Source organism: Bidens hawaiensis, unplaced genomic scaffold (assembly GCF_021521415.1).
Source record: "Bidens hawaiensis isolate Kalapana, Puna unplaced genomic scaffold, B.hawaiensis_p1.1 tig00019072_1, whole genome shotgun sequence".
In the NCBI taxonomy this organism is placed as follows: domain Eukaryota; kingdom Viridiplantae; phylum Streptophyta; class Magnoliopsida; order Asterales; family Asteraceae; genus Bidens; species Bidens hawaiensis.
The window spans coordinates 404,465-476,553 of NW_027492893.1; the positions used below are offsets into that span (position 1 = coordinate 404,465).

The 72,089-nt window shown below is 35.1% G+C and overlaps 5 protein-coding genes across 6 annotated transcripts; 2 read left to right on the forward strand and 3 right to left on the reverse strand.

Moving 5' to 3' along the window:
- The first annotated feature begins 6,221 nt into the window (after positions 1 to 6,221).
- LOC143557607 (serine/threonine-protein kinase PBL27-like) lies at positions 6,222 to 10,842 on the forward strand. Its single transcript, XM_077046644.1, has 5 exons — positions 6,222 to 6,622; positions 7,595 to 7,797; positions 7,910 to 8,099; positions 9,225 to 9,616; positions 10,216 to 10,842. The coding sequence occupies exons 1-5, from the start codon at positions 6,487 to 6,489 to the stop codon at positions 10,840 to 10,842; spliced, it is 1,548 nt and encodes a 515-aa protein (XP_076902759.1). The 5' UTR covers positions 6,222 to 6,486.
- Positions 10,843 to 12,507: 1,665 nt separating this feature from the next.
- LOC143557617 (protein EARLY FLOWERING 3-like) lies at positions 12,508 to 15,003 on the reverse strand. The gene is made up of 5 exons (XM_077046654.1): positions 14,938 to 15,003; positions 13,853 to 14,006; positions 13,251 to 13,696; positions 13,059 to 13,110; positions 12,508 to 12,960 (listed from the first exon to the last, which is right to left on the reverse strand). The coding sequence occupies exons 2-5, from the start codon at positions 13,991 to 13,993 to the stop codon at positions 12,508 to 12,510; spliced, it is 1,092 nt and encodes a 363-aa protein (XP_076902769.1). The 5' UTR covers positions 13,994 to 14,006; positions 14,938 to 15,003.
- A 10,793-nt stretch (positions 15,004 to 25,796) lies between these two features.
- Positions 25,797 to 29,942, forward strand: LOC143557601 (sodium/hydrogen exchanger 1-like). The gene is made up of 13 exons (XM_077046639.1): positions 25,797 to 25,982; positions 26,617 to 26,735; positions 27,324 to 27,421; positions 27,511 to 27,570; positions 27,655 to 27,896; positions 27,985 to 28,031; positions 28,133 to 28,199; positions 28,278 to 28,378; positions 28,461 to 28,562; positions 28,647 to 28,785; positions 28,871 to 28,933; positions 29,021 to 29,104; positions 29,183 to 29,942. The coding sequence occupies exons 1-13, from the start codon at positions 25,809 to 25,811 to the stop codon at positions 29,531 to 29,533; spliced, it is 1,647 nt and encodes a 548-aa protein (XP_076902754.1). The 5' UTR covers positions 25,797 to 25,808; the 3' UTR covers positions 29,534 to 29,942.
- A 169-nt stretch (positions 29,943 to 30,111) lies between these two features.
- Positions 30,112 to 37,816, reverse strand: LOC143557602 (sugar transporter ERD6-like 16). 2 transcript variants are annotated; one of them, XM_077046641.1, is made up of 15 exons: positions 37,622 to 37,816; positions 37,449 to 37,511; positions 37,244 to 37,333; positions 32,147 to 32,206; positions 31,949 to 32,014; positions 31,799 to 31,864; positions 31,610 to 31,688; positions 31,464 to 31,528; positions 31,288 to 31,380; positions 31,120 to 31,200; positions 30,911 to 31,042; positions 30,717 to 30,839; positions 30,517 to 30,630; positions 30,305 to 30,423; positions 30,112 to 30,217 (listed from the first exon to the last, which is right to left on the reverse strand). In XM_077046641.1, exons 1-15 carry the CDS (start codon positions 37,808 to 37,810, stop codon positions 30,112 to 30,114), a joined length of 1,446 nt encoding a protein of 481 aa, XP_076902756.1. In that variant the 5' UTR covers positions 37,811 to 37,816. The 2 variants fall into 2 exon arrangements, with proteins under 2 accessions (XP_076902756.1, XP_076902755.1); XM_077046640.1 differs by having other exon boundaries at positions 31,120 to 31,195; positions 31,283 to 31,380; positions 37,622 to 37,810.
- Positions 37,817 to 53,309: 15,493 nt separating this feature from the next.
- On the reverse strand, positions 53,310 to 69,756 carry LOC143557618 (sugar transporter ERD6-like 16). Its single transcript, XM_077046655.1, has 14 exons — positions 69,562 to 69,756; positions 55,545 to 55,604; positions 55,384 to 55,449; positions 55,234 to 55,299; positions 55,040 to 55,115; positions 54,893 to 54,957; positions 54,718 to 54,810; positions 54,553 to 54,633; positions 54,373 to 54,457; positions 54,222 to 54,268; positions 54,090 to 54,152; positions 53,829 to 54,002; positions 53,617 to 53,731; positions 53,310 to 53,517 (listed from the first exon to the last, which is right to left on the reverse strand). The coding sequence occupies exons 1-14, from the start codon at positions 69,754 to 69,756 to the stop codon at positions 53,402 to 53,404; spliced, it is 1,302 nt and encodes a 433-aa protein (XP_076902770.1). The 3' UTR covers positions 53,310 to 53,401.
- Between the last annotated feature and the right edge of the window lie 2,333 nt (positions 69,757 to 72,089).

Here is a 72,089-nt window from a genome sequence, read left to right on the forward strand (position 1 = left end):
TTGATCAAAGGGGTGGCTGTCGCGTATCATGACCTAACTAAATTTGGCTGAACCCTAGCATTTTCGCGTACCACGACAGATTAGGATTAGTTCTGTCGCGTAGAGCGAAAAAACAGTTTTCACAAAAAGTTTAGAATTTGACAATTTTAACCCCTGAACTTTGATTAATGCAAATAATGTATTTAACTGCACAAAATAGCGTTTATAATCGATTTGCAACATTCCAATAACAATATATAAATATAAAATAACTAAATACACACAAATGAACTAAAATGCTCGACTTTTTATTAAGGGACTTTTACATATATCCCTTCCCTAAGCCTTTTAATTACATATTTCCCCAACGTTAAATTATTAATTACATATTTCCCATTTTAGCATGCAATTACCTTTTTACCCTTATCAATTTACAACACCTACTAAGTTCTTCACTTCCCTTCCAACGTTGAAAGAGAAACACGGCAGAGAACAGCAATCACTCACGCTTTCAGCATCTTTTATCGTCGCATCGGCATCCCTGACCTCCGGCGCCGCCATTTGTTGATTTTGTGCTTCTAATTGCTTATCCTTGGTACCGATTCTCAACATAGAGATTTGTGTTTTTAATTTCAGTCATTGATTTTGTTTTGACTAACATATTTTGTAGCTGGCTAGTTTTTGATTACGTGTCTTTGATATGGAGATTGATTGATTCTGATCAGATATCTCTGATTTGGGGATTAATTGGTTGATTAGGGTTAAAAGTGATTTTTTCATATGGGAATTAATTCATTATGATTGGTGGATTAATTGGGTTTTACCGGATGTCCTTGCTTTTATATATTATGTTTATAAAACAGTTTAGCTTATATCTAAACAGCAAATTGACATAATGTTATTCTTTTTACATTTTAATTATAGCCAACAAATTTTACCATTTATATGCAACTTCAACCATTTGATATTAAATTATTCATTATCATTGACATCCAAATCTAACTTTTGACGACTTTTCCCCTCCTATTTTGTTTCTGCAGTCTCCTCTTCTGTTGAAATGTGTTAATAGTGGCTGAACAAAGATGACGAAAGTGCCCAAGATTAAAATCTAAGATGTTAAAACAAAAAAGCTACATGTCACTTAAGTTTGTTAACATATCATAGTTATCTTCATGTTGAACTTGTAAACTACGTAAAAATATATATATTTTTTATATTTGCTAACGATTAAACAAATCGACTCCAATTAAATTTATTAGCTTCGACATGCTCTTCTAAAAACCGACTCGATTTGGTTTTAAATTGGGGAAATATGTAATTGTCACTATTAAGAAGGGGATATATGTAAATTAGTTCATTAAGGATAAAATGGTCATTTAATTAGTTAATTTTAATGAAATAGGGAGATATATAATATTATATGTTGTTTAGGGAGGGAAATATGTAATTAAATGTTTAGCATAAGGGAAATATGTAATAAGGGAAGTTAGGAAGATGATATATGTAAATGCCCCTTTTATTAATCATAAGATCCGAATTGCACTGCGGGTCAGGTACAATGAAATGAAAAATAAGGGATGTTACATACCCCCTCAACTAAACTTTCAATTCCTCTAACAAATTGTTTTAACATATTACTTCCCTTTAACGATTTTTTTTTTGTCATTTTAGTATCTTCCTTTAAAATTTTAAATAAAAAACTACAAAGTTAAAATTTTTTTTCTTTATTTTTTTGTTTTTTTCTCTTTTTGTGTTTATAGTTCTTGATCATAGTAATAATGTTAATTATTAGATGCGTTATAAAATGTATTTAAAGAAATAATGATATAATGTCATTTTAAAAACGATAAAAAGATTTGTATATTTTTATCTCATCATATGTCTTCCGCCCAACAAACAAAAATCATTTAAATACTTTTTTTTGTTAGGTTCGGATGCACGGGATTAATATCACATAGAGAATAGAACCAACTTGTTATCAAGTGACATGCTATTTAATCATTTTTATTTGTTAATAAACAATTTGATTTTTTTAAAAGGAAAGCTAGTTCTAAAAATTAATTTAAGAAAACAACACTCTAAAAATTAAAACACTTATAGAAAAAAAAGTTTTTTTTTGGTTAAAAACTAAAAATATGTTTTATAATATACAAAAAAGTAAGAAAAAAAGTTCTTTAAAAACAAATTTTTATGATAATAATGATAATAGAAGATAACAAAAGACAAAGGAAAAACCAAAATGTATAAATCGTATTAATGCAAAATTTGAGAGAATAGGATACGCTTAGTAAAATTAGAGGAGAGTGTGTACGTTTAGTAACACTTCATTAGTATTTATTCATTCTAAAGCTTCTTATAATAAATACAATTTATGTATCATATATTTTAAAAATGTTAATCCTAACGGCAAATTATTCATTATAATTATACAAAAGACAAAGGAAAAACCAAAATGTATAAATCGTATTAATGCAAAATTTGAGAGAATAGGATACGCTTAGTAAAATTAGAGGAGAGTGTGTACGTTTAGCAACACTTCATTAGTATTTATTCATTCTAAAGCTTCTTATAATAAATACAATTTATGTATCATATATTTTAAAAATGTTAATCCTAACGGCAAATTATTCATTATAATTATCATTTTGAAAAAAAGGCTCCTTTATATTATATATTTAATGTGTGGGTGGAGGTGGGGGGGGGGGGGGGGAGGACTAACGATTAAACTCTCGTTGTCGAGTGGTAGAGCCAACATAAGAAGAAGAGAGGGCTTAGGTTTAAGTTCATTCTTTGTCTTTTTAATTTGTTTTTGTTTTCATTAGCTGTACAAATGAGACATTTAAAACACAACAATTTTAAAATAACAAATTGTATCGAAATCGAACATATATTTACTATTTAAAGATATACAATATATATAAAATTGTTATATTCCATCCATTGTATTAATTGTAACGGCTTTCTCTGTATTGATTTTCATAGGAGGATATATCTGTAGCCACTCGTCTTAACTTCTTAGATGATGACATATTGACGTGACAACCTTAGTCGACATTCTTCAAATAACAAAGCATATGTTTACTTCACTTTTTTATTTAATGTTTTAAATCAAAATTATTGTTCTTTTGTATATTCTAGAATGTTGTTTAACATGCGTCAATAAATCATAATCATTCAACTAATTAATTTTTAGGAGTATGCACCGATATATCGCCTCAAAATTTATAAAGATTCATTATGGTTATATCAATCTTTACAGCATTAGAAATGATTTAAACTTCAGAAAATCAAATTGATAGTGAGAGTCTTGTTTAGATACAGACTATACTTGACTCAAATGAAAATGTGAAAAATTTTGCTATTATTGTTGATTATTCGTCTATGAGTTATTTACTTACAAACCAACAACTCGCAAATGTTGCAAAATCTATGTCCTAGCCTTTTGTGTGTACATCTGTACATGCATGTGATATGTGTGTTTGTATGTTTGGATTACTTGAAAATATACATGTATGTATGCGGCGCATGTGGTTATATGTGTTGATTGTGATATTAGTAAATCAAAATGTGTACGACTCTACAAGTTTAAATCGCTAGAAAAAATGGCTTGCATGTGCTAAGCGTGTTTATGTGCATGGGTTGCAACGAGTACGTAAATCCAAATGCGTGCATCTAAGGTATGAAGGTGGCGGTGGTGCTTCGTAAAGACAAATATATAGAAATAATACCTAGTTATAAATCCATATCATTTGTTACATCATAAAATAACCATGTCTATTAATACTCTACTAGTTTAAATGATTAAAGATACAACTACGGACTATCTATCACATGCTATCTTTATCTAAAAATTCGTCTATATAATTATATAAATAAGTATAACCAATTAACTTTTTCATATTACCCTTGGTTAAAAATCTCACCGTAAAACTCATACAAAACATTTAATATGAAAAAGTAGCCATAATTATGCCAAATGAAAATATTCATAGTCACATTTTCCTTACCATGCATTTTTATCAAGACAAAAGATGCTTACAAACAAGAAAAGTGTGTAGTTTTATAACTATATTTAACATATTAATCACTTCTAAAATTATTAAAAAGTAAGTAAACTTATTCTAACCTCATGATCAAGTTGTCCCGTATATTTTCCCACATTTGACTAAACTTCCACATGTTACCTTGAAATAGTGGTACAATAACAAACATCGACTGATTCTACTTTAACACTGGCTTATTTCTTGCTGTAATCTTTTGATGGTCACATGTCTAACCTATTCGTCAGTTTCTGCCAATTAGTTCTCATGATTAAATTTTTATTTACATGAAAATTAAATTTCATGGTTATAGATAGGCCAGGGTGCACAAATTGGTTCCAGTGCAAAATCAGTTCGGGTTGATAAAAAAAACAAAATTAGTTCGGGTTGAAACCGGTAAAAGTTTTGGCTGAGGTCTATCCGGATTTTGGCTAGTTTATGCCAGGTCGGTTCATGTTAACTGGGTTGGAACCAGTGTGAAGATTATAAATCAAGTTCAAAATAGACTTGGGCATAAAACCCGGTTCTGAACCAAACCTGGAACTGAACCCGGCTTCTCTCGACTTGTAGGGATGACAATGGGTCGGGTTTTGGTATTCCCAAACCCATACCCGGTTATTAAAGCTCGTCACAAACCCGTCCAAACCCATGGGGTTTTAATCGGGTATTTACCTATCGAGTGTGGGGGTTTCCCATCGGGTTTTGACAAAATACCCGTCTAGTATAGCTAGGTTTCCTACTGGGTTTTGATAAAATACCCGTCCGTTATAGTCGGCTCAAAATCTGTCGGCTTTCTATTGGATTTTGACAAAACATAGCTAATCAAGTACAAACAATGATTACAATAAAATTGAAATGCCTCGAATAATTGTCATAAACAAGTTTCGACAAATAATATATATGGAATATACTATATATCTTAAATTTATATAAACGAAACCTTTAAAAGCTCTCTGGTTGCTCCCTACTTTTTCTTAAGCAACCAGATTGTTTTATTTGTAAATGGGACTTCTCATGTATTTGACCCGAATTCATGGGTATTGGTCTTACCAAAACCAGATAACTTTTAAACGGGTTATAACATCTCATTAAATTAAAAATTAATCTCACCAAATATTTGATATGAAAATCCTATAAAATAGAGATAAACAAAAAATTAATATATGATTTTTTTTAAAAAAAGGATATTATTTATAATTAAGAAACAATTTTATAGTAAAAAAAATAAATGGGTCATGAGTCTCACCAAACCCAGTTAACTTTTAAACCGGGTTATAACATCTCATTTATTTGTGAAACCCTTTCATCATCAAACCCTAAGGATATTATTAACTTTCTTACAATAAATAAAATTAAAATCCAAAAAATATATAAATATTATAAATGAATAATGTGAAACAACCTCGTAATACGGGGAATAAAACTAGTAAATATCTATAAAATAAAAAAGATTATGTCGGGTACATCGGCTAAATGGGTCAATTTATCGGGTAATCAGGTATATTACAAATTCCAAACCCGTCCCAAACCAACGAAAAAAATTCAAAGCTAATCCTAAACCTAACGGGTCAGCTATTACCCTTCCCATTAATGTTAGGTTTCGGGTTTTTTTATCGGGTTCGGGTTTTATTTCTTCCCTACCGACCTGTGGGTACAATTTAGGTTCCCGTTCCACAAAGAAATCGGAACCACTGTTACCGGTTCCACCTCTATCCGCTAAAAACCCAGTCCCAACCCGCCCTAAAAGTAATAAATACCCAGCCAAACCGAGTGACACGTGGTGAAAAAACCCGACCGTACTCGGAACGGGTTCCCACCCAATGAGCAAACCCGAAACCGGTATTTGAAAAAAAACCCTGATTTATGCATCTCCGGTTCTAAAACCCACGTATTCGATCGGGTCAAAACCGTTTCTAACCTATATGAAAGAAAAATGAAGGTATGGTGTGAAACCAAATCTCTTCATTGGACCCACCACCCAACCCAACACAAAGAAAGAAAAGAACCATCGGAACCCGTAATTTGCTCGGCGGATTCCAACCCAACGAAAAGCACATTATTATTACATTACATTACATTAATAATATTACAATAACATTACACCAAAATAAAATCTTTACACCACCAAATGCAATTTAATCTAATTTAATAATTATCCTTGTATTACATTATTTATTATTAACCGCTCCAAAATTTCCCCCAAAAATCCAATCTTTTTCCTGATTCCACCTTCCAATTTCAACCCCAATCAATAATAATAATAATAATAATATTATCATTGTTCTTTTTCTTGCAATTTCATTTCTTGATCTGCTTATTCTTCGGGTCCGAAACAAACAACTTAACTGTTGATCGCCCACTACTACACATGCCTCCAATTTAGCTGTGTATAATTTTGTATGTACAGACCAAAAGGGGTGTAATTATACAAAACCCACCAAATAATTTGTGGGTTTTGTTCTTGGGCATGGGTGGCTGTCTTCCATGCTTTGGTTCATCGGATAAAGATGCAAATGGTGTGAACAAACAAGTGTCCAACAAAGATAATATTAATAATGGGAAAGAGGGTTCAGCTACTCATCATGTCACTAGGGTTAGTTCAGGTAATTATAATTTATCAATTTGTTATATGATTGTTTATTGGATTAATTATAATTTATCAATTTGTTATGTGGTTTTTTAGGGTTAGTGAGGTCAATTTGTAATCTTGATCTGTTGGGTTTTTTGGATTCTTGATTTGATGAATTGGGTGTTAGATAATTTGCATGATATTGGATTGGTTTGATGTAATGTGGTGGTTCCACTAATCAATTTATGATCTTTTGTGTGGTTTTATAGGGTTAGTGACTTCAATTTGTAATCTTGATCTGTTGGGCTGCTTGGATTCTTGATTTGATGAATTGGGTGTTTGATAATTTGCATGATATTGGATTGGTTTGATGTAATGTGGTGGTTCCACTCATCAATTTATGATCTTTTATGTGGTTTCATGGGGTTACTGACTTCAAGTTCCAAACTTGATTTGTTGGGTTGCTTGGATTCTTGATTTGATGAATTGGGTGTTTCATAATTTCCGTGATATTGGATTGGTTTGATGCAATGTGGTGGTTCAAGTCATCAATTTATTATCTTTTGTGTGATTTCATAGGGTTAGTGACTTCAAGTTCCAATCTTGATCTGTTGGTTGTTTTGATGAATTGGGTGTTTGATAATTTGCATGATATTGAAATTGGGTTGATATATGTGGTGGTTCAATTCATCAATTTATGATCTTTTATGTGATTTTTTTAGGGTTAGTGACTTAAATTTTCATTCTTGATCAGTTGGATTGTTTGGATTCTTGATTTGATGAATTGGGTGTTTGACAGTTTGTATGATTTTGAATTGGTTTGAAATAATGTGGTGGTTCAAGTCATTATGATCTTTTGGATTGTTTGGATTCTTGATTTGATGAATTGGGTGTTTGACAGTTTGCATAATTTTGAATTGGTTTAAAATGATGTGGTGGTTCAAAAATGTAATTTGGAGATCCGGGTAAAGAATTGGATATGTGTTTAATTGCATAATTTGTATAGGGAAATCGAAATCATCTCGGATTAGTTTGGATCATAAGAAAGAGCAGGTGGTTGCAAAAGATGGACCGCCAGCAAACATTGCAGCGCAAACGTTTACTTTTCGTGAGCTTGCTGCAGCAACCAAGAATTTTAGGCCCGAATCTTTGCTAGGAGAAGGCGGATTTGGGCGTGTTTACAAAGGCCGTTTGGAAAGCACGGGACAGGTGAATCTATGTATCCATAGTTTCAATTTAAAAACATGTATCCATACACCCTGGTATGTTATGTTTTATGTCAGTGTTAGTTGGCATTGTGAAGGTAATAAGTTATTTGCAGGTAGTTGCAGTGAAACAGCTTGATAGAAATGGTCTTCAAGGGAATAGAGAGTTTTTGGTGGAGGTTTTAATGCTAAGCCTCTTACATCATCCAAATCTAGTTAATTTAATAGGTTATTGTGCAGATGGAGACCAACGTCTTCTTGTTTATGAGTTTATGCCTTTGGGATCACTCGAGGATCATTTACATGGTCAGATTCATTTATTTCTTCAATTAATTTTATGCATCGTTATTCCTGTAGGAGGATAGTTTTGTTTTTTCATCCATAATTACTAGTTACTTTTACTGTTAGTACTAATATAAGCCTTGTAGGCTGTTATACGGTCACCAGTCAGTCAAAGTAGTTGTTTCTGGTTTGCTTAGTTTATTAAAATGAAATGACATTGTTGTTCAAATAATATTCGCTTAAATCTTATATCACCACATCATTGTATTCTTGTTTGTCCACCTTTCTGACTTATGAGAATCTTTTATATCCTTGCCTCAGTATTTATATCCGTGTGTCTGTTTCTTTTGTATGGACTCAACCGATTCCCTTGCAAAACCTTCAATTTTAGCATTAACATCCAATCTGATTTAGATTTGTGAATAAAAAAACTTATAAAAATGTCTATTATTGAAGCAAAGTTGGTGTCTGATGAAATGAATTTGGAGATCGGTATTTTATAACACATCTTTATGACAATGCATAAAAGAAGCACACCCCTTTGCAGGCATGACATCCAAAAATGGACGCTATGATTGCATCGCCCAAATTTAGCATTGTACCTATAAAAGAATGCTCTTAAAATGTCGCATCACCATCATCTGTCTTTTCCTTGTGTGCAATTTACTTCTGCACTGCTTTAGTATTCATGTCACTACCTTTATGTCTTTTCTCGGGAATGAACTTTAACAACGAGCATCGCCTTTGGCCTATGACTTGTTGATCGTTGATTTAAGTTTGTTGAGCTGTACATTGTTGTTCTTGTTAGTAGTAGTTAATTGGCATGTTTGCACTCTGAGCTATTTTGAGGTTTATGATATTGTAACTTATTTTCCTTTATATGGACAATGCACGACAATCCGATTATCTTGGTTTTCTTTAAGTTTATGGTGATTCTGACTAATTTTATGTAAATCTTAGGGATTGTAACTATCGGATTTTTGTTTAGCTGATTTTGAGTTTTAAGTTCCCTATTTTGATATCCTTTTGTCTGTTAGGCGATTATTGACATCACTTTTTCTTGCAGTCACTTTTTTATATTGATAATCCTTTGTCTGTTGAAATATTTAATTAGAACTTAAAATATGATGCTTCTATTATTCTTTCCAGATCTTCCAGCAGATAAAGAACCGTTGGACTGGAACACGCGTATGAAAATAGCTGCGGGTGCAGCCAAGGGTTTGGAATATTTGCATGACAAAGCAAACCCTCCCGTCATATACCGAGACTTAAAATCATCGAACATTCTTCTCGATGAAGGCTTCCACCCTAAACTCTCGGATTTTGGCCTTGCAAAACTGGGACCCGTAGGCGATAAAACTCATGTTTCCACCCGAGTTATGGGCACATACGGCTACTGTGCTCCCGAATATGCCATGACTGGTCAACTTACTTTGAAGTCCGATGTCTATAGTTTTGGGGTCGTCTTTCTTGAACTTATCACGGGCCGCAAAGCCATTGATAATACCCGTGGTCCTGGTGAACAAAATCTTGTTGCTTGGGTAAGTAAGTTACTAATGCATTTGATTAATATTAATAATGTAGATGTGCAAAATGAAATGGGTGAGGCGGTTTACGGGTTAGAACTCAAAAGGCAGATTTTTGGAGTTGAGCCAAATATTATTTGTTGAAAATATACCTTTTTTAAATTAAAAATAACATGTGCTGATCTGCCGCTAGGGGTGTAAACGAGCCGAGCCGGAGCTCAACTACCTTGAGCTTAGCTTGTTTATTATAAATTAATTAATATACATTTAAAGATATTATATATATGTGTGTGTGTATTGATTATAGTTTTTACATATAAAATAATTTATGTTATTTATTAATTTTTTTATCAAAATTTTACATATAATAATATTTTTATAAATATATATTTAACATATTAGATAAAAAGTATAAAATAGTAGGCTCGTTTAGGTGGGAAAATGGAACGGGTGGGCCCTTTTACGAGCTTAAAGAGTATTTTTCAAGTTGACCTAAAATATTATTTCTTGAAAAACTGGTTTTTTATGATTATTTTGAGAAATATTTTGAATAAAAAGATGGAAAGGATTTATGCATTAAAATATGTATTTTGCTATTTATATCCAATTTTTAGGCCCGACCGCTTTTTAAAGACCGGAGGAAATTCCCAAAAATGGCAGACCCGTTATTGCAAGGTCGGTATCCAGTTCGAGGGCTTTACCAAGCACTTGCGGTTGCAGCCATGTGTTTACAAGAACAAGCCGCCACACGGCCTCTAATCGGTGATGTCGTGACCGCTTTAACCTACTTAGCCTCTCAAACCTACGACCCAGAAGCAGCCCGAACCGAGCGAGCCGGTCGAGGCAGTGGTTCAGGTACTCCCAGGAGCCGCGCGGACCGCAGGAACCCTAGTGACGGTGGTCTGGACAACCTTGAAGAGTCCATGCGTGAGCCACGCGCACATGGGTCTCCCTCTACTTACAAAAACTCACCGGATTACAGAAGAATTACAATAAACGCTCGGTCTGATGCAGGGGACGGTGAAAGTAGTAATAATGGTGGTGGGTCGGGTCGGAAATGGGGGTTGGTGGATGAAACGGATTCGCAAAAGAATAGTCCTGGGAGTACGGGTCGGGCTAGGAATCGGGATCTTGATCGGGAACGGGCTGTAGCGGAGGCGAAAATGTGGGGGGAGAATTGGATAGAGAGAAAGAGGACAAACACAATGGGTGGAGGAAGTTTTGATGCTACAAATGTGTGATGGATGGAATTAAGGTTGGCTGTGTTTTGTTTCATGAGCAAATAAGAGTGAGTTATGGTATGTTGGTTGGTTTTTAACTATATATTTGTTGGAGATAAAGGGAGAGGGGAAGTGGAGTTGACTTTTGTAAAAAGAATGATATTTGCTTTGACTGGTTTATTCAAACTTGGTAATTATATCATGGATTTGAGTTAATTTTTTGTTTTGTTTTGTTTTGTTTTGTGTATTCATGTTTGTACCTGCTGTAGATGTTTGAACAAATGTGTTAAAAAGTTAAAACATATGCATGTCTTCTGCTGAGTAGCTATGAGTGTTTCAAACCTGAAATCTTATCTTTTCTGCAATATTCTTGTGTTATTGATTGGACTACTGAGTTGCATACCAGCAGCAACTGTGTGAGGGTGGCCTGAAAGGCGGTCGATCGACCTGACTACCAGAACGATTAACTTTGATTTGAATGATTCGATCAGTTCCAACCGTTTTTATCTTGATATAAACTCTATATCATTACATAATTTGGTATTCAAATTTCAAGAAGACTACCAGACTGTTACATGTTTGAATAAGTTCAGAAATTGTAAAAGTTATTGTTGCAATACTACACTTGGATAAATATAAAAATAACAAGAATTAAGTTCAGTAAAACCCCTTTTGGGGTACACATAGTTGAACCCTCAAATCAAATTTTATAATGACTGTATGACAATCCCTGAAAAAAGCTAACATGACAGCCACAAATAATTAATCTTTCACATGTATCTATAATTCTATATCCCCCCCAACACATGTACCACATCATACAGACTCATCTAAACTGGATCCTGCTGCTTTCTTTCTTCTTGTAAAGACCTAAAAATCCTGCCTGCAAACTCTGTTGCCAACCTGGCGTTACGAGGCACAACTCTTATAGCCCGAGTCGGTTCTGAGGGCACTTCAAACGGAGGATCATCATCATCATCATCATCATCGTACTCAGTATATCCCACCAATAGCAATGCTATGGTAGGGTCTGAGGAGGGTAAGATGTAGACAGCCTTACCTCTATCCCATAGGGATAGAGAGGCTGCTTCCGGTGAGACCCCCGGCTCGATAGTAGTTTTGCATCAAGCCTTGGACATAAGGCACATAGCACTCAATCATCGGGACACCGGCTGATCGGTGCGTGTGCCCTTGTCTTTCGGCTATCAACGCCACCACATGATGCCTGATTAACCTTCCGCCACTTTTAACGTTATTTTCACGTTATTTTCACATGATGCCTGATTAACCTCCGTTATTTTCACTTCAAACGGAGGATATGTAGGGAAAAGAGCAAGGGCATCACAAGTTTTTGTTCCACTTGAACAACTTGCAGTACTGACTTGCACCTCATTGTTTGACTCATGAAAGTTGACTACGGTTCCATCCTCATGTGAGCTCTGACACTGCATATTAAACAGGTTCGAGTTCATTTTTTCACCACCGGATGGGTTCATTGCTGTGGTTCCATAAGGAGGGAAGTAACCATGCACGGGTGGATGTACCAGCGGTTGGAACCCGTTGGCCCATTGGTAATGTGGAACTCTATGGTTTACAAAGTTATGACCTATTATCAATAATATGATTTGTAATCATTAATAACACATTATTAAACATTTATAAAAACAAACAGAAATTGTTAGCGAGTCAGCCCGACCCGTTTGACCTGTTACTCAAAGAGGCCTTACCAGGAGGAGGTCCAGGACCTGGGGTCATGTATCCAGGTGCAGGGTATGGCTTGTAGATAAGTCCTTCAGATGGTGACATTACAGGGATTAGCCATTGTTGACCGGGCTGTTGACTCCACGGGTCCATTTTTGGGTCTGGTGGTGGTAACGGATACCTTGTTGAAGTGGACCCATTGCTGTTTTGGACCAAAGAAAGAGGCGCCTTCTCGACAGCGTTCTCAGCTGAGAGTGAGAATTCCCTCTTACCAACCTTTGACTTTTCATGGTAATCTGTGACTTTCGGAGCACTTGTGGTTGATTTTAGAACATTATCTAAAGGAACCTTTTTAATTTGAGAAACTTCAGTTGGTTTTCCAATAAAAGCATTGGCTTCAATCATTACTTCCGGTAACCCCGCAATTAGTCTTTGAACCTGATGAACCATAAGGTGAACAGGCCAAGTTTAAAAAATGTTAAACAGCTACTGTAAGACAGTATGCAAATGATCACATTTATGTGAAAACAGTTTACCTTTATTAATCTATGCAGCTCGAATACTTGAACAGCAAATACTCTTTGTTGACTGCAAATAACACAAAACAGGTATTAGTAATAACAACTACTCACGGTGGCAAGGTTGATTACATACGTGCAAATCTGTATATAATATATATACATACATGCGTTTGTATTAATGCGTAGTTAGAAAATATAATCACTTACTTAACAATAGCTTTTCTCGCCTTCCAAAAAAGCTTTTGACCAATCATTCCCACAACATCATCAGGAGAAACACCAGCTCCAGTCCTAATATTATGGTCAACAGAGTCAATTACACGATCCCGTGAACTTTCATTACACAGTAATCTGACAGAGTTAGTATTTGAAACATTTCTATGACCAAAACTTGAAGAACCACGTGTTTCCTTCAATTGAGTTTTATTTCTTTCACTAGTTTTTTTAACATTTGTTAAAGAATTTGAATAAGCTAAATTGTAGGGAGAGAATGTTTTGTTATCTTCGTGTTGATGATTCCCATTATGACCAAAGTTCAGGACCATAACGTCTTCATCTCGTTGTTTCTTTTTCTGATTATTAGTTTCGTCAGCTGTGTACATCGTAGGCGTTCGCTGATGTGGAACAAACGAACCCCTGTCACTCACACCCCCCTATATTCACAAGATCATTACAGAACTTATCAGCTATTATAAAACCGAGTCATCATTGCCATGATAATAACTCATCTCAAACACTTAGATTTAAACATTTAAAAGGCAATTTGATAACATGTGTTGTTAGTTCTATGTTTTTGTTTTAAGTTTTACCTCACTACTGAATCGCTTTGAAGGTAGACTAAGTTGCTCATATAGAGCCATCTTGTTTCTTGGAGGTGCGCGCGGGCCCCCTTTTTCGGTATCGTTTACATGAATTCTTGGAAACATTATGTCATTAATCCCTCTCTTCATCTTTTTCTTACACCTTCAAAAATCAATACCAGTTAATCTGAAAAATAAAAAACATGAAAAATTAAAACACCATACGATTAGCACCATTCTTCGGTAATCAGAATCGCAACACAAACACAGGTCAGATCAGAATTCGATCCTAGTAATTCTCATTAACTCGAAAACTGCAAGTTACCTATACAACCCACATGCTCGGGTTTATATAGGGATTACACGAACTTGAAAAAACATTAATTTGATCATAACTAGAATTCCTAGGTTTATACTAGGTTATTTCTCATTAAACTCAAAACGATCACAATAAAGTGGCAGGCAAACGGGCAACAAGCTGCGCCACAACCCCCTTTTGAATAGCAAAGCCAATCCTGCTAAAAACGAAGCTTTGGGACTTAGGAGCCGAAAAAGTACCACGTTCGACATGCTGAACCCTGCTCGGATTCGTTTTTAGTAGGATTGACTTTGCTATTCAAAAGGGGTTGCGGCGCAGCTTGTTGCCCGTTTGCCTGTCACTTTATTGTAATCACTTTGAGTTTAATGAGAAATAATTTAATAAAAAAAATTGACATTGTGAAAAAAAAAATAAATACTAGGTTTACAAACTCTTGCATCCTTATCACAAGTTACCTATACAACCCACATGATCGGGCTTATACTAGGTTTATAAATCACTAATAAATTAAAAAAACAAACTCTTGCATCCTTATCGGGGTTTAATCATATGCTCGATCAAATACCCAAGCCGAGCCGCCCTTCACACGCTCGTAAGGGACAACCCATCCCAAACGGGCTAACATACTCTTATCTACATTTCTGTGAAACAATATGTCAAACAGTTGGTGTGCAACTTCAAAAAGTCAATAAAGATACCAAACTTTGCCATGAATTTTTATACTCGTAACGATTTTCAATTCAGCATGTACCTAATTGATTGAATAAACAGTTACCTTAATGTACAGAAATCAAGAAACTCCAAGCACAATGACGCAAAAAATATGTCAAAGCAGTTGGTGTGCAGCTTCAAAAGTAGATATAAAGATTTAGGATTTGTTGATGGAAAACAAAATTGAAGCAAAACCCACTTGCAGGACGCAGAATCATCAGTAACCCAGATGAGGAAATAAGTTTTTTTTTTTTTTCAGAAAATCAAGAAAGTTCAATCATACAGGGAAACAATGAAAACAAAGGCGGCAAAGACACTGGAAAGAAAGACAGAAACGAGGAGGAAAAAGAGGGTATGGTTGTTTTTGTTTTTCAGTTTGGTATGACAGAGAACGGGAAACGCGGGGAAACGTGTGTGAATCTGGATATACCAAAACCTACATCATCCAACGCCTCGAATCTTCGATTCTTGGTCTATGCTAAGGAATAATATTTTAATGCTTTTTTTGAAATATCTTGAACGGTAGTAGTCTAATTCATATTACCTGAATTTACGGGTATAAATATCATAAAACATAAAACCCATATAGCTATTAAATGGATTATGACATGTCATTAAATTAAAAATTAATCTTACGAAATATTTAATATAAAAATCCTATAAAATAACAATATTAAATTAATATCCGATTTCTTTAAAAAAAACAATATTTATAATTAAGAAATAATTTTATATTAAAAAAAATAAGCAAGTCATGGGTCTCACAAAACCTATATAGTTTTTAAATGAGTTATAACATTTCATTTATTTGTAGAACCCTTTCGTCATCAAACACTAAGTATATTTAACTTCCTTATAATAAATAAAATTAAAATCCAAAAAAATATATAAATATTATATACGAAAAATGTAAAATAACCCATAAAACAGGGATAAAAACTAGTTTTTATATTATTTTTTCTTATCTAGTAATTGAGTATGTTAATTTTAATTTTAAGGGCTATTGGTTTTTAATACTACCAACTTTTATTTATCGGTCGATAACACTCTTATATAATGATTTGTCTCTCACAACTCCCAATTGTAACTTGTTTTTTTCTATCACTCCTAAACCTAACAGACCTTAACTACGTTTTTTTTTTTGACGTGGCTTGTTTTTACTGATGTGGCATACATATGTTGCATTTTTATACAAATGGCATGATAATATTAATAATATATACTATATATTAATATTATCCAGAAACACTTAAGGTATGTTTGGCAAAACTAGTTGGTAGCTGTAACTTTTTAGATATATTTATATGTTTGGCAGGGTAGCTGGAGCTTTTAATAAAATGTATAAAATGACCAAAATGGGCATAACTAAAAAAAATAATGTTAAATGTACTTATTTTGAAAGGTTATTTAAATAATTAAAATACTAAAAGCTTGAAGCCTTTTCTAAACGCTACTAGCAGGAGCTTCAAGCTTTAAATTTTTTCTCATGATTTAAAAGCTTCAAGTTCTTTAAACCAAACAAGGCTTTTAATTGAGTATGAGTTTTTTCTTAAAAGTTTGAAGCTTGAAGCCTCTAAAAACTCATTGCCAAACATACCCTTATGGTGAGTTTGTTTTGGGTCTGAATGGGCTGAAGTCTGATTCGGTCAGACTTCAAATTTTGTTTCATGAAAAGAACACATCTGAATGGTTCAGTAAGCCTCTTAGTGATTCAGATTTGGAATGTCACTGAATGAAAAGGAGACCAAATTACCCACACAACAACCATCGCTCCTTCCTTCCTTCCTTCCTCTCATCAGGCGACCCAAGCACGATACCACCATCCTTGCTTGATTTCAGCCCGATTCCAAGCACAAACAGGTATGATTTTTTGTTTCTCTAATCGATTTCTGCTATAGGGTACGAACGACTAGGACTAGAAGCTAAGGTTTGGTGTTCAAATGGCTAATTGATGTTCAGTTTGGTTGAATCTTGCTTTGATATTGACAATTTGGTTCATCATGAAACCCTAACAAGTTTTTTTCTTGATTATGTTTTATTGAGATATGATTTGGGGCTGCAATGAAAGGTTGGGTCAAATTGGGAAGAAGAATAATACGATTTTCGCAGCTTTTACACTAATTTTTATCAAATTTTGAAAATTCATGTAAAATCAACCAAACGTCTGTTTGGGGTGTGTTTTATATTGTTGAAAATCTCATTGAATCTAGTTTCTACAGATATTTGTGATAAGAGATAGCATGGACAATAAGTACATGAAAACTGCAATGCAAAATAGCATAGCAGAATGGTTAAAGCTGAATTTTCGGTTAATATACGAATCTGTCCTGTTTTCCGAAAAATCATATAAAATAAACCATCGACCCGATTACGCTGATTCATTTTGGGTTGAAAACTTTATTGAGTCTAGTTTTATCACAATTTTAGAACAAAGAAAAACATGATCGTTAAGCGGGTAAAATCAGCCATTATAACAGCTGCGCAGATAAGTGCTGCATAAAACTAGTATTTTAAAAGTTGTTAAATATGAATAATTGAGTACAGTTAAACAAACATGATACTTTGGTTTTAAAATTTTATATTCATTAGTTAGGGTACTTTTTAAAGTGTCGTAACACTTGCAATTGAAATAACAAGCCAAACCGGCAGATTAGTAAACAATACATTGTTTTGATTTTAGTTGTTGAACAAAAGAGGGTGTTTGTTATCATAAAGGGATACAAATATTGTGATAAACTTATTATACAATATGTATCCTAATTGTGGTATGTTGGCTTGTAAATAAGATTGATGCGATGAAGCTTACAAGTCAACGGACAAGCTCAAAAGGATGCAAAAAGACGGTTTTCAAACGTGCAGCCTAGGTACGATGAAATTTTGAAGACCTTAAAGATCGCTATTTGTTTGTTGGTACTTTAGTTTTTGGTTTGATATTTGAATTTGTTTTAGATTTTGTTAGGATGGGATGCTTAGTCTCGGTTGTACCTGTGTGGATTGAGCTTGTTGCTAAAAGTTATGGTTTGGTTGGTTGTAAGTTTGTTTTTTGCTTGGTTTTGGTGTAATTTGGATCTGGTTGTTATAATGAAAGTTTGTTTTAAGATTTATTTTGGTTGGTTTAAAATTAAAGTTTGGTCACTTAGTACAGTTATTAAAAGCTCTTATTAAACAAATACATTTCATTCAACACGAAATAGTTTACAATGGTAAAATAGTCATTCTGCAAAGTCATTTAGATGTCCAACCAAACAACACTTACTAGTTTAGCACGTACTAACTCAGAGTCTCTTAATCATTCAGACCTCTTACTGGTTCAGCACTTGCCAAACAGCCCCTAAGTCACTCACCACCTAAGCCGGTCATCAGCACCACCTCAATCGCCTACCACCACCAAAGTATACTAATGCCATCACTATGCCACCCCTAATCCACCACGATTCTCAACCCCCAAACAAGTCAGTTGTTCACAACCAAGAGAAACCCTAGAACCAAATTGGAAGAACATGCCAACGAACTTCAGAGATATTGCGGGTCGATTGAGACGACAAATTGGTGAATTTTGGTGGGTTTGTTGGTCGAAATTGGTGGTGGAACACTATGGTAGGTTTTCCATTTAAATAAAACTAGGGCATGTAACCAACGCCTCAAATCTCAGTTGTACACCATTGGACTGGTTATGCTTCTGCGGGCGGAAAGGGAGACGATGGTGCAGAAGAATTGAAACATTTCGGTTTTTTTTTTTCGAATTCATATTTGTATTCGTTTTATCGGTTTACGAACGTTATTCGTATCTTTATCGATAATAATATCGAGCATTTATGAGTATTTGAGATTTGTATTTTCATTTTATACCCTTTATACTTTCTAAGTTGTTTATTCTTGAATTTAACTTTAAAAATATCAAAATTTAACCTTTTAGAAAGTGCAAGGGCCTAAGTTGCCAAAAATCAAAAGATTCCCTCCATGGTGCCGGGGCGCCGTGGGGCCACACACGGCTCCAGCCATCGCGCACCGCCATGGCTACTCTGTGCAAATTATTTGTTTGTTATACATTCCTAGTTCGTTTTTGGCATAAAAATCGCTTATTTTTGGACTAAATCGAGTAAATTAAGCCCCAAGAATAGTAATGTAGCCTAAGTACATGTCTGTGTTCATACCCCTTGCCCAAGAACGGATTCTACTGCTCATTATATTGATTTGATCATTAAAAGCTTATTCGGTTACTTAAACGGGCAAATTAACCAAAATTGGTTCGTTTTTTGCACATATTATATAAACAACACATATATTATCTACCACAAACTTTTCCTAAACCCTAATTTAGCATTCCCAGCCGTCACTTGCTTCTGGCCATCATCATCTTGCTCATTTTTGCTTTATTGTTAGAAGATACAAGCTTTATTGGTTGACTTTGCTATTACAACGAACTTTGACTCCACTTTACGGTTGAATCATTCACTTTCCGGGTAAGTTGTGAACTGTAAAATCATTTATATATATTCCTTAGTCAATAACCTTCAATCAATTTCTGAGATTGAAGGGTGTTGACTGGTTAATTCGTTTAAAACCCGTTAAAGGGCAAAACAGTCAACAAGTTTGACTATTCGTTTTCACATGCTTCTTGTCGGAACCGACGTTCGGTCCAGAAGACTCTTATTCTCGTAACGAAATTTTAAGGCTACTGACCAAAACCCGACTTCCGACTCGCTGTTTGGATTCTGGTCAGTACCGACTTGCTTAAATGTTTAATTTAACATAACCGGAGTTCTAAACATCCGGTTGGAATGATTCCAGCGGAAACGAGTTTGGTTTTACTCATATTTTCTTATCTCAAAGTTTTAGGTTCATTTGGTTTGTTTCATTAGACGCGTTAGTAGACGACTCGCTTAATTCTTAATCATTTATTATTGTTCTTTATTCACTTGCCTACGATTTAAGGTGAGTTTTATCATTCCCCTATTTTACTGAATTTTCACAAGTTTTGGGGACGTATGCGTATTAATCCGTATTTCGTATTATTTATCTATCTCAAACTAGCAAACGTGTAATTGTGTGTGATCTATCAAATATACTTGTTACATGCTTATTTGTTTACTTTACCGCATTCGGAGAGGTCCATCATATTCACATTTATAGTATGATCATACGGCTGTCACAGTGACCAACGCCCGCTCGCATGGTAATGGTCTAATGACTCATTATTTGCTCATGGTTTGATTTATTTACTGCATTTTTTATGTTTTGCTTATTTATTATATTATTATTATATCATTGCAAAATTGGTGATAATCTCACTCAACTTTATGTTGACAAACTCTATTGTATTTTCTACGCATATGCAGGTTATCGATTGACTTGAAGATTGAAGTTTTGGACACCTTGCTAATTCCTAATAGCATCTTCAACCTTGTTACTTCTTTGGTTTTCATTCTTGCAAACTCATTTTTCTTGTTCATCATCTTCACAATAGCATGAATTACCTTTTCACAAATGGGACAGGTGGGATCATCTGCCCACTTTAGCCATCCACAACTCCCCTTCTGTAATGAATTTAACACATCAACAAAGAATCAACCTAAAATTTCACTAATTATCTTCATGTAATTAAGACAATACTATTAGTTTGACATAAAAAGATAATTAATTTCACATAAACAACTACATAATCAGTTTCACATAAACATACAATTGCCCTAATATTTACCTGGCCCTAATTATTTTAACTTCTTAAGACTTTAACCTAAATTTGAAAACAAAATCAAGCTTGATGAACACACAAGAACCCTAGTTTGCGACTAAATAAACACTTACACAACACAAGAATCGTTGCCCTGGGTTTACTTCGGTCCTAGAGATCCGGTAACTAGTCCCCTGCACCACATGGGCATCGCACCTTAGATCGATCGAATGTTTGTGACTTGGATTGTGAGCCGGAAGACAACGAAGATGAGTATTATTGAAGAGCCGGACGAGATATTTTAAAACATGTATTATTGAAGAACCGGGGGTAAAAAAGTAATTTCAACATTTTTTAACATATCAACGGACGATCAACTAATGGCCATATACAGACTGAGCCTGCCTATAAAAAACGGTGGCACACAATTCGCAAATTTGCGATAAGACCTGTAAGTTGCGCCCATCCATAAAGCACATGGTTACAAATCATAATTTTCTCAAATAAGCATGATGAAAGGCATCTGGACTGATGGTGTTTTGGTATAATATAACTTATAAGGTGTGTCCTTCTTTGAAGGTTGAGGGTTTGAGTCTCGTGGTAAACATCGATGTAGTATTATTAATAATATATTAGATTGCCTTCCCAATTTTTTTTTCATATGAAAAAGGATAGAAGGATAGGGAGCTTTAATGTACTATTATTTTGGTCTACACCAATTGTACATATATAACTCACCCTATTACCATGACAAATAGCAAAAATTCGGAAAAGGAAGATAGATAAAATCGCTTTCTAGTAAAGAAATTTCAGATGCTGAGTTTTAAGGAATTATGATTTCTTGATGATACAAATTCATCTATACATAGATATCTATAGTAAAGATAATGTTGATTGTTGATTTGATAGAAAATGAACGTCACATACAAGTGTTGGTCCATTTTGTGACCGTCGCTATGCAATTCTGATCAGCGGAAACGAAGTACGAAGTTAGAACAACTTCGCCATAGGCGAAGTTATAACAACTTCTGCCGTAGGCGAAGTTTGTAACAACTTCTGCCGTAGGCGAAGTTAGAACAACTTCGCCTATTGGCCCAAGCCCAAGCCTGCGAAGTTGTTTCGATATATATACGTGTCTTGTTTAGGTTTGTGAATCCAGAAATTAGAGTGTTTTGTGATCAGTTTATTTGTCTAGAGAGAAACCGAGAAGGTGAGTCGTGTGGGACGACCCGAGGTAGAGCTCACCTCGGGTCGGCCGTCATTTGTTTTCATGTTTGGTTTGTAAGTGTTTCGGTTATTATGAAAAGATCTGCAGATGTGTTTATCTCATTCGTGTGTTTGTTCGTGTGTTTGTTTGTGTGTAATCGTGTTCTTAGTATTCCACACCATAAACGAGTCTAGGAGGATTCCGCACTCCTAGACCTCGTGCGGATCTCGTATCGATCGGTGACGCCCCGGGGGGACCTGCAAGTGGTATCAGAGCCTTAGGCCCTTATGCTATGGTTCGAGATCTGCGTTTTGGTGTTTCTGGCACGTTTCTGATCGTTTCTGGCCGATCAGCGCCGCAGGCGAAGTTATTGGGTTCAGGCGAAGTTGTCGCTTAAATTTTAGGGTTTAGGCGAAGATATAAGGTTAAGCGAAGTTATCCACAACTTCGCCTACCTCACAAGTTCGCTTATCTCAGGCGAAGTTATCTGTCAGGCGAAGTTTTGGACAGGCGAAGTTATGGACAGGCGAAGTTAAGGAGGAGCGAAGTTGACTTTAGGCGAAGTTAAAAAAAAAAAAAGTGTTTGGAGTTTTCGTCTGTATGGCCAGGTGTACACGATTATTGTGAGACCGAAGATGTTGTTCCGTCAACGAGTGAAACTTGTTATCTCTTGGTCTTACGTGTGAACAAATACGTGTCAACTCTGGATATGGAGTTGAGGTTGTGAATGAGATATTGATTGAAACTGGATATTGACACATATTTGGGTGTTTGTGGGCAATGAAATAGTTGTTCACGGGCTTGGGCCTGTAGGCGAAGTTGTTAAGTTGTTCACAGAAGTTGTTACAAAACATGCACCAACAACAAGTGTAAATTAACACAAGTATTTCTTGTTCAGGATTCATTTGAGGTTAAAATGATATATAAAATTATCTTAATCTAAAATATATAAAAAGTATTAGGAAACAAATATATTATTAGTCAAAGTTAATGATGATGATGATGGTGTGTTAAAAGCAATTAATTACAATTGTTAACATGATAATCAAGATTCCACCATCCGCATGGACGACAACCATCTCTCTTCCAACATTCCAACCACTACAAACATTAACACGACAAAATGACTACATAATCCTTTGCGAGTTATGGCATCTAAAACGTTACCTATTAGGGAAAAATTATAAAGAAACTTTTCGTCTATTTGTTAAATATAAATACTAAAGTGAACTTTGAATTTTCATCCAGTTTATAATTTGAAAGTTATAAAGGATTAAGGAAATACTTAGTTTTATTAAAAATATTTATGTAAAGTAATATGACCAGATTGATACATCATTTTGTAAGATTGTCTCCGACACTAATCGATCAATATCGTCTGCTTTGTTTGAGTAGAGATTTCAAGTAGGACACCATCCTAGAACTACTCAAGCTCGAACACACTTAGTATAGAGTTCTCCTCTCATTCACTATCATTGTGTCTATAGTAGGGATGAGCGGGTACTGGCATCGAAAATACCGGCATCGATTTTTCCAAATTCTTGGTACCGGTATTGGTACCGAAATGTTTTATTAGGTACCGGTATTGAAGGCATATTTGGAAAATACCGATACTGAAAAACTTGTTACAGATTCAGTACCGACAGTAACAAATCGGTACCGGTAACCGTTTTGCTCATCCTATTCCATAGTACATTTGTGATATTTGAGGTGTGGTATTTCTTAGGAACTCAACATTTTTCCTTTCCATGCTGATGCTAGATTTTTCTAGAGTGCTGCCAATTTCTTATAAATGCATTGTCCTTTATGAGGTTTGCATTACCATCCTAATCAGTGTGGTGAGATTTGCATAATGTGTCTCTCTCAGCACCCTTGGGATTCATCATTCTCGATGATGTTTGCTTCACCAGCCCAAACAACACATGACTGACTTGATACAATATATACATTCGACATCTGATATCAACCAATATTTATCGTTTGACCAACAAGGAGCTTATAGATTTGTTCTTGATTGTTTGAGTTGAGACTTCCCAGGAGGTTACCATCCAAATACTAACTCAGCATATGTAAGTATGGAGTTGTCTTCTTCCATCCAAGTACCAACTCCCCTTGTGCATATGTAAGTATGGAATTGTCTTCTAATCCACAACTATTGCGCCCAAAATGAGTTTATAGTATTTGATGCTCGGTATTCTTTAAAAACTCAGTATCTCTTATGTTCATAGTTGATGTGAAATTTGATTAGGAAATTATATATTTACCGTGTCTTAGATATTTTATTATATAATTTAATTTTGAATAAGAAACATACTACTATAATTTAAATATCAAATGATGAAAACAGATGCACAAAGATATCAAAAGAACACATCTTACGTCATTGGGGTGGTGGCTCGATGGTAGAGACAAAGTTTCTTAACACCAAGGTCTTGGATTCAAATCCCACTACCAACAAAGAAATTTACCTTTAAAAAAAAATACAAGACTAAAACAAAATACAAGACTAAAACGTAAATACTTTAAAGTTTAATCAATACACTATCAAAATTTTTTGGTAGAGTTGATGTGGACTTGGTGTGGTGAGAGCCAAAGTATTTGAGTAATAAGTGGTGAGCATAAAGGCAAACAAAAAAGGAAATGAGTGCGTGTATCCTGGGATCGACACTATAATTTACTAGTGGGTCCGACTTTTCTTTTCTTCTTTAACAGTCCTTTTATTTTATTAAGTACTCGTATATTCTTCTCGTTCCCACTCCAACCAATTATCACCTTTCCAACCACCGCATTTCTAATATTCCATTCTTTTTCTTTTTCAAGGGGGTCCTTCTAAAAGTAAGATATAACATTTATTTTATTAATATATTCAACAACAAACGCAAGTGATACTGAATAATTTATCTATTTTCAATATTATTAAACATTTGATTTCTGGTTTTTATTTCAACTACAAGAAGAGTAATTTTGTTCATCACTCATATTTTTAAAATTAAGGGTAGTGATAAAAATCCAGAGTCCGTCCAAAATCATGCCCTCATATAATTTAGCTTTAAAAAAGTCATTATTTTAGTCGTTATTATTATTATTATTTTATGAAACGGCATTCTAGTCTACTTCTAGTAATACTATACCAATATTCACCACGGGATTTAAACCCTCGACCTCCACAAGGTTTGGCTAAATACATTATTCTTTTGCATGAGACACCAGCTCCGTGCATTCTAGATCTTGCATGCTTAATTCCATCCAGTCTAGACATTAGTCAGGCCAACATGCCCCACATGAGGGCATTTTTAGTCCTTTGGCCATCAGATGCAAACACACCCTTTCACTCTTGTTACCGTTGTTTTATGCTTGAATACAAACAGATCTTGGAAGGGACTGTTCATATACAATATAAACCATTAAGCTCTGACAACGTAATTTCAGCTATAGACCCTTCACAATCTACATGAAATTTGATTCATATAATTATCATGTTGTTTAGTTTGATATGAGATAGTTAGTTGGAGACACCCAAGCTTTGCGGGTACTGGTTGTACCTCTAATGCAAAATATTTAGGATTTTATGTCGTAATCCTTTGCTTGTTGCAAATTATTTTCAAACAAAAAACAATAGTTGCTACCAAATTGGATCAACCGTTGATAAATAATCCTAATGTGGACGGATTTGACCAGGGAGATGCAGAAATAGTAGTTCACAAACAACTTCATTCAACAACTTCATTCGCTTATACCGTGGTTGTTGTTGGGTATATTGTCTTTAGTTATATTATATCATTAAAACATTAGGAAATACACAGCTAGATACCTGAGGGCCATAATATTCTTGAATAATAAATATTCAAACTTCACCCTCCCTTTTTCTCTCTCACTCTCCATATATATATATATATATATATATATATATATATATATATATTATGAATATGTATGAATACCCGCCTTCATCACCTCACTCCAATACTCTCTCTCTCTCAAACTGCTGTTTTCAGGTGAATGTGATTCGACTGTGTGTTGGTTGAATAAAGTAGTACCGGATCAGTTTGCTAGCATGGGGGTTGATTTAGGGTTATTGATCAATAGTACTAGAGTGCTAGCTACCTCTGAGTATGACTCGGTTGTCAATATGAACCTGTTTGTTGCTCTTCTTTGTGCTTGTATTGTCATCGGTCATCTTTTGGAGGAGAGCCGCTGGATGAATGAATCCATCACTGCTCTTGTCATTGTAAGTTGTTTTTTATATGCAAGTCAATGAATAATTACAATCCAATTTTCCTAATTTAATCATTTTTGTGTGTGTGTATTAATCAAATGAGTAGGGGCGTAAACTAGCCGAGGCGAACCCATGCTCAGCTCGTTTCGAACTCTATTTCTAAAGCTCGAGCTTGGCTCATAAGTAGTTTTTCTAGATCGAGCGAGACTTGTTTATTATTTATTAAATAATTTATATATATATATATATATATGTATGTATTGTTATTTTTAGATATATTTTTTATCTATAATTTTGTATACAACGTAATATATATTATTTAGTTATTGTTATCATAATTTTATAATAATAATAGTAATAATAGTAATTATACTAATAACAATAATAAATATTTATTAAATATAATAGATAAAAGTTATATCAATCATGGGTTGTTTAGGCTTGTGAGTGGGCTCGAGCTCGATAAGTGAAGCCAAGGCTCGGGCTCATTCATTAAACAAGGTTTTTTTTTAGGTTTAAGCTTGACTCGATTCGAGGTTTTTGCAAGCCGATCTTGAGTGCGAGCCGCTTGGCTCGTTTAACCCCTACAAATGAGTGAAGATAATTTGAATTTGAATTTCTACTTTCTCTTGGATGACAATGGCAGGGTCTATGCACAGGAGCTATAATTTTATTCACCAGTGGGGGAACAAATTCACATCTGTTTGTATTTAGTGAAGACCTTTTCTTCATTTATCTTCTTCCACCAATTATCTTTAATGCTGGGTAAGTTTTAGTCTTAGAATATATTTATAAAATGATTATGAGTTTATGATATCTTTGCTTTTAATGTTTCCTTTTAGATTTACATTTAGTATATTCTGTTGTTTGGTTGGATGGTTGTGATGCAGACATAACAAGATTTATTAACTTGTCATGTCTGCTTTTCATTTTTTAAACTAGTTTAATGCTAATTATTCACAGTCTAGTTTATGGAATACTTATGATTTTTATTGCATGCTGAAGAAGTGATTAGACTATAGTGGTACATTTCTTAGATGCACTTTGCCTGGTCTGCTGTGGTGGTGCCAAATACTTTTAAGTAATGGTCAATGGACCCAAGATCACACTTATGATAGGTTTGACCATTTGTTTTAATCGCGCTGCTTGGTGACTTGATGTCAACTCATGCTTCATAGAAGCTGAACCATAAAAGATGTTTCACTATGATTCCTTTATTTTGACACATGAAAATGTTTGAAGTATACGCGCACTCACTGCACATACGTATGCATATATCTTTTGGCTGTTTTGTAAATTCTTTATTTTTCATGGTTATTAAGCCTGTATTATTTTGCAATGATGAATCAACAGATTCCAGGTAAAAAAGAAACAATTTTTTCGCAACTTCATGACCATTGTGCTATTTGGTGCTGTAGGAACCGCAATATCCTTCACCATAATATCATTTGGTACACACTTAACTTCCTCATCCATTTTATTTTTATAATAATAACTGTATATAGGCAAATGTAATATTTTCTGATATACTTCATTACAGGGGCGATACACATTTTCAGAAGAATGAATCTCGGTTCTCTAGACCTAGGAGATTTTCTTGGTAACCTTACTTAACTCTTATATTAGTTACATTTTGTGAATGTCTATTCATTTGCTAATATGTGCAACTGTTTTTGTTTTTCAGCAATAGGAGCAATATTTTCTGCAACAGATTCTGTTTGCACTTTGCAGGTGCTCAATCAGGACGAGACCCCGCTATTATACAGTTTGGTGTTTGGGGAAGGTGTTGTGAATGATGCTACATCAGTTGTTATTTTCAATGCAGTCCAAAACTTTGATCTATCTCGGTTCACGACAAGTGATGCCTTTAATTTAGTTGGAAATTTCTTTTATTTGTTCGCTACAAGCACGTTCTTAGGAGCCGGTGTAAGTCTATATTTTTACACATTTACATTTTTAATTTAAATATTGTCTTGGAAAAAACATGACCGTGTGATGCTTTCTATTGTTGCAGGCTGGACTACTCAGTGCATATGTTATAAAAAGGCTATACTTTGGAAGGTATTTAACCTTTCCGTCAAGTGTTATGACATTGGGAGTGACAGAAGTTGATGCTTTATGCCAAAAATATTCACTTTATTTGGCTTGCGTATAAATTACAGGCATTCAACGGACCGAGAAGTTGCTATCATGATTTTAATGGCTTACCTTTCATATATGTTGGCTGAAGTAAGATTTTACTTAACTTTTGCTAGTGTTCTTCTACATAATTAATAACCGTCAATTTATCGTTATTAATTTTTGCAGTTATTTTATTTGAGTGGCATTCTCACAGTGTTCTTCTGTGGAATTGTGATGTCTCATTACACATGGCATAATGTCACAGAGAAATCAAGGGTCACTACCAAGTGTGTCTACTTCTTTAAGCTACTCAAATCATACTCTTTAAAAAAATATTGATTTACTCATTTGAATCTATCAATTTTGCAGGCATACTTTTGCAACATTATCATTTATTTCAGAGCTGTTTATCTTTCTTTATGTTGGTATGGATGCTTTGGATATTGAAAAATGGAGCTTTGTAAAAGACAGGTGTTACTTTTTTTTTTTAATATTTTAACTTATTTATCTGTTTTTTACAGCCATCATCACTGTCTTTTTCTTTTTGATTTGCAGCCCTGGAAACTCAGTTGGAGTTAGCTCTATCTTATTGGGGTTGGTTATGATTGGAAGAGGATGCTTTGTCTTCCCATTATCATATTTATCCAACTTGACAAAGAAGAACAAAAATGAAAAAATCACCGGGGCACAACAAGTATGATCTTTCTTCACTTGTTCGGCATGATTCTGTTTTTAGAAATTAATTTTCGACATGTTTATAACGTTAACTGTTTTTCAAGGTTTTGATTTGGTGGGCTGGTCTTATGAGAGGTGCTGTTTCTATGGCCCTTGCCTATAACCAGGTCTGTTGTTAATTACAAAATTACATCAAAAAGATATATGATATAATTTCATATTTGCTAAACAAATTTATTTCCTTTGTGTTGCAGTTCACAAGGGCGGGCCACACAAAACTACGTGGGAACGCGATCATGATAACAAGTACCATCACCGTTGTTCTGTTCAGTACAGTGGTAGTTATTTTTATTTCTAACGAAACAATTTATATTTAGTATTGTATTTTTTTTATTAACTTTTGTAAATTTTTGTAGGTTTTTGGATTGATGACAAAGCCTTTAGTGAGATTGTTACTGCCTTCATCCAAAAACATGTACCGAACGGCTTCTTTTGAGCCAACAAGTCCCAAATCCTTCATTGTTCCTCTTTTAGGAAATGAGCGGGACACAGAACCTGAACCGGCTCAAAACGGGTCATTGTTCTGCCCGTCAAGTTTACGTGTGCTTCTTTCAAAACCTTCTTTCACAGTTCACTATTACTGGAGGATGTTTGATGATGCTTTCATGCGTCCGGTTTTTGGTGGTCGTGGCTTTGTACCATATATTCCGGGGACCCCTACAGAACAAAGCATTCATAATTTGACCCCCAAAGAAGTTGACAATTAAAAGAAAGATATTTTCTATACCATGCCCCTGAAAATTAACTTTTTTATAGACAAGACAGGAGGCAGTCAGATACTAAAGTGAGTGTTGCTTTTGGTTCTGATTCATTTTTTGGTTTATGTAAATTATTTGGATTTGCAGATTGTTTTTTTTCCTTTTTTTTTTCCTGTGAGAACCTATTACTGGTAACTCACCGGATCCCACCAATGCCTGTAAACCAATGGGGTCAGGTAAAACACAGCTTGCGCTGCATAGGTGGTCGTCAGTAGCGTTAACAACAGAAATCTAGTGGAAACTAGATTCAAAACAGTTTGTTTATTTTAGATTGTAACAAACATGGGCTTTTGATTTTGTATATTTGAATAACATACATATAATGAAAACTACAAGTTGTGCTTTATTGTCGTCTCAATTTTTGTTCCACACTATCGTGTCGTGTAAATGTGTAACAGATAATTCGTTTGTATTTATCGAGATGAAAATGAAAATAACTAAAATATCTGTAACTGCTATATTGACATTATATTTTTAAACATCTATGACTTTCAAGCCTTTTTTTCAAAACCATATGGCCTTCAAAGTTAAAGAGAAGCTTGAATTTCCTCCAAGCTTTTTCCTTTGGTTTCGGGCACGCACTTTGCTACAAAAATAAGGTTAAAAATACCAAATCCCGAAAACAACCAAAATGTACCTACAATCAAACAAAGCAAATATCTTTCGATTAAACAATGAAAAAGAGACTAATAACTAAACCAGAATGACAATATTGGAAATGTCCCCGCGGGATTCCAGTTAACAAGAAAGTTAAAACTGTAAGAAACAACCCACGCACCCAACCAATTCACTATACACGCCAAGCTCCCCGCAACGCCTTTTATGTGCAATGGGAATATCTGTAAACCAAAATCAAACAGTTAGCAATTAACTAAACTCTTGTAGGATTAATACTTAAATGAGTACGCTTAAGTTAAACAATGGTTAGTTACCTCAGACATGATCAACCATGGAATTGCTCCCATCCCAACTGAAAACCACGCTATGAACATCAGTACACCCGAGACAGCAAGAAACGGGACCCATTCCAGTAAAATGCCTTGATCCTTGTTTCATGACATGATATTATAGTAAGTCTTGATGTTTTAGCATTTTACTTAATATGGATTAATGAATACAAAATAATTAAAACCTTGAAGAAGAACGCAGTTCCGGTGACAAAACAGCCTAGACATGTCCCGCACGTAGATATCAAAAGGAGAATCCTTCTTCCCGCTTTGTCCATCAAGACCATACCAACAATTGTTATTGGAATCTGGATTTAATGTTGATATAATTAACAAAATATATATATAATATAAGAAAAACCAAGGAAAACATTCATACCTGAATTAACGCGTAAGCAATGGTTCCACCTTTGCCTGATTTAAGTCCTGCAAATTGAAAGGTTTCACTTGCATAGAATCCTATTCCGTTGATTCCTCCAGATTGTTGGCATATCATTAATCCAACAGAGATCTAAAACATAAACAGGTTAGAAAGCAATAACTGTATTCAAGGTGGAACAATGCTTACAATAACAGATTGTTGCTTACCATAACTGGTTTTATGTATTCAGGTTCGAACAAATCCAATAATCTAGCATCGGGAAGACGTCGAAGAGTAAGTATACTCTCCTATAAAACAACATGCAAATATTTAGACTATATTATTATGCAAAGAAAGTTAAATCAAATTTTGTAAAATACTAATCAGTACTGTACATGTATCTCATTGGCTTCTGCAGCAATATTTGCTTTTGGGCCACGGAGCTTGCGCAAAGCTTGTTCGAATTCCACTTTACGTCCTGCGTTAGCCTACAAATTGATATATTATGCAACATAATTAAGATCTTACACTATAAAAGCTCCATTGTAAGTTTAATAGGTTTAGAATGTACCAGCCACCTAGGGGACTCTGGAATAAAGAACAGGCCCACGATCAGAAGAATGCAGGGCGCAGTTCCTGCAAATCAATCACCGGGCGCACTTTTTTCTTATACTTTTTTTTTGGTTAATGATGTTAATTATGAATACTTGTACATACCAGTAGTTAAAGCTAAAATTCTCCATGAAACAACAGTTCCCAACAAGAATGATATTGATGAACCAGTAACAATCATGAACTGCAAGAATAAACAGAAAAATGTAACTTTGCAAGTTACCCAACTCAACTTTTGTAAAAGACGATTAAAAAATAAAAACAAAAAAAATAATCGAAAATACGCGTTCTAACCTGATTGAGGGTGGTGAGTCCTCCACGGAGCTCTTTAGGTGATATTTCCGCGATATATACTGGAACCTATTTAACAATGTCTAGACTCAATATTTGTGCAGATTGTGAAGTTAATAATGTTCGCATTCGAATAAAGGTTAGGCAATTTACCACAAAAGTGAAGATCCCTATGCCATATCCAGTGAAGAACCGTCCCGTATCGAGTAAAACTGATCCCTAACTTGTAAATAATAGCAATAAAAAAGAAGGAATAATCACTGTCATCCAAAACTATAGAAATAAGATTGTATCAAATTCTGAAGTTTGTTTGCTTTTATGTCACACAATAAGCATTGGTTTGTGAATTACCATGGCCACATAGATTGCAAGCCATCCTGCTATGCAGATAACAGAGGATAATGCCATGGCCTGTTGGTAAACATAAACAGATAAACATATTTCAGGCAACGGAAAGTTAATGGCAGAAAGATAGGCAGGCTACAAAAATCTGCAAGTTGGAGGCTTGCATTTCATGCAAATATTATCTCACGTGTAAACCTACCCTTTCGGGGCTATGCCCAAGGTCGACTCCTCGACGGCCGTGAGACTGAGTGGGAATCGGATGGAATCCGTAAACCCTCGTCCCCTATAGGATTCGAACCCGGGATTAAAGCCCTGATTCATCCCTTCTCCCAGATATCCTTTTAATTAGCCCAAGTGAGAATCGAACCCGCGTCTCCACTTAAGGAGGGCATAGTCTCTTACCACTAGACCAACTTCTCAGGATCAAATGTATGAGTGTGTATGGTGATGGAAGCCATTTGTACATGATCAAATGTATGAGTATGTGTGTCTAGTGCATATATATGCATATCTATTTTTTTGAATGTGTATACATATAATAGATCATGGATTCATGGGCGCGCATGACCAAATTAGTGAAGGAGCTAGCCCTCAGTTCACATGTGAAGCTGGACAGTTAAAGATAAAGCTTGAAAGTCGAGATAAAGGAGTTTGAAGATAAGGTTAAAGTAAGTTCGAACTTTAAATGTTTTGGTATATTTGGTTTAATTAGAGGGCGGCCTTTGGAGCAACTCATAAGGGTGTTGTTGTGACCTTAAGGTTATGGGTTTAAGCCATAGAAGACAACATGCTACACAATGTGTAGGGTAAGACTACGTAAATCAGATCGTGAAGTGATCAAGACCTGACCCCTGCGAAAATGCGAGAGACAAGTCAAGCATCAGGTGCACCTTTCTTTCTTTTTTATCTTGTTTAATTGTTTCGAAGAGTTTGAGTTGGATTAGGTCTTGGCCTTTTGTTGAACTTGTTCGACCAAGTGAATTAAGAAACGGAACACGATATTGTATACAATGAAAACAATAAACTCTAAGTGCATAAGGGAATACAATGAAAACTCTAAGCTGGCCTTATTTATAGGCAACTAATAACTTACTCAACAAGAAATCTAAGTTAGGAAACAATTAAACTAAACTTCTAATTTAAATAAATGTTAAGAAAAAGATTAGTTAGGCACCAACTTACTCAATTTGGTTAAATCTCCTCCGAAGTCCAAACTTCCTCTTAAGATCTTTCGTGCCATTATTATACTTTTCGTATTAATCATTCAATTCCATGTTTTACTCTCTCTGTCAATACCAACTTCTATTGTTCCTCCAAGATCTTTCACACGTCATAACGCTTGCAATTCTTTGAGCTTGATTTTTGGATTAAACTTTATCACTGCCGGTTTTTAGATAGGAAACAACTTTTGCTTTCTCAACTTCATAGCCAACTATCATGGTACTCAAAGTAATTCTTCCATCTACACTTGATACATGCCCCCTCTCTAAATTAACTCCTTTATTCAGTTGTTGTAACAGCCTAGCTACCGCCGCACCATTATATTTTCCGCTTTGGCCGGGGCGTACCATCGCCTAATAGATGTGCTTTTGGTTGCCCAGATGGAGACTTCCCGGGAGGTCACCCGTCCTGATACTACTTCCACCTAAGCATGTTTAACTATGGAGTTCTCCTCTCATCCACTACCATTAAGTTCCCAAAACGCGTTATGGGGAGAGATATCCATCTCTCTATAAAGAAAACTTCGTTCTCCTCCCCACCGATGTGGGATGTCACAATCCACCCCCTTTAGGGGTCCAACGTCCTCATGGGACCTGCCACCACTAGTCCAGCCCTAGCTCTGATACCATCTGTAACAGCCCATCTACCACCGCACCATAATATTGTACGCTTTGACCGGGACGAACCAGCATCGCCTCACGGATTTGCTTTTGGTTGCCTAGGGGATTTCCTAGGAGGTCACTCATCCTGATACTACTCCCTCATGAGCACACTTAACTGTGGAGTTCTCCTCTCATTCACTACCATTAAGTGCCCAAAACGCGTTATGAAAGGGAATGCATTAACCATTAAGTGCCCACTACCATTTGTTCTCCTCCCCAACCGACGCAGGATGTCACAGTTGTTCATTCTGATCGCCTGATCTTCGCATGAACCTCATGCGAACTACAACATCAACTTTGTTGGTTTGTTGATCTTCGTCATTTTTTTTAACATCATGACAAACCGTAACATGAGACGAAGCTGCCAGCTCGTGCACTTTATAGTTCATCCAACACGATTCTCTCTTGTCTTTTTTTATTGTTGTTACGATCACGTCTTGATAATCCGTAATTTCTTCCTCAACCACAATTTTCTCATCATTTAGATTCAAAATAATGGCAGATGATTCCTAGGTTGTCCTTAATTGATTTAATATCTTGTTCTTTCTACGACCTGAAATTTTGTCATTGTTTTTACGGAATTCTAGAAAAATCCTATTCTTAGATTGGATTTTTTCTTGTGATCACTTTTCTTCCATTAATTGGAATTCTCTTATGATCGATAACTTTACTACGACAAAAAATTGAGCACCTGCGATCGGAACCTCAATTGCTATTAGAAACACCAGAACACGATGAGAAACAATTACGAACACGAGCCTGAATTGTTAGGCTCTGATACCAATTGTTGAATTTATTTGATCAAGTGAATTAAGAAACCGACCACGATATTGCAAAAACCTAATATGACTCTTTCTATTAACAACAGAACAAGAATGAACTATAATGAAAAAGAATAAACTCTAAGCCTTATCTTCATGTAACTAATAACTTAATCGAAAGAAATTTAAATTATGAAACACAATTCAATTAAACAAAACTTCTAATTTAAATAAATTTTAAAAGACAACTTAGGCACTAAGTTATTCACCTTGATCCTTGAACTTTAGATCTCCTATAAACCGCCCTTAAGATCTTCCATACCACCATTAAACTTTTCGTATTAGTCATTCTGGTCCTTCAATTTGGTATTGCACCAAGTTTTTCATCTTTGTGGTCTAAAGGTCTAAGGTTTGTTTATTTGTGTCAAGTTGTGATATTATTATTAATAAAGAAAGAGTTGTGGTTAGAGCTTACCACAAACATGATTGTGTTTACTATTTACAGAACAAGGCTAACAGTTGGTAACAAAGTTTGGGAGAACCGAACGACCAAGGGCGGTAATTGATCAATAGAAGAAAACTGATTACAACTGAGAACAAGAGCCGAAGATCAATAAGATCAATAAACAGGACCGATCAAAATTCATACAAAAAATGAGCAACTAAACAAGAACAAATCCTATGTGGATCAAGAAGCGAGCCAAATCGACGTATCTGTGGTGCAACTTCTAGAAGACTGAAAGAACCTGTGTGGAATGAAATCAAGAACGTTTATGGATTAATTGATCAAGAGACAAGACGTGAGCTTGTGTGAAGCCGGATACGAGCTAATCAAAGCGGTGGCAATTCTAGAAATTTTAGCTAGTGTGTGCCAAAAAAGGTTAACCTATAATGGGTCTGGTCAAACTAAAACGTGTCAACCCAAGATAGGTCGGGCCAAACCAAAATGGGAGGTAAAAAGGTTACATTAAATAAACTATGTATAGAAATTTAAGCAACAAATTTTATTAAACATAATAAACAAAATACATATTACAATTGAGCTTTACGTGATTTTATCTTTTGAAAACGGTAATTGTAGAATTCTTAATCATTAAAAAATGATATTCTGAATAAATTCATATTTTGGTCTAATTATTATAACAACCACATTAGACACTAAATTAGCTAGAATGCTTTAGAAACCTAGAACTAAATCATCGTTTCTCAATGACAACAAAAATCTTATGCCTTTTGAATTTCAAGAAACACGTAAACAACCAAGTCAAAACAAAACCAACAAAAGTTAAAATAAAAATGTAAACAATGGATGAGCGTATCTTGTATTTCAAAATAAAACACAAGAAACCAAAATCACAAAAAAATCTGAACCACATATACCTGAACAACCTGAACAGATGTAAACACCTTTTCATGTCTCACCTCCATATAACTTGCAGATTCTAAATTTTCGATTTATAATGTGGCTAGAAAATAAAGCAATTTGGGCTTAATTGTTATTTTTCAAAATAAAATAAAATTAATGCTTGGAATGTTGAGCTCAAAAAGTTAAAGTTGGGGCACTGAAATTTGTGCATAATATATTAGAAGTTTATAACATAAACCAGAGATTTGAGTGGGTGTTTTTGCTCTCCCTGACCAAACACTAGATCCGCCCCTGAATCAAACTATGTGAATTGATTGAAATTGAGAAAGCAATTTGTTTGATACAAAGAATCATGCGTGCAAGCTGCGTGAAGTCGATCAAACTAGTGTGGGACATTTTATTTGTCTTGAATTAGGTTAGGTTTAGATCTTTGTGGTCTAGTATAAATAGAGGTCTAGTGTTTGTTTATTTGGTGTCTGAGTTGTGAGTTCTTTTTGTTAATAAAGAAAAGACTCGTGTTTGGAATTTACCATAAACCCGATAATGTGTAGTTTTTATCGTTTATGGATTAAGATCATAGCCTGGCAAACAAGTAGTGTATCATTCTTGAAACTAAAGTTAATAAATAAACAAAATTGTGAAATAACATAATATATAGCATTATATAGCTCTTTGTGTTATATTATCACTGAACTTCCGGATGGAAGTTTGTAATAGATCCGAACTAAAATGAAATCTTTATTGTTCCAATAATCTAATGGATTTAAACAATGCAAAATAAAATTTATGTTTCCACGTATCCAAATGTTATGAGTTTTCTTCAATTTTCTGTTATTTGGATGATTATTTACTTTTTAACCTTTGACTTCTTTTAACGGTCATTTAGCCCAATAGTCACCATTTTTTAAAAATAAAATATAAAGAATGTAGTAACAGTATTGTTATTTAAGCTTTCTAAAACGAATGCTTATGTAATGAAAGTTTTCCTACCTAGTACTCCAATTTTTTTATATTTCCATGCAATGAAATCACAGAATTAGATCAAACAACCAAAAAATAGAAAATATTTAATCAGAATTTATAAGTTTCATACCCCTTTTCGACCAACTGAATCTGCAATTCTTCCGCTCGTAACTGCCCCGATCATTGCACCAATTGTTATTATCGAACCAAAAAGAGAATACTGCCCAACGAAAAAAAGATAAAAACATTTCAAAATATATTCAACAATCTTTAAAAACATGCTTGCAACAAAACACAATGTATGATCAATGAAAGAAGCCAGGTAATTAATCAACCTCAGCAACTGATAGATTCAAATCATCGCAAATTGCAGCTTGAGCAGGAGCAGAAAATCCCACCTACAAAACAATTTCAAAATCAACCAAACAAAATTAATTACCGAAACTTGTTCTACGTAATCAATGTACGAAAGAATAATCGACAAAACTTGCATCATTAACTTACACACGCTCCGAAATTCTGTAGAACCACAAACCGCAACCGCGGTGCTAAAAAGAGCCATCTTGATTGACCCATTCGGGTCGGTTGCTTCAGAATTATTGGCATTTTTTGATGTATTATCGATAAATGGTTCCTCTAAATTTTCACGCGATTTATTATCCCTGTTCTCAATGTCTTCGTGCTGCGTAATCGCCATTGCTTGAGGAAAACAATGCAGGAATGAAATGGAAGACGTTTGTATGATTAGCGGATTGGCGATAAAAATAGATAATTTATAGGGTTTGCATGTGAGAAGGAAGAAGATTAAGACTTGATAAATTAAACACCACCAACATTGCCTCCACCATCCAACCACAAAAAGGTAGAAAAAATATAAATAAAAATTGTGAGGCAAATTTAGCAATAAATTCACCAAATTTTGTTGGTGCCAAAATATATTTAATTAACAAACTTCCAAATTTAAATTGTAAATTATCATATACACCGGCTCCCATAGTTCCAACAGAGGAACTACACAAGGGTCCGCACTACAAGATTGGTATGTAGCAACGACTATTTTAAGGTCTATAGCGATGACTCGTCATCATAATGGGCTCTTTTGGCCTACAATGACATGTTGTCGTTACAACCTTTGTCTCTACACGTTGCTACAGGTTCTCAAAGTCGTCGCTAGAACTGTGGTCGCTATATGTTATCATGTTGCAACCACTTGTCATTGCTGCAATTAGTTCGTGCTAAAAATTTGTTAAGGATATATCAGAAACATTTAATGTATTTTATTAATATTTCCTGAATTTTATAAAAAAATTATTTAATAAATTGATTTTATTATAGCGATGACTTGTCATCACTATAGTAGAAGCATGTAAAGATGACTTGTCATCGCTAGAGTTAAAAGCCCGTGGATAAGTCGTCGTTATAGATAAAAACATACTTCTCTATAGTAACAAGATGTCTTTATGAGTCAACCTTTTTTTATTTTTTAAATTTATTTTTTAATATTTAAGCCTTAAAATCCCAACAATCAAACAAAACTAAACATGCTGAAACATGTTAAACCAAACTACAAACCAAAATATTACAAAGTAAATAATGCATTACAAATCGAAATATCCTAAATTAGTAATTGTACTACCCAAGAAAAAGTAAACAAAGTAGGTAATTATCTTCATCACCACTACAATTACCACTACGATCATCAAGACGGTTATCACAATGCTTACTATGGACATGCGATTGCTAGAGTTAGACGAGTACCGATCAAGACAGAACTTCAATGTGCGAATACCGTGGGCATGGGAAAACTGTGGCAAGTGATTACTTGTTGCGAGCGATAACTTGACATGAGAGAATACTTCGTAGTTTTCGCGTAGAATGAAAGTTGATAAGCTTTGTAAATGAACCTTGTACAACCATTCAAGGGCACGAATAACGAAGGAGCTTGTTAAGATTTGAAGTTCATTTGACCAGGTGTTTTCTAGATCCCCTTTTTTACCTAATTTATGGTTGGTGTGCATACTTGTATGAGAAGGATAATGGCTTGTATGCTTTCCAAAATGTATGTATAAGTCAATGCATGGTTTAGATTTACTTTGGCTCACATGGTCGTATGTTGCCCTTCAGGGTGTATGATGGCCCTTCAGAGTGTATGCTAATTGTGATGGGAGGGTCAATGCCTTTGTGTCAGTGTGTGCAATTATACAAGTGTGCAAGGTTAAATGATGACTTCGTATGGAGGGGGATCATGACCTCGTATGAAATATGTGTAGATCCAGACAACTAAACTTTTGACTTATAACGAAAGTCTTAATAGGGTTATATTCGTGTTAACCCGAACAAATCGATTAAATCGATTAAGCCGACCAAACCTGAACTCGGATAAGCTAATTAGGGTCGATTAAATAGAATCAAAAAGTTTTAATAGGGTTATATTCGTGTTAACCGAACAAATCGAATTATAATAAGGGTTGGGTTTCAGGTTTATTTTTGAAAAAAAAAACAGGTTTCATGAATAACCTGATTGTAATATTCGTTAATTTTCAAACTCGAAACTTGACCCATTATAAATTTTCTGTTTTGTTTATAATATATATATACATTATTAATTAATCTCAAGTTTCGTTGCATGTATTTATGTGTCATTCGTCATTTTTATTTGGATTTGTATTCGTATTCGTTAAACCAACCCATTTCGTCGTTTCATTGTATTCGTGTTTAACGTTCATCATAATATTCACGAGGACATTAAGTATTATCCGGGAAAGGCTAATGTAGTCATTGACGCCTTAAGCCGTAAGAATGAAGAAGTAATAGCAACAGTGAAGTCTTATAAGTTGATTATCAACTCGGATTTCTTTGAAGTGATTAGCAAGGTACAGATGGAAGTGCTTGCGGATGAAGGGTTGATGAAGAAAGAAATGATTTTTGGGCAGTAGACTGAGTCGATAGTTAATGCACATGGTGTAAAGATTAGATTCGATCGGATGTGGATTCCGAGACATGGAAATCTTAGAGGTCGAATTCTAGACAAGGCTCATAAGTCTCGATACTTGATTCATCCAGGATCCACCAAAATGTATCAAGACTTAAAGAAAGACTATTGGTGGCCGGGTAGGAAGAACGAAATTGTAGATTATGTCAGTAAATGCTTGACTTGTTTACAGGTTAAAGCAGAGCACCAGAAACCATATGGTAAGATGCAGCCTTTGAAGATACCTGAGTAGAAATGGGAACACATTACCGTGGATTTCATAACTAAGCTACCGTGTACAACTAAGAATCATGATACCATCTGGGTGATTGTGGACCGTTTAACGAAGAGTGCTCACTTTTGCCCATACGTGAGGTCATCTCATCAGAAATGTTAGCAAATGTGTTCATTAAGGAAGTTGTAACGAAGTATGGGGTGCCGTTGTCGATTGTATCTGACAGAGATACCCGCTTTACTTCTAGATTCTAGAAGAGGTTCCACGAAGCGATGAGAGCGAGACTGAACATCAGTACGGCGCATCATCCTCAAACAGATGGAAAGTCTGAGCGGACTATCCAAACCCTTGGAGGATATGCTACGTGCATGCGTGTTAGATTTTGGAGGGAGTTGGGATGATCATCTTCACTTAGTGGAATTCTCTTACAAGAACAACTACCATTCGAGTATTGGTATGCTTTCATTTGAAATGTTGTATGGTAGACGATGTAGAACTCCCATATGTTAGGGAGAGATTGGTCAGAAGGAGATTAGTAGTTTAGAAGTCGTGCAAGAAACCTCCTAGAGGTTTGATCAAATAAAGGCAAGAATGAAAGCTGCTCAAGACCATCATAAGTCTTATGCCAATAAGCGGTGACGACCAATCGAGTTTAACGTTGGCAACAACGTGATGCTTAAGGTCCGGCCGTGAGAGGTATTATTCATTTCAGAAGAGAGAAAATCTAAGTCCAAGGTATATTAGACCGTTCTGAATCATCACCCGTGTAGGAGATGTGGCTTATAAGCTCGAATTACTTGAGGAATTAGAAGGGATTCATTCCACCTTTCATGTTTCTCACTTAAGGAAGTGTCTCGTGGATGACACGTCTCACGTGCTGTTGATGGACTAGAGGTAGATGAACGATTGGACTACATCGAGCAGTCAGTTGGAATCATCGACCGTAAATACAAACAGCTTCGCCACAGGATCATATCACTGGTAAAGATGATTTAGAAACACCGAAAAGGATCAGATGCAATGTAGGAAGTTGAGGAAGAAATGCGTAAGTTCTATCCTCAGTTGTTTGAGTAATAGATAGGTTTCGGGGACGAAACCTTTTTAAGGAGAAGACTTATAACATCCACGTTTTGAGTTAATGAATAAAACGAGGTTTATTTAATTATCGTGCGTTGTTACTTAGAATTATTAAATAATAATAAGATAAATGGATAAGATTAAGATGGATTATGGGCTTAAGAGTAATAATGGGCCTTAAACCTATGGGCTTGGCCTATTTAAGGAAACTAAAAACCCCAATAACCTCATTTCATCCTTTCAACATCATCAAAGACACACACACACACTCACACATAAACCTCCTGTGCACACCCAAACGCCCCTATCATTCTATCCATCCAAGAACTAAGGAGATTCATCTAGCATTTCAAGTAATTCAAGATTTAATCTAACCAAATCCATAAGGTAAGTATTGTGTTAAGATCTATCATTTTGCTCATCTTCATCTCAGTTCTATTTTGTTAAGATCTAAAATAAGTAAACGGATCTATTAAGTTGGAAAGGAAACGAAACGAACCGAGCCAAACCCGACTTAAATGAACTCTAATCAAATCGAATAAGAAAGTTGGATTTTGTTTGAATAAGTTGGCTAAAACTAGGTATGAATATATATATATATATATACGTACATTAAGTTTGGTTCGAGCAAGGACATAAAACCCGATTCAAGTTGAATCCACTAGGAATCAAGTGGGTTCGATTGGGTTTGGTTCGAGTGAGAACAAAGAGGCTCGGCTGAAAGTTTGGATGATAGGAATTCGACTCTAGTTAGAGTGGATTGATTTGACTCCTATGTGACTCGAGTGGAACCTATACGACTCCTATGTGACTCAGGTGGAACTTATACGACTCCTATGTGATTAAAGTGGAACTCATGCGACTCGATGGGAAAAGGAATTCGGCTCGAGTAGGTCGTTGCGGCTAGACTCGAGTCAAATGGAGGATGGGATTCGGCTCGACCTAATCAAGGACTCAAACAAATTGTAACCCAACTCAAATAGATACAAGTATAACCACAAGTTCAACCCAAACTATAAAAAAAATTAAGGGACTTAACCCGCTAACTCATAAGTTCATAAGAATGTTTGAACGTATAAGCTCGTTAAACGATTGGTTAACTTATAAAATATATGAGCCTAATCCGAACTCGATTAAAATGTAAACTTGACATGAACCCAAGGAACGTTAAACTAATAAGGTCGGTTCATTAACATAATAAAGTTAAGCTTTGCGAAAGTTATTAGTTCGGTTTCGTTAACCGATAAAGTTTGGTTACGTTAACTCAAGAATGTAAGATACTTAAGATAGAGGATTAATACGTGTAAATATTAAACAGTTAGTCGGGCTCAACTGAAGAAAGGAATCACGATTAACTCCGAGCAGAACCGACTACAGATGAGCTCTAGCCCCATTCTCTGTGACGTTTTTCGGGGCTGTGTGCATACTACGATGTGTTAGATTGATACACTTACCCTAAATGGTAAGTGTATATTAGATATATGATTGTGTATATATGTGAACATATAGAATGACTAAATAGTATGCACGTAGTTCAGATATTTATTTATAACTGAAGGTAATAAAGGTATGTAACGACCGTATGTATGGTTGTATGGATGCATGGCACGCGGAAGGGCACTAGACCCTAATTGTCACTCCCCAACCTAAGGCGGAAATGCCGGGGCGTGATCCGATTGCTCACAGCCCGAAGATACTATCATAAATAAAATGTGACAATATCTAATTAATTATTTTAATTCAAATGTACACACAATCATCAAATACAACAAAACAATTCAAATAAATAAATACAATCAATTAAATTTAAGTTTGCTTTCAATATAACCTATGGTCTTGACTAAATATCCATACTTCAATCTAAGCAACCTGCATATGCGTAAAAAATGGAGTTTATCAACAACACATGTTGAGTGAGATGATCACCAATTTTGAATCATTAAATAATAGCATATATATATAGTTGATAAATGATAAATGATAAATGCGCAAACCAACCATGTGATAATAATCAATCGAATCATAACAATTATGCATATAACCAAATCGTGTGTGCCAATGAAATCGTTGCCAAGCGAATTGGGCATTGATTACAATGACTAAGGTTGTCGTTTTACCTTTGCCAAGCGAATTGGGCTCCGGTTACTAAGACGGTCGTATGATCATACTAATGAGAACCCTATACAAAAGGGGATATGTTGGACCTCTCCGAAACGTTATCAAGTAAACAATTAAGCATGTAGCAATTAGCAAATAGCATTCAACTGATGTTCACACAATAATTATGTTTACGATTTTGAGTATATATATAGAATAGAAAATATGAGTAAGTACGCATATGTCCCCAAAACGTTAGAAAACAGTGTATAAAAAGGGGAATGATCAAACTCACCTGATCGATTAAGCCAAACGGAAATGAACACGACAAGAACGATAATCATGCTCTTCGAGAATTACCGACAAGAATCCTAATTAAATAATATGATGAGTGAATTATAAAGGATGTAATACGTATAACGAATTTAGGATTTCAATGTGGATTGAGTTACAATGATGATTTGTACGTTTATGGATTGAACGATTGATCTCTACGGATTGTTATTATCGTTTAATTATAAAATCATTGTTTATCGTATAATCAAACTTACAAATAATTAGTTTTTGAATAAATAGAGTTGAGATATATAATGATAAACATTTAAATTTATATTTTAGAATCTTTAACAAAGTTCGATGATAAAAATATAATTAACACTTTTAATACGTTAATATGTTTATTATAGTTTGGTTTAAAAAAAATAATATATATATATATACACACACACACACACATATTTTTAGACTTTTATAATAAATATGAGCAAATTGATAAAAATATTTTAGCAACGATAAGCCTTAATATTAATGCCGGGTTTTTAATAAAATCATGATGATTTATTATTAATAATATATATATATATATACACACACGAAATTTGTAGTGAGATTATTTAACACGAAACATTAACTTTATGATACCGGTTTAAATAAAGTATTGCTTATTGGATATTTAATATTAATTAGAATATAGTATAAACAATTAATATAAGTTAAAATACTGAAAATAAAAATATCACAAAAAAAAAAAAAACGGACTGGCTGGGGCTCGAACCCGCACCAGTGGATGGTCCAGAAGTTTAGCACACGCACACTAGCCATACGTGCTGGTGTGTCAGCTGATACGTGTTTGTAAACACATCTTTATATACAGAAGCTAATAAAATCCCAATTTTGATTATGAAACCCTAGATCATCAATCAATAAATCCATTAAACGTTTGATGATTTGATGTTAGGGCTATGGTAAAGCTTAACAAGACGAACCAAAACAAATAATTGATTACCTAATACGATGAATAAACGCAGGTTAATTGCAACGTAACAGGGCCGGCTATGAGGTCGACGAACAAGTAAATCCAGACTTTGATAACCCAATTAACAATAGGGGTTTGATTGGCGATAAGACTATGGACGTGCAGACGTGAACAACTGAAATGCAATTTGCCTAGGTTATATAGTCAATTTTAGGTCATGGCGGTTTGGGTTTATAATCAAATTCGTATCGTCTTGATCTTGTTTTCCTAATTAATTACGTCGGTTTGACCGATTATGGCAAGATTAATCATAAACACAATCCAATTCCTAACTTAGATCGTTAATTTAGGCTCAAGTAACTAAACGGGTCACGAAAATGGGTTATGGATATGGGTTAACGGGTTGGATACGGATCTTGTAAGTGGGTTATAGTATAATATATGAAAATTGCATTTTAGTCTTTGTAGATTTGAGATGGAAACATTAGTGGATTAAAGTTTATGTTTTGGGTTAAAAATGTACGTTTTTGAAAGTTAAATATATTTTTAAATAAATATAAAAAATAAATATAAATTGTATAAATTTTTCTCGATAAACGTGATATTTTTCATTGTTAAGATTCCCCGAACATAAAACGGGTCGGGTTATGGATATAAGTACGTACGTAAAAAACCCGAGTTATTACACTAATAATATCCTAGGTACGAGGGGTACCGGACCCTTATAATTTCCGAGGTATGTAGGGTGCCAGACCTTTATAATTTCCGAGGTATATAGGGTGCCGAGCCCTTTTAATATCCGAGGTATATAGGGTGAAAAATGCTCTTTAAACGTAGAGGTAATATGAAAGTAATGCAAGTATAGATGTAATAAGTAAGACTATATAAATTATGGAAGAAGGTATGAACGTATGTAAGTATGTATGAAAGAAATATTAGTAAGTAAATAACGAAACACTTATCTTCGGACACATATACAAAAGAATATGAATGCTATGTTATGTTATATGATTAACTAGAACTCACTTAGCGTAGCTGACTTTTAGTATGCACGCAGGTGAATAGAACGAGACAGACTACTTGAGATGGGACACGTGACAAATAAGATGAAGACTGGCATCGTTAAGAGGAAGAATCACATGTTATTTAATTTAAACGTTTAAGACTTATGTTATTTCGTTTAAACAAGTACTTGTGTTTTGTTGAATGTATGACTTTAATATTCTGCGAATTTGTTTTAATTAACTATGATTTCCAAATTATGTGAATGAGTAATTCCAATCGAGCAAAAGTAGGGCATACGGGTCGAGGGCCTTACAACTCAAGCGTTTTTGCTTAAGCGGGGTTGTAAAGATTGGTATAAGAGCCGTGACTATAAGATATGACATTAGACGTAGTGCCCTAGTTGATTATTGCTTGTTTTAATTTATTTGTTTAGGGTTGCATGATTAGAAATTATGTGGCCCCTATTAATTGTTCAATGCACATGCTTATTATTTTATTACTATTATTGATTCATTTACGCCTCATATACACAAGCACACACACAAGTCCAAGGCTTATGCCTAAAACAAAGATTTCAAGTATTTTCAAACAATCGATTTTTGGTTTTCGATATTTATTCTTCTTAAAGATGGTTCTACGTGGCGGATATGTAGTAACTGGAAGGGGGACGTGCTTGTTTTCTGAACTCTTGACACCAAGGTTATTGAAACCTAAGGATAAGCAATGCACATAAATCCCAATCAGACACCGGACCTTGTTGCTTACCTGGAGAGTTCGAAAAGGGCATGAAACCTATTAGGCCAAAACGTATCACACCGAACGCCATACAAATCACAACTTTAAGCTTTCAAATGTGACTATGTTATCTTTGTGAAAAGAATATGGTTACACTCCTAAGGAAGTCATACAAGTCATGGTTGTTCATGCGAAGTTTGACTCTGACCCTCAATGTTTTACAACGTGTTTTAACTAAAAGTCTGACAAGTAATGGTGATACACGAATAGCCAGCTTTCGGTTTGATTTGACTACGCATTTTGATTTTTGTGTTGGATATAAAAGTCATGCTACAATATGAATAGTCGAGTTTCAATTCATTTTCTTTATTTATATATCCATTTATTATTGTGATAGTGATCGAAAAATTCGAAAAGTCATGGTGATACATGAATAGTCAACTTTCAATTCGTTTGCTTTGTTTATTCATCTAGTGTTATGGTTTAGATTGAAAAATTCGAAAAGTCATGGTGACGCATGAATAGTCGATTTTCAATTCATTTTCTTTATTTATATAATTCATTTATTATTATGGTTTTAATTGAAAATTCGAAAAGTCATGGTGGTACATGAACACTTGATTTTCAGTTCGATTTCACTACTTATATTAAGTTTGTATTAAATCCATTGTGGTTCATGGATATTCTTATTTAAAAATTTGATATATTTTCTATATGGTTATTCAAAAATTTATGAGATTATTATTGAAACGTGAAAACTCATGATGACTCATGGACATTTCAAATTTTGTTTCATACAATTTTATTTCTTTATTAATTTTACGATTTATATAAATTGATTTCAATTTTAGGAATGTTTTATTTAATGTTCTTCTTGGTTGTTAATACGAGTTTCATATTTACGTCCCATATCACGCGAATCCTTCATGCTTCGCAGCATGTCTTCTTGTTTTCCTAGACGTCGCACTCGAAACTCAACCCGCAAAATGACAACCCAGATTTTCAGGCAATTGGCCGCCGTGATCCCGACTTTGATAACCCAAAATTCATCAAAATCCACACTAAATTCAAAACCCAAGTCTATGCCTAGACCAATCCAAACCCAACACAACTGTTGGACACTCAAACCTAACCCAACAAAAAGCCTTACATGGGAACACAACCTTTGTGTAACACTTGTAATTCCGCCACTCCGTTACCGCAATGTCGAAATGCTCCAAATTGTGATAAGTTTCAGCCACCACCTCTTGCCAAGAATCCGTACACACTCAACACCACCCATTTATTTTCACGACCTGTTACCCAACCATTTATAACCTAATCAACAACTAAACATGTGCACAACATTTTTTTTCACTGAAAAACTCTCTGCAGTCACTAATTGGATCATCAAAGTTTGTTTTCCGGCGAGCTCCGTTCATCGTCAAATCAAAACATTTCCAGGTAATTAAAATATGTTTATGAATCATTTTGAGCCGATAGCTAAACCCCTAACTTTAATTTAGCAAACATGGAACCAAATCAAAGGATTGAATTCTAGGGTTTTTAACAAAGAAGATGGACTTATAGGTTAACATATATAATATCTGTTCTATTCATATACCAAAGAAATCAATTGGTCCAGTGGTTAGTGTATGTTTATGTGGTCCTAGAGACCCGGGACTGAACATATTTTTTTGCCTAAACTATTTCTTTTATAATTTAACCAAATTAATTTATTAAAAATCATTATAAATCAAATAAAATTATATATAAATTAAATTTTATCATTTCATCTAAAACCCGAACCTTTTCATATTCGTTAAAGTGGTCGTGCCGACCGTTAATATTATAATATCTTTCTTTTCATTAATATTCTTAAAATACTAAAAATGTAAACGAGATAGAAATTATACCGTTAAATTAACGTTTTGGTAAATATTAAAATTTCTCATAATAATAAATTAGTAATTAAATAATATTAAAACAATAATAAATCGTTAAAATTCTCGTTAAAGCTTAAATTAATATCATAATATAAAATGACTTAAAATAATGCTTAAATCCTTATAACCAAATTGCTTAACCTCTATAATTCCGTTAGTGAACTTATAATTTTGTATTTTTAATTTATTGTTCGATCGTTTCAATTCCTTTAATGAGCTTCTGGTTGTATTTCGAGTTTATTTTTCATTTCAAGGTGATTTTCTCACACCCCCCTTTTACCGCTTTTATACATTTTGGGGGTAGCATATATATCCTACCTATTCAATTGTTTATCAAGTAATTTACAAAACAACAATTCATATCATGGACTTGTGTGTTTACTTGATTACTTGCTCAAAACTTACTTGCACACGGTATCCTTAATAAGTATGAACATGCGACCCCTTTTATACTCTGGATCGTTTTGTTTTGAGTGGAAAATGACCTCATTATCCGAGTACGTTGGTTGTTACCAATTGGATAGGACCTTACTTGCTCGATTTACACATGTTTCATGGAATTGCATGTTTTTTTTATATTATATATATCAAACTTGTGTGAACTCACCAACTATTCATTTAGTTGACTTTATTTTATATATACGCTACAGGTGCCGTTGGTAGAGGATGACACTCGGAGAAGACGTTAGTACTTAGGATATTTTAAACAAATTAACATACTGTTTAGTTGTGTTTATTCTTCTTATATTTCTTTGTTTTCAAACATGTGTATTTAATGTTGAAATTAATTAATGATAATATTGTCCCTTAATAATGTCATATCTGTTTTGAGCAATCGGTACGTCACACTCACACGTTTTCGCTTAAGCCGAGGTGTTACCTGACATACGTTAAAATAATACGATAATGTAATTAACTATTCATTTTAGGTATACATTTATACTTAAAAGTTAAAACTATAAAATAAAATAACAGCTTCATTTATCTAGTTATAAAAAATGTATTGTTAATAACTAGAGTCATCTTTGTAGTCTTTTGTTTGTTTTCTATATACCTAAAATAATTTCAAATATTTGGGTGACGATTCGGAAGATGCCGCATTCTAAATCTTGAAATAAATTAAAGCTAACTACAAAATGTAAATTAATTCTTTGATGATGAATTTTGGAACCCGACCACCTATTAACCTAAACCTGACTAACCCAAAACCGAAAACTTGAATCTTAATAGGGTCAGGTTGTGTGTGAGTTTTCTTTTCCTTTCTTTTTTGAAAAAACCCAACCAACCTAACCTTATTAACCTGAAATCCGAATGGGTTGACCCGATTGACAGCCCTATTGGTATGTTATGAATGTTTTGTACCCCATATGGTATGTATGCACTATTAATTAGTTTAATGATTAATATGAATGTATGAATGTTGAGAGCTAGAACTTACATAGTGAGAATGACCTTTAATATGCACATCAAGTTAGCAATTGTTTGATCCTTTAAGGGCATGACTCGCATTGAGGGCAATGGCTACTTGGCTAAAGATTGGAATCCTGACTTTTGCTATGTTTTAAGTTATGTTTCAAACAAATTACTTCATTGTGTATGAACATGGTACCTTCGGGTATAGATTGTTAGAAAAGTAAAAAATAAATTGTACTGCATAAGGATCAAATTTGTCTATTATTTTCTTAGGGAAAATTCACAACAGCTAGCAAATCAAGTAGTCGTTGCAGCCAAGAATCAACGGATGCACAATCTTTTTTTTATTGTATTTCTATATCTCAACCATTGTTCTTCCTATATATTACTTTTCTCATTTGTAAAATAACAGACAAGATCAATAAGAAAAATTCTCTTGAATTCCATCTTTACGACCACAAATATTTGGATGCTCTATTTTTGTTCACATATCTAAAATCAATCAAAGCAAACTTGAACCATGTGCTGAAAAATGTGTATTTGTAGGTTATGGTGTCAACCAAAAAGGGTACCGTTGGCCCAACAAAACGACACATATAAACTACCATAAACAGTGGCCTTCTTGAGACTGAATTCTTTTATATCAGCCAACACATTGGTAAGAAGGAGAGAGAGAGCATGACACAGTGAGTTGGTTCAAATGGGTTTCAAAATAGGCTTCATTAAAATGAGTGGCCTACCTCACAATAATCTGGTGAGCCATCAATGAAGGTTCCAGACCTAAGCTCCCCCAACCTAGCCTTCGTTATTCCGTTTATTTTTATTGTTAAATGACTCCACCTTTTATACTTTCATTCATAACCTAAATCCTAACATCTGCCCATCAATTCCTCAAACTCCCCAATTCTTCGATCATCGAATCTTCAAGCAATGGAGCAATTTGATTCAAAATATAGCTGAATTATGGTTTGTTCGACAGTAATGGATGGTCCTTGTTCATCCATATTGTGAAACGGATCGCTCAAATAAGTTTAAAAAAACAAGTTTTAGTAGTGCATTGCTGGCCAACACCACCATTCAAGATCTATCGTTTTCCAGGTGGTGTCATGGCTACTGAGAGAGAGAGAGAGAAGGCGTAAAGAGATAATGAGAGGTGGGGAAGACGGTAACATAGAACATCAAATTAGGGGCCATCGATTTCACACCACTACAATATTATTGGGCCATCGACCACACAGAAAGGGAAGGATGCTTTGCCAGAAAAATGCAACGGACATCGATTTCCACACAGAGAGTGTATGATCTTGATTTAAAGCTTCTTAACAGAATATGTATTTGGATTGCTGAATTGAAGTACATGCTGATTTGGTGTTGAGAACGATGACAGTGCTGGGTGGTAATGAAAGTATAAAAGGGGAAGTCATTTAATAGGAAAGTGAAAAAATAAATAGAATAACGAATTTATCAAATTATCCTTGATTTAATGGATAAAAATAGACAAGGTTAGAAAAAAATACTGAAATAGTAAGTTTTAGAAAAATGAAGTATCATTTATATTATAATATATTAAAAAACATACTAAAATTTTTTATTAAAATAAACCACTGGTAATACAACGACACTTAATTTTTTTTTTCCGCCCAACATATTTCTTCAACGTAAGGACCACTTGGTTCAATTTATGTTACAGTCCATACATATATTCTAACCAAGCCCACCTAATTGATGTAGCATTTGGTGTGTGCCTGCTCAAAGTTAAAAAGAAAAATAACAAATAAATATTTTTAATGAAGTTTCATAACTAATTAATAAAAGTTGCATTCAATTTCTTAGACCAAACCCAATACAATGTATTTAGCTTGCATTTGTGACATGAACGGTGAGTTGAAGGAAAGAGATAAGAGAGACAGTGTTGAAAAATCTTTGGCTAATTGCATGCATTTGGAATGTTTTGAGGGAGAATGAGAGAGAAAATGATGAAAGAGAATGTGTGGAAAGAAAGAGACATAGCATAGTAGATAATGTGACGTGCATTTACATAATTTGCATTGGTGATGGTCTTAGACAATCTCCAATTAAGAAGGTTTTTTAGAGTGTTTTTATATGTCACTTGGCATTTGATCCCACAGTAACATCCCAGCTCTCTTCTATTCTCTCTCCTCTCTTCTTTTACTCATCTCACAAGCCTATTCTTAATACATTATTCACTAAAACCCTCATAACACCTTCTCTCCTTCACATCATACACTCTCTCATCCACGTCATATTCTCTCTCCTTATAAACACCCAAAAATCAGCTATTGGTAATGCTCTTAGGTTGTAAGGTATGGAAGACATTATGCCGGTGAAAATGTTGATGTGGCAGGTGGCGCCGGCGGTAAACACCACCCCGCTCAAATTGGCACCGATGGCGGTGAAGTTCTGGATCTGATTTTACCGCTCAAACTGCCGCTGGCTTCTTTGCAAAGTAGGAATGGAATAATAATTGTTTATTCCATATAACCATGCATGTGACCAATTCCAAAAGGGATAACCTCGTACCTCGAAATTACGGCGACATTTTTATCATCTTCGGCGAAATTCTGGCGACAAATATGACCTTCCAGATCTGCCCCGATGTATGAATAAAGGAAAAAATACGAACTAAATAGATGTAAGAGCTTCAAAACATGGGTGTATTGTTGAGGTCGCCGGTCGTTAGTCACGACGCCGGTGGAGGTCGCCGACGCGACGGTTGTGATAGGGAAAGTGGCTGACCAGGAAAGAAAATGGGGTGTGGGAGTGGGAATGCTATATAAATGCATATATTTCTTTTTTTTTTTTAAATCAAGTAATTTTTAAACCAAGTAATTTTTCTTGTTATTTCTTATTTCTTATTTTTAGTTGTATAAAATTAATTTTAGTTATATTAAATTATTTATTTTAAATGTAAGAGAAATGGTGAATTGGTAATCATTTTCATAGTATTGTGAAAAATAGTGAAGTGGAGTGTGGTATGATGTGACGCTGACGTGACACTATAAAGTGGGAAGCAAAATGACATCCACACCTAATGGTCTTATGGAAGTCTCACCATGATTTTATTATGGCATTTTAAGGTTACATCACGATAAAATTTGTATGTCAAGTTTTAAAGTTTTATGCATCGTTTTAGCTCATTTTGTGCATAACCTATAAAATGTTAAAACCACTCAATGTAATTGCATTCTAACAAATATTTAAATTAAAAATGCAATATTATTGACAACTAACTCTAACCAAACAGCCAATCATTAGATACAACAAACATGATCGATCTGTGAGGTATCAGGATTATATATAGTAAGCATTTCCAATGTTCATTTCGTTGGAAAAAAATATTTTCCTACACACACTAAAGAAAAGGCTTGAAAACATTAAGCTTTTGAATTGTTTACTAATAACATTTCTCGGTGAAATTGCACAACAAATTATGTAAAATAAATGATTAATGAAAGAGATTAGCTAAGACAAAACTGAGAAATAATGTAGTAACCATATTACCCATTCCACGGTACACTTAACTACGACTAACATTGTTACAACAAACACGACTGTTACTTGTTTATCAAGGCTTGGATTTCTTCTAAGCTTTTGCCTTTCGTTTCGGGCACTAGTTTTGCTACAAAGATAATCGTGAGGATCGAAAATCCAGAAAACAACCAGAATGTACCTATTTCAAAGCAAAACACAAAGAGCCAATTTAGTTTAAAAGAACAAATTGATACTAATTAATTACAATGAACCAGAAGCTAGGATTGCGAAAATGTACCAGCCGGGCTCCCGGTAATGAGGAAGTTAAAACCGTACGAAACCACCCATGCACCAAACCAGTTCACTAACACGGCTAGACTCCCTGCAGCACCTTTTATGTGCAATGGGAATATCTGTGAACCCAAAGGAAAGTGTTAACCCTGATTATTGTGACTTGTGAGCTTAAAACTTAAAACATAAAGCAGCATGGTGTAGGTTAACCATGGTTACCTCAGACATGATCAACCAAGGTACAGCTCCCATCCCAATTGAAAACGATGCTATGAATATGAGAACGCCCGAAACAGCAAGAAGTGGGACCCATTCAAGGAAAACGGCTTGGCCCTTAAGGAAAAATGAAGTCCCGGCAAGAAAACAACCAAGAAATGTCCCGAATGAATATACCTGATAACATCAGAAGAAACATTCATAGGTATCCCAAAAAAATGTCCTGAGGCGGGCTATTGCCTACAGTTTTGTCAAAAGAATTACCATAAGGAGCGGTCTTCTTCCAGATTTGTCCATTAAGACCATACCGAGAATGGTTACAGGAATCTGTATTTAACAAAGACAGTATTAAGCATTACATAAAAGAATTGACAAAATGGTTCAATTTAAACAAACCTGGATCAAGGCATACGCAATGGTTCCAGCTTTACCTGATGAAAGTCCTGTGCATAACAAGTTTCAGTTTATTGACTAAAGAGCGCGGACTCAGTGCATAAAAAGGTTTTCAAAAGTCACAATTTATTTCAAATCACTAGAGATTGTATACCAGCAGTTTGAAAGGTATCACTTGCATAGAATCCTATTCCATTGATTCCTCCCCATTGTTGACATACCATTAATCCAACAGCAATCTAAAACATAAGGGAAAAAGGTCCTAAACAAATCAATACCGTGCTTTAAATTTTCTAAATTTTGTATCCGGATATAAAAATCAATTGCTGCTTACAATAACTGCTTTTATGTATTTGGCATCAATTAAATCCAATAGTCTAGCTTTAGGAAGACTTTGAAGAGTAAGTATACTCTCCTGTAAAAGAACATTCAAACATTTAGTCATTTTGATTTTCAAAAACCAAGAGAAACATATACAAGATCAGATTATGCGCAATACATGTATCTCATCGGCTTCAGCAAAAATGTCTGCTTTTGCACCGCGAAGCTTGCGTAAAGAATATTCGAATTCTTCTTCACGTCCAACTTTAGCCTAATTAAAAATTCCCAAATAACATCATCAGATGTTACACTATAACATCATTCGTAAATTGTTTGAAGTTTCCAGAACGTACCAGCCATCTAGGCGATTCTGGGATAAACAGTAGGCCAACAAGCAGCAGAATGCAAGGAACGAGTCCTGAAATCAAATAATTATAAGTTTTTGGATTTATTATACAAATATATAGGTATAAACTTAAAATGTAAATATTTTTGCATACCTGTTAAAGCTAATGTTCTCCATGAAACAACTGTTCCCAACAAGAATGATATTGATGAACCAGTAACAATCATGAGCTGCACAAGTAAATTAACATAAAAAGTATAATCTGTGAGTTACCAACTCAATTTTAATTAAAAGAGTGCAAATGTAATGAAATTTAACTAATTTAAGCATTCTAGCCATGACTCTCACCTGATTGAGAGTCGTGAGCCCGCCACGTAGATTTTTTGGTGCTATTTCCGCGATATATATTGGAACCTAGATGTAAATGCGCGATATAAACACTTACGCAAACTGTGAAACAAATAATTCTTCAAATTTGATTCAAGTTTGGTCATTTACCACAAAAGAGAAGATCCCTATGCCATATCCAGTAAAAAACCGACCCGTATCAAGTAAAAGGGATCCCTAAGTTAAACATCATAACAAGAAAAATCAACCATATAACAAAATAACACCTAAATATGTTCAAATGCACAACATAACATTATTTTGTAGTTTACCATGCTGGTAAAGAGTGCAAGCCATCCTGCTATACAGAATACCGCTGATAGCGCCATGGCCTGATTTAAACATCAACAGTAAATTTACTATTTTAGATCATGTTTTAAGACAATAGAAAGACATGTTTATGACAATCATGTGTATATAATCAGAAATAAATAGATATTTTATGTTTGTATTTTTCTTTTATATAGGCAAAAACATGTAAGTTTTCAATAAAAGTATGTGATTGGAAACATGCTCATGATGGACATAACCAAAAATTGGGAATCATTGTACGGTAGGGATAAACTAATATAAAATCATGTTCAAAAGCATCACAAATCAATTATTAATTATTTTAGATAAGGGACATATAAAAAACAAATGCTACACGATCTAGAATTTCAATACAAAAAACCTTAGCTTAACATGTATCACTTAATAATTAAAAGAAAAAAAAAAGCAGTTCCGTCACGGGTTCTTATGGCTAAAAATTAATAATATTAAAGAGTAGGGACATCCAATAATTCCAACTCACATGTTGAAACTATTATATTGTTCATTTTCATTTATACATCTATCCCCCGACCAAAAAGAGTGTTGACGACAAAACTGTTCAGAGTTTTTGAAAAGACAAAAAATACTTTCGATACTGTGTATTACAACTAAGAAGCTAAGTATTATTTCTTCTAGGAATTAGATACTGAATACTTGAATAATGTCTACAACTCTACATATGTTATGAACATTATCCCTATTCAATGAATGGATTAAATTGAAAACAAAAATAATTAATAAATTTCCATAATTATCATCCTCAAATATGGACATTTGGTGGAACAAACGTTTCAAACAGTTCGCTTGCCTTCTGTTTCGATGTAATCCAATAAACAATCTTACAAGTATTTAACGATTATATATGCTCTATATTAAAAACAGTTCTATATGACGTCCATGTGGTAAAGAAGAAGAAGATGAAGTCCATGTGAGATATAAGCTGTATCTGACGTGGTTCCGCGTCTGCCTTCTGCTCTTACCACTTGAATGAATAATATTCAAACTAATCTGCTTGTTGTTTTGTACTCATCTTTGATCTCAATATCTATCAACATTTATATTATGATTTAACTAATTCAATACGTACACAATAGTCATCACCCTTCGAATATTACGTATAAGAAACGAGTATATTATATAAAAATATCACACCCTAAAGTTCTGAATGTTTTGTTGGTTTTCTGTGGTGATCAGTTAAAATTTTGTTTATTAAAACCGGTTCAATAAACCTGGTTAATAATAATTAATCTTATTAATTAATAATTATACGCAGCGGAAAGTATACAATTAATCAGCACCGAAACAAAACCCAACATGATCCGGTTACAGACAATACGAGTACGAGTCAAACAATAAATATATAATTAAACTAACGATATATTTAAGTTTACCTCGTGTAATAAATAACTGGTTGAGACACCGAAGGCTAACGAACCGAGTTAGGTGACACTACGAGATCTAACGACCAACGGTGGCGGTGCGCGACTGCAACGGCAGCGGTGGTGCGCACAGCAGACCGCAAGCAGCGACGGTGTGCGGCTGTGGATGGCGGCGCCGGCGAGGGACAGGCGGCGAACAGACGGCGGTGATGGCGGCGGTGAAGTAGGTGGCCGGCTACTAGGATGGAGGAAGAGAGAAGATGAACTTGTTAATTGGCTTAGGGTTAAGGTTATCAAAACATCATATATTTATATAACTTCCTATTAGGTTTAACTAATCCCATTAGTTATAAACCTAATGGGCCAACAAGTTCAACTCTTACTCTAAAGCCCGCTCCATGTAATTTTTATTTCATTAAAGTATCTAACCCGGTTAACTAACTTAAGCGGGTTAATGGTTCGTTACCTCATAGTGTAACTCTCACGGGTCATAACCCGGTTGGCCGTATTGACTTACCCGAACCGGTCCATAATTCCAACAGTCTCCCACTTGGATGGTTTCTGGTTAAGTTACTCAATACTGACAGCCAGCGGTACTTTAGCTACACATAGCTGCCCCCCAACAGGTTATAACATTTTAAATTCATTAACAAAAAAAATCTTGGAATACACTATTGCAAGATAACGATTTTATGGTAATCGTTGTCATCTATCCTTTTTGTATAAGACATCAATTGAACAATGAGACATGGATCAGGTTCAATCTCATATGGCGTTCAATCATTATAGTTCTCGATCAAGAATCAAAATGGTCCAATCAAACACACAGTTAGTTTTGGAGAGGCCTCACACTTTACCAGTTTGAATCAACGAGGGCGCAAAGATGTCTAACTGTTACATATCATGTTAAGAGTACAAAATCCCATCTTGATTACATACAACTCCCACTGAACTTCAGATCATTCCCAACCAATGCCTTTATAGCTGGCAGTTATGCGACAGCGGTGGACACTGATCAAAGAATAACCTTTAGTAAACGAAAGTTCTAATATGTATCTCAGGTCTGAGGATACTAAATGAGTATACCGGTATCAAAACATCTTATGACTAAGATCCATGAAGATGATTTGATGCGATTTACATCCAACATCATTCATAATGAGGTCTGTGAGTTTGGAAGTCAACCCCTTGAGTTCAAAGTCAGAATAGTCTTAATTCAGAGTCGTTCCCACGAGTCATACCGACTACGGATAATTTAGAATATAATATTCATGGATTAAACGTATTAAAACCGAACACAGTTATTTTATTCAACAATTTGCATTTAAACATTAAATCAAAAGAGAACTTAAAAGTATAACTGTTTGAGATGCTCACACATCCAAATACTAAAACAAACTACTAGCTAATCTAAGACCGATAGCATCTCGGTGATGATCATGCTCGTCCTGAGTCATCGGTTTAGTAAATGGATCAGCTAGGTTTTGATCTGTGTCTACTTTGCTTATTAAGATGTCTCTTTGTTCCAGTATATCCCGTATATAGTGGAACTTACTTAGAATGTGCTTGGCCCTGCGATAAGATCCGAGCTCTTTGGCTTGAGCAATGGCTCCTGTGTTATCACAGATTACGTCGATCGGTTTCCGAAAACTTGGAACCAAATCAAGGTGGGCTATGAATTTCTTCATCCAAGCAAATTGGGAGCAAGAAACATCTTGGTCATTCTGGAAGCTAGCATCAATGTAACACCTTATAGTAAGCTCTTCTTTCACTCCTCCAAACACAAAGAACATGTCCTTTGTCCTTTTCAGGTATCTTAGAATGTTCTTCACAGCAGTCTAGTGGGCAATGCCAGGATTCTGCTAAAATCGACTAGTCATGCTTAGCGCATACGAGACGCCAGGTCTAGTACATAACATAGCATACATGATAGAACCAATCGCTGAAGCATATGGAATTGCTTGCATGTGCTTAGCTTCAATGTCCGTTGCCGGATATTGCGATTTGTTCAACACGGTTCCTTTAGCCATGGGGGGGGGGGGGCTCATCTCTTGGAGTTATCCATAGAGAAGCGTGCCATTACTTTGTCTATGTATGTACTTTGATTCAGCCCTAGAAGCCGCTTAGACCTATCTCGGTAGATCTTAATTCCTAGAATATAAGCAGCTTCACCAAGATCTTTCATTGCGAAACAAGAGCCCAGCCAGTTCTTAACTTCCTTAAGCATAAGGATGTTGTTTCCAATAATCAGTATATCATCCACATACAGGAGGAATGATATAGTGCTCCCATTAGCCTTTCTGTAAACACAAGGCTCATCTTTATTTTTGATAAAACCAAACTCTTTGATTTTCTCATCAAAATGAAGATTCCAGCTGCGAGATGCCTGTTTAAGTCCATAAATGGACTTATTCAGTTTGCACACCCTGTTAGGATATTTAGGATCGACAAAACCTTCAGGCTGAACCATATAGACATCTTCAGAAAGATGTCCATTAAGAAAAGCAATTTTGACATCCGTTTGCCATATCCCGTAGTCATAGTACGCGGCTATGGCAAGTAATATCCTTATCGACTTAGTCATAGCAACGGGCGAGAAGGTTTCATCATAGTCAATACCCTGAGTTTGAGTAAAACCTTTCGCGACTAGCGGTGCTTTATAAGTCTGCACATTTCCATGCATGTCGGTTTTTCTTCTTGAAAATCCACTTGCTCCCTACTGCCCGACACTCGGGGGGTAGCTCAATCAAGTTCCAGACTTGATTGTCACGCATAGATTGCATCTCGGCATTCATGGCATCTTGTCATTTCTCAGATTCCGAATCTAAGATAGCAGATTTGTAATTAGTAGGTTCGTCACTTGACTCGGCTACTAAGAGGACCTCGGGACCATCTAGATGCCATAGGTATTTAGAGTTTGGTTCGCGAGTCATATTACTTCTGCGAACGCTTGTGTTCATGTCCGATGTATCAGCAACAACAACTTGTTGATCAAACGTTCCAACTTCCTCAGCGGTAGTTTGTAGTTCTTGAATTTCTTCAAGATCGACAATATTATCTCTAGTTCCTCGATCGAGAATATCTTTCTCGAGAAAGTGGCCCTTCCTTTTGATAGAAATCACATTTGTATCAGGATGGAAGAAATAATATCCGCTTTGGTTATATTATCCGACGAAAACAACTTTTACGCTGCGAGGATTGAGCTTATCATCAGAATCACTAGTGACATAAGCATCACATCCCCATACTCTAAGGAAAGACAAATTGGGTTTTCGCCCATGCCATGTCTCATATGGGGTTTTGCTAACCTTTTTAGTTGGAGCCAGATAAACAATGCGGGCGGCAGTCAAAAGGGCAAAACTCCAAAAGGAGTGAGGCAAGTTAGTTCTATACATCATCGATCGGACCATGTTTAGCAAGGTACGATTTCTCCTCTCGCTCACGCCATTGTGTTGGGGTGTGTCGGGTAGAGTGAGTTGTGAAACAATTCCACGCTCTTTTAGATGATGCATGAATTCTGAGCTGAGATACTCTCCGCCTCGATTTGATCGAAGCATTTTAATAGTTTTCCCGAGTTGGTTTTCCACTTCGTTTTGAAACTCTTTGAACTTTTCAAAGGTTTCATGCTTGTGTTTCATGAGATTCACATAGAGGTGCACAAACCGGTTTTTTTAAAAAAACCGGTTCGGTTATTAACCGGACCGGTTTTTTTTGGCCCGGAAAAAAACCGGTTCGGTTAATAACCGGACCGGTTAATAACCGGTTTTTTGCTGTCAAAACCCTAACCGGTCTAACCGGTTAGGACCGGTTTAGAAACCGGTTAGAACCGGTTAATAAACCGGTTTTTTTATTAACCGGTTTTTTTATAAACCGGTTTTTTTTATTAACCGGTTTTTTTTTTTATTTTTTTTTTAAATTTCGCGGTTTCAAATACGAATATTTGTTTTTTATATTTTGTACTTAATGAAGACCATTATTTTTTCACAGTATAAACAAACCGGTAACTACAAGGCAAAACGGTAACTACAAGGCAAAACGAACTGACCGAAGCCATTCTTTGCTTTCGTTGTTAGGGTTCTTTGCTTGGAAGATGAGTATGAGTGTGTGTTGGTGAATGTGTTTTCAACAAACCAAAGATTAAAAACACATAACTTTCATTTATAGTTTTTACATTAAAAATACAAACATTAAATCGTTATCGCATATTCGTAACTCAAAAATACAAACATTAAATCATTAACACTGAAGAAATCTCTGCCAAGAACTGTTGTTCATGATTTAACTCAAAAATACAAACATTAAATCGTGAACTAGCAGATGCTCCTGTTGTTCCCAATCGCAGTTTGTTCATGATTTGCCTCCATGTTTGCTGTTTCTTTAACTAAATTAGAAAAATCCAAATCAACAAGTAAATAAGAGCACATATTAGGAAAAAGAATGCTTAGACACGATTACATGAACAACTTGCTGTTTCTTACTCATGATTTGCCTCCATGTTTGCTGTTTCTTTAACTAATTTTCTTCGCTACCCGATCCCGAGCTATTTCTTAGGTAATCGTCGTACGTGGCTTCTTCATCGGTCATTGGTTGAGTGTGTCCTTCATTGACCTCGTCTTCATACAAGCCCGCTTCATACTCCATTTCCCCCTCGAGTGAGCGTTGATGTTGTGCCCTATCTAAAGAGTCCAAGTAATCCTTGTAGCAAATCGACATCTCTATAGCTGGTGCAGTGAGTCGAGTCCTCCTAATCGATATAACCCTGCCAGAAACAGAAAAAGCAGACTCCGAAGCTACCGTGGAAGCTTGGACCGTTAGTAAATCTTTGGCCATGGCGGCGAGGATCGGAAACTCATCCTCCTTACCTCTCCACCAAGCCAGCAAATCAAGACTTCTAAATTCATCCGGAGTCATGTGTTTCACAAAGTTGGTACCACCATACCTTCCAAGTTCACTGCTTGGGGTGTTTACCTTTTGACGTTTACCGGCGTCTTCCCAAATCATGTAGTACATCCCCATTTCAAGGTCGGTTTGGGATTGGGATTGGGCAACAGCTCTTAACGAGTCATGAATTTGGGAAGACGACCCGTATTTTGTAAGGTAGACATCATACATGTTTAACAAGGTGGTGTTGAAAGCATTCTTTAAAGTTTGGCTATAATAGGGGTTTTGATCGTCGTTTAACCCTAGCTCATCACAAATTTTTTCTATTAAAGCTTCGACACCACCAACATTGATGCAAGGGTTTAACGCAGCAGCACATGTCAAAACAGCGGGTAGTTCTTGAAAATATTTTCTAAATTTTTCTTTCATTTTTACACCCATATCAAAATAAGGTGCACCCCTACAATGAAGTTCACTCAACTTTGTGCACATGACAGCAATTTTTGGTAAAGCAATGGGGCTTGTTGGATAGTAAACCCTGGATAAACTAGTTGTGCAAGATTTAAAAATTTGAAGGACCTCCGTAACGATCTCAATCAATAACCAGTTTCTAGGATCGTACGGTGCACATTTACCCCTACTTGACAAAATTTGATGAAACGCAATTAATGATTCTTTTTGTTGGATGGCTTTCTCAAACATATTACAAGTCGAGTTCCATCTTGTTGGACAATCCCAATTTGGCCCCAACCATTGACAATTAGCTTCTACACAAAATTTTTTGTATCTTGAAAATGTTTTATTGTTGCTAAAAACATCTCGTAACATTCTTTTAAAATTGTTTCTTTGCGTTTCGATCACGTTTAACCCATCTTGCACGGCCAAGTTGATAATATGTGCAATGCATCGGCTATGAAAAAACGCTCCATCACAAATAGGTTTATACTTTAATTTTAAATTGCCAACCGCGGCCGTATTGTTGGACGCGTTATCAAACGAAATTGAAAAAGATTTTATGTTCAATCTTGTATTGTCGAAAGACTTTATCCAAGATTTGAAAAATATTTTCTACCCGTGTGCGGGTAATCAAACAATTGAAACGCAACGGTTCGTTTCATCATTTGCCACGACTCGGGGTCAACCCAATGAGCCGTCACACAAATGTATGAGTCGGGCGAACCATGAGGTACCGACCACACATCCGTTGTTAAGTTTACACCAGTTTGTAAGTTTGAAAAGTATGAAATTAGTTCGGATTTAGCGTTTTTCCATGCTTTAAGACAATCTCTTCTAAGGGTCGAACGACTTACGTGTTGGTAGCGTGGTTGAACATAGTTTTGCATCATCTCCGTGAATTGAGGGTTGTCGAAGTGGTTGAAAGGAAGTGTTTGTTGAATCACAAAGTTTGAAAACTGTTGACGTACCGCTTCAACGTCGTACGTAAACACCGCTCCTTGATTCGTCATCTCCGGCTGCGAACTACTTCCCGATTCGTCCTTCAAGGCCTTGCAAAAGGGCCTTTGTACATGCGCTTTTAAAGTGGAGTTTGCATCTTTGCATAAAACTTCAAACAATGTTTGCATCGAGCTTTTTGGCTACCGTTAGACATTTCGCATAGGTCGAAATGTTGTCAAACATCATGGTTTCGTTTCGTGGGGATGACCCGAACGACCGTTTCTCCCGTGTTCGAGGCACCCATGTTGACGGATGAAGCAGCACTTTGGGAGGCCATGATAATCGACTACGAAATAAGAGTGGTATACTCGAGTATGAAATAAACGACTACGAAATAAGAGCGTATGGAGTGGTAATGTGGTATAATTGAGCGTGAGATAACAAAATAATCGCGTATGAAATAAACGTTTAGAGCGTTTGGAGTTGTATAATCGAGTGTGATCTAACCAATACCCAACCTAAACTATATATAGATGTTTGTGGGGTAAAATGGTAAAAAAAAAAAAAAACGGTCCAAAAACAAAAAAAACGGTCATATAGCCGTTATAAACCGGTTTTTTTATAAACCGGTTAACCAGTTTTTCCATAACCGGTTAACCGGTTTTTCCATAACCGGTTAATAAAAAAAACCGGTTTTTTCCATTAACCGGTTTTGGATCTAGAACTTGTAACCGAAAGACGAACCGGCGGTTTCTAAACCGGTCAAAACCGGTTTTTAAAAAACCGGTTTTCGTAAAAAACCGGTTTCCGGTTTAAACCGGTAAACCGGTTCCCCAACCGGTTTTTTTGGCCATCTCTAGTCATTCACATAGGCATATCGACTGTAATCGTCAATAAAAGAAACGAAGTATCTTTCATGATTCCTAGACATGGTTCTGAAAGGACCGCATACATCAGTATGTATGATTCCCAGCAGATCCTTTCCTCTTTCATTCTTATGAGTGAAGGAGCCTTTGGCGAGTTTGCCAGCCAAACAAGATTCACAGTTATCAAAAGAGTCCGGTCTTGTGTATTCAAGAATCCCTTCGGATTTGAGTCTCTTGACTCGTGCCTTGCTTATGTGGCCAAGTCGGCAATGCCATAGAAATATATCATTGATGCCAGATCTGATACGTTTAGAAAGATTATATACATTATTGTTTATTTGAACATCAACCTCATAAATACCATTTCGAGGTTTAGCCTCCAAATAAAATATATTATTCAAGTAGGCAGAAATAGTAATACTATTAAAAACGTGCTTAAATCCTTGTTCAAATAGTAAAGAAACTGAAATAATGTTTCTGGTCAAACCAGGTGCAAACAAACAATTATACAAAGTAACTACAAGGCCATATGGACAAGCAAAACGATATGTTCCAGTTGCAAGAACTAGGACTCTCTTCCCATCACCAACGATGAGTTCCATGCTACCTTGTTTCAGCTTCTTCCAGTTTTTAGGCTCCTACAAGACATTAACAATGTGGTAACCACATCCGGTATCAAATACCCATGTGGTGCTAGAGACAGTGAAAAGTTCACTAACGTAAATAGAAATACCTTTAGAGAAGCTTTCACCATTGGTCCTCTGCCTTTTCAGCTCAGTAAGGTAGTTGGGACAGTTACGTTTCCAGTGTCTCATTTTGTTGCACTTGTAGCACTGGCACTCATCAGGAGGCGGCGGCGGCACCTTTGCAACACATTTGTTAGTGTTGGTGGCAGACCTGGCAGCAACAGTAACCTTCTTCTTGCCTTTACCGTTATGACCCCGGTTCTTGGGTTTAGGCTTGACGACACCAACAGATCGAACCATAAGAACTTGATTGTTTTAGCGGGAATATTCATCTCAGCTGTCTTGAGCATTCCATGAAACTCCGGCACTGTCTTCACCCAGCCATTCATATTGAAATTCATTACGAACTAGTCGTAAGAGCTGGGAAGATAGTTCAGGATGAAATCCGTTGCCATTTCATCTGACAGAGGATAATCAAGTTTCCTTAGTTGTTCGATGTACCCTTTCATCTTGACGACATGCGCACTAACAGGTGATCCCTGTTCCATTCTGCAGCTGATAAGCTGCTTTATGGTGTCATAGCATTCTTGACGGGCTTGTTTCTAAAACATGCCCTTGAGTTGCTAAAGCATCTCATAGGCGACTTCAGCCGAGTCATCCATAAGCTTGTTAAGAACCCTCTTGGCATCTTCCAAGCCTTTTGCAAGCTCGTAAGACATGGTGGCTAGCATAATATAAGCGACTTCAGCAGAGTCATCCATATGCTTGTCAAGAACCCTCTTGGCATCAGCAGTATTGTTTTCAGGCTCGGTTGGAACAGGTTCATCGAGAACATAGTGCTTCTTTGCCATTTTGAGAACGAGTCACAAACTGCGATGCCACTCAAGAAAGTTGGTGCCATTCAACTTTTCTTTCTTAAGGATAGCCTTGAGGGTGAATGATGAGTTATTATCAGTAGACATCTGCTTAAATAAGCAAAAGTAAATTTTATTAGTATTTTTGATGTTTTAATCCTATTATTAATGACCCAATAACATTAGTAAATAGGAACCTGAGAATCTGGCTTCCGGTTACTAATGGCAGCTGTAGCATACAACATTAGTAAGTGGTTAGGCAGACAGACAACGATTGCCAATTATAAATAGAGCACAACTCTCGTTTTTTAGGCCTATTAAGACAACATTTGCATAAGTAGATACGTTTAGCCTCATCTATGCCCACCTTAGTCTCCAGACAGCTGTAGCACGTAACAAGAGAGTAAAGTAATAGTCGCCCTAGTAGAGTCACTTGTGAAAGAGCCGGATGTGTCAACGAAACCCTTTCACCTTGAAGGGATAGGCTAGAAATCAAGTGCGGTGCTGTAGCTCCAAACACTTGAAGTTTCGCAGTATGCCTCAAGTGTGACTTATAGTAGGATGGCATAGATTATTGATTTAAATTGGGATTAATTTTAAATATTACCGAATAGAGTAAAAGTCCAGTTTTACTTTATTGATCGAGACAACTTAATGAACCCTTTCATCTCTTAGGACACTTAGTTTTAAATAACCTATTAAAACTAAGTTTGTCGCGATAATACCAACCAATTTTAAGTTAATAGTTTTACCTATTAAGTTATTAGTTATGAAAAATTAAATTTGGTTTAATTTTGCAAAACATGATTGGTTAATTTATTTTAATGTATTTGGTATTAGGTTGGTGGTATTATAACCTATTATAATTAAGCAAGCAACCACAATAGCAAATAAGAACATGTAAATCTTAAATGACCAAGATTAGTGATTGATCTTGCTAGAGCCTATTAGCAAGATCAATCGGGTCAAAGGGTCACAATACAAAACAACCACAAGGATGGACTCTTGGTGCATCCCGTCATCTTTGGTAACTCCCACTGAATTCAAGAACTCCATGAGCTCGTCCTCAGTTTTCCTTCGGGTCTTCTTCTTTACAAAATTACACTAATACAAGTAATGAAAAACTAAACCATATCTATTACAATTTTGAACCATCAAGGTGGCCAAAAACCATAAAATAAAACTGAAAACTAAATACAACTTTTGAACAATCCATATGGCCAAAATAAAAATCATTCAACCAAACAAACAAGGTCGGGCCAGATTTACATATTCAACGAAAAATAAGTCGGGCAATATTTTGGTCAAATAAAATGAATAAAATTTTGACCAAACTAAAATTGCCTTAATATTTTATCTAGATCAAAAACCTCAACTACCTTGAAGTTTATGATGTAGAACCGGTGAAAATACCAGATTCGACTCGTATGTTGTAACCAAGGCTCTGATATCACTGTTGGGTTTTAGTGGTGATCAGTTAAAATTTTGTTTATTAAAACCGGTTCAATAAACGTGGTTAATAATAATAATTAATCTTATTAATTAATAATTATACGCAGCGGAAAGTATACAATTAATCAGCACTGAAACAAAACCCGACAGGATCCGGTTACAGACAATACGAGTACGAGTCAAACAATAAATATATAATTAAACTAACGATATATTTAAGTTTACCTCGGTTAACAAATAACCGGTTGAGACACCGAAGGCTAACGAACCGAGCTAGGTGACAAAATGAAATCTAACGACCAACAGTGGCGGTGCGCGACTGCAACGGCAGCGGTGGTGCGTACAGCAGACCGCAAGTAGCGGCGGTGTGCGGTGGCGCCGGCGACGGACAGGCGGCGGACAGACGGCGGTGGCGGACAGGCAGCGGTGGCTGGTCAGGCGCCGGCGGTGATGGCTGCGGTGAAGCAGGTGGCCAGCTACTAGGATGGAGGAAGAGAGAAGATGAACTTGTTAATTGGCTTAGGGTTAAGGTTATTAAAACATCATATATTTATATAACCTCCCATTAGATTTAACTAATATCATTACTTATAAACCTAATGGGCCAACAAGTCCAACTCTTACTACAAAGCCCGCTCTATGTAATTTTTATCTCGTTAAAGTATCTAACCCGGTTAACTAACTTAAGCAGGTTAATGGTTCGTTACCTCACGATGTAACTCTCACGGGTCATAACCTGGTTACCGTATTGACTTACCCGAACCGGTCCATGATTCCAACATGTTTTGCTATGTTGTTATTAATTAAAAAGATAGATATTTACATAAGTTTTGTATAAATATTTTTTATGCTTATTTGAGTGTTGTGTTTTCTAATATTACAAACAAATTGATAAGATCCATGTAAAGTTACATGGATATCTATAAGAGATTGCTTATTAAATACTAACTTCAATGTTGAATGCAGATAATTGATGAAAAATTAATAATAATTAAGCAAAATAAAAAAAAACAACTTATCATACATTATTAAGAGAGTGTTAGCCCGGTTAATTAAGACAACAAAGTTTGGTTAGAGTAGGGCATAGGGGTTCTCCAAATTTGAAGAGTGTGATAAACTAAATACAAGAAAGTCGTGGTTCTAAAACACTTTTTTAAAGAGAGACGTTGCACCATAATGTTTAAAACAATGCAAGTAACTATTTAGTTATTTTCCTTCAAATTAGTATTTAATAGTTATCAATTAACAAATAAATGATAATGAATGAATGATTATAGTGATTTAGATGGTTTTAGAATTTTAGATTGTGATGATTAATATGAAAGTGATAAATTATAGGTTTTTATTACAGAGTGTAAAATATAAATACAGATGCATGCTTATTTACATAGCAATAAGTAATTTTAGAAGTGTTTATGATTGATTATCCAAACATTAATTTATTTAATTATCAGTAGCTTTCATAAACATTTTATATATAAATTAACTAACCTTATTATTTAAAAATTAATATCATATATATATTTATTTAATTTTTAATAAAAGAAATATGTAATTGATATTAGTTTTAAGATAATAAGGTTATATGAAAAAATATATAATTGATATCAATTATATTTCTAAGTCTAGTTTTGTAGGAAGAAATAGCTAATCTTCTTATCTTTCTATACTCCTAAAGCAAAACCAAAACCAAAACCAAAACCAAGTATCCACTTACCTTTTTTTCTAGACCATACACCTATGTTGTCACTTAATATAATTTCATTTATATAATTGTCATATAATTCATTAATTAATGTTTCTAAAATCATAACCAACTTTTCCTTTTACATGATTTAAAACCGATTTTGACCACAATTAATTATTTAAACAGATTTTGTGTTCTCTTATGACAATAAATCGGATCTTCTACCACCTTAATTAACACTGGTAAATTTTTTTGTATCAGGTATTCCTTAGAGATTGCAAGTTTTTGTTTTAACTATTTACTATTTATGTTACTGCAAGTTTACATCTTTTTGTAATATTTCTATGTTTTAAATGTTGATTTTAATAAGTATGAGACAAGACAATTTGGATGTTTATTTTACTATATCATTAAGTGTGTTATCATTTTTTTATTTTTTATAAATATGACTTTTTAATTTCATAAATCTTATGATATTTACATATATATTACGTTTGAAATATTTTTCACCAGTGTATAACACAGTTAGGTTGTGTTTGTTTTTGATTAAAACATCTGCAGGAGGGGTGATGTCTGCAGGCGCGCAGACATCACCCATGAAGACTGTTTGTTTTTTTTTTTAAGATAAGATCTGAAATCAGCTTCTTTTATCTTAAAAAATAAGCTAAAAATTAGTGCTTCACACATCTTCACCCTACCTGCTCTCCTGCTGCCTCCTCTCCAACCATCCAAAAACAACAATAAGCATCCCATAAACTCCGGCCAGATATGATTCACCTCCGTCATCGCCTCCGGCAACTTCATCGTCGCAAAAATCCTCATCACCCCACCGGAAAACTCAGCACTAGCCTCCGGCACTTCAAACGCAATCTTCCCTTCAACAATTGACGAGTAGGAGCTAATATTATACGTCTTCACCGTCATCGATCCGTTGGAACCCTTGAACGCGATAAACGATTGAGCCCCCGCCATTCCGGTCCCGATGGGATTAATCGCCCATGCCACCCATCCATTTCGAATCCGGTGTACAACGGTGAGGAAACGGGAGAAAGAGTAGGGTCGCCGGAAATACGCCGTTTGAGACGCCGGACACGTCGCCGTCACGGTTGGAGACGGAGGAGACGTCTTCTGGCGACGACGAAGACGTTTGTGGCGGTGGTTATTCGAATAGTAACAATGGAGTTTCTTCTACATCGTCTTCTGGAACTCCTTGTACTTCCCTTTCTTGGTGATATTAATGAATTAATAAATAATTTATTAATTAATGTGTTTGTATTTTCAGTTTATGCAGACAGTGTTAACTTATAAAAACAAACAGTCTTATTTTTTCAGCTTACAGAGCTTCAGACCACATCTTCAGCTGCAGACATAAAAACAGATGAAATCAGCTTACAGATAGTTTATGTCTGCAAAAACAAACAGCACCTTAGTATCCTAGTATGGTTATATGATAAAATTCAATATACCTTATTCTGGTATATTCGCATATGAAAAAAAAGGAAGGCGTTTAATTTGATGACAAAATAGAAGGATAGATATTAATGATTATAATATTCTTCCATAGCACCTCCATAATTAATTTTATAGCCTTTAAAAATAAATGCGGGACTTATAACGCGATATACTTATTCGACAATTTAAAACTATTGTGATGAAAAGTACGTAGTACAACAATTAATGTTGCTCAAATAATAGAAAATTGTTTTATACCCATCCGATGACAGGTAGAGATGCATGAATCGATTTAAAACTCAAAACCGGTTTAAGCTGAAACCGATTTGGTTTCGGTTGCTTTCAGGTTGAAACCGGTTTCTTGACCATTTATGATATGTTTCAGTTCGGCTTTTGATCGGTTTTGGTTCGAGTTTGACCACTTTTTAACGATTTTGGTTTGGTTAAACGGTTTAGAATCGATTTTGGTGAAGAAAATTATAAACCAGTTCCAAAGCTACGATTTCAAACCGGTTTCTACATAATCAATTTCAAACCGTTCGGTTTTAGTTTGATCTTCTGATCGGTGCGATTAACTAGTTTATTTGCCCAGCTGTAATGACAGGCCCTTTACCATGTGAAATCATAAAACTTATATTTTTATATTTTTTTAAATTACTATCGTATATATTTAAAGTAAGACTCAATTGCAGTTTTGGTACCCAAAACATAGCTTTCAACCCCGTGGTGGTTTTTCCGTAGTTATGGTCCCCGTGTTGGTCTTTTCTTTTTGCAATTAGATTTGCCGTTAAATCTCCGTTAACGATTTCTATGAAACTCATTTCACACATAAACCTAATAATAATAACAAATTGAGAGGAGCCTATCGTTACCTATTCAACAACGCATTCTCCATCTTCAACCCCAATCCCACACTATTTCTCTACCTCCATCCAGCCACCACTAATCCGACCACCTACTACCGCCACATAGACGAGGAGACCATCGTTACCTATTCTTGTGATTCAGGTCAACCCGGTTCTAAATTTGTGATTAGCGAAGAACAAAAGCAAAAGGAGACCAGTGGCGGAACAACAAAATTTTTTCACAGAGGTCGGAAATCTTTTAGTCGTTACTTAGTTGAATATTAGTATAAAAAAGACGGTTCAGTTCGGCCATTCGGGTCGGGTTAAATTGGTGTATAAATTTTTTACCGGTACGGTTAGGTTGTTCCACTCGAGTCAAATCAGGTAAGATAATATAAAGAAAATAATCAAACAAAATCTCATATAACAAAAAAAAATACGTGAAACGTCTTTAAAAAGGCATAAACGAAACAAAATATATTTAAAGTCATTCTACACAAATTTTATATTTTTTGAAATCTAACCACAACATTATCTAGTTTGACATTCATAACTAAATGTTTTTCAAAATACAACTATTATTTAAATATATAGACACTAACCATTAAAAGAAATTGTTAAAAACTAATAAATCATCTACTAAATGAAACAATAAACAGTGGAGAAATGATATAATACAAACGAAAAGTTTGATTTTCAGCCTAAATTAATTAATAAAATAAATAAATAATATTTCTTTTTGTTGTAAATTATTACTACATAATACGCAAGAGTCTTATTAGATCACTTGGACTAGTCCGCAAATTTTGTTTATGATATTTTAGTTCAGTCATCGTAACTAATGTAACGAAAACCGATCGAATGCTAGTTTTTGTTTCAGTGTTGTTAACATTATAATGAACGTGACGGAAACTGACTGAATTCTCATAGACTCACCGCCTTGACACATGGGATCGACAACTGTCAGGCTTACCAAAACTCGAGATTTACCGACTGACGCAACCCCAT

What these genes read in the sequence shown, in the direction of transcription:
- LOC143557607 (XM_077046644.1), top strand. Translation starts at nt 6,487, where the DNA reads ATGGGTGGCTGTCTTCCATGCTTTGGTTCATCGGATAAAGATGCAAAT. An exon ending in ACTCGAGGATCATTTACATG is followed by an intron (nt 8,100 to 9,224) that starts GTCAGATTCATT and finishes TATTCTTTCCAG; the next exon opens with ATCTTCCAGCAGATAAAGAA. An exon ending in AACAAAATCTTGTTGCTTGG is followed by an intron (nt 9,617 to 10,215) that starts GTAAGTAAGTTA and finishes TCCAATTTTTAG; the next exon opens with GCCCGACCGCTTTTTAAAGA.
- LOC143557617 (XM_077046654.1), bottom strand. Translation starts at nt 13,993, where the DNA reads ATGAAGAGAGGGATTAATGACATAATGTTTCCAAGAATTCATGTAAAC. An exon ending in CAAAGCGATTCAGTAGTGAG is followed by an intron (nt 13,697 to 13,852) that starts GTAAAACTTAAA and finishes TTGTGAATATAG; the next exon opens with GGGGGTGTGAGTGACAGGGG. An exon ending in GCGAGAAAAGCTATTGTTAA is followed by an intron (nt 13,111 to 13,250) that starts GTAAGTGATTAT and finishes TGTTATTTGCAG; the next exon opens with TCAACAAAGAGTATTTGCTG.
- LOC143557601 (XM_077046639.1), top strand. Translation starts at nt 25,809, where the DNA reads ATGGGGGTTGATTTAGGGTTATTGATCAATAGTACTAGAGTGCTAGCT. An exon ending in CCATCACTGCTCTTGTCATT is followed by an intron (nt 25,983 to 26,616) that starts GTAAGTTGTTTT and finishes TGACAATGGCAG; the next exon opens with GGTCTATGCACAGGAGCTAT. An exon ending in GCACGTTCTTAGGAGCCGGT is followed by an intron (nt 27,897 to 27,984) that starts GTAAGTCTATAT and finishes CTATTGTTGCAG; the next exon opens with GCTGGACTACTCAGTGCATA.
- LOC143557602 (XM_077046641.1), bottom strand. Translation starts at nt 37,810, where the DNA reads ATGGCGATTACGCAGCACGAAGACATTGAGAACAGGGATAATAAATCG. An exon ending in GTTCTACAGAATTTCGGAGC is followed by an intron (nt 37,512 to 37,621) that starts GTGTGTAAGTTA and finishes ATTGTTTTGTAG; the next exon opens with GTGGGATTTTCTGCTCCTGC. An exon ending in AATACATAAAACCAGTTATG is followed by an intron (nt 31,043 to 31,119) that starts GTAAGCAACAAT and finishes TTTATGTTTTAG; the next exon opens with ATCTCTGTTGGATTAATGAT.
- LOC143557618 (XM_077046655.1), bottom strand. Translation starts at nt 69,756, where the DNA reads ATGGCGGGGGCTCAATCGTTTATCGCGTTCAAGGGTTCCAACGGATCG. An exon ending in TAGGGATCTTCTCTTTTGTG is followed by an intron (nt 55,300 to 55,383) that starts GTAAATGACCAA and finishes ATTTACATCTAG; the next exon opens with GTTCCAATATATATCGCGGA. An exon ending in GAAGAAGACCGCTCCTTATG is followed by an intron (nt 54,003 to 54,089) that starts GTAATTCTTTTG and finishes TGATGTTATCAG; the next exon opens with GTATATTCATTCGGGACATT.